We start from the raw sequence: 72,089 nt of genomic DNA, 5'->3' as shown, positions 1-72,089 counted from the left end.
TACTTTGGGCTTCTGGGTTTTGTACCCCACTGTTACATTGCGCTTCTGGGTTTTGCCCCCCGCCCCTTTTTACAGTGTGCATCTGGGTTTTGCACCCCCTTTTTACATTGTGCTTTTTGGTTTTGCAAACCTTGTTGCATTGTACTTCTGGTTTTTGCACCCCCATTGCATTGCGCTTCTGGTTTTTTTTACCTCCGTTGCATTATGCTTCTCGGTTTTGCACCCCCTATTGCATTGTGCTTCTGTGTTTTGCACCCCCTGTTGCGTTGTGCTTCTGGCTTTTGCACCCCCTCTTACTTTGTACCTTTTGATTTCTCAACCCCTGTTGCGTTGTGCTTCTGGGGTTTGCACCCCATTACATTGTCTTCTGTTTTTTACCCCCCGTTGCATTGCGCTTCTCGGTTTTGCACCCCTTGTTGCATTGTGCTTCTGGGTTTTGCACCCCTTGTTGCATTGTGCTTCTGGGTTTTGCACCCCTTGTTGCATTGTGCTTCTGGGTTTTGTACCCCCCTCCTTTTACATTGTGCTTTTAGGTTTTGCACCTCCTTTTTACATAGTGCGTCTAGGTTTTGTACCCCCGTTACATTGTGCATTTGGGTTTTGCACCCCGTTACATGGTACTTTTGGGTTTTGCACCAACTGTTGCATTCTGCTTCTGGTTTTTGTACCCCCCATTTCATTGCGCTTCTCGGTTTTGCACCCCCGTTACATTGCGCTTCTGGGGTTTTGCACCCCTTCTTGCATTGTGCCTCTGGGTTTTGCACCCCCTGTTACATTGTGCTTCTGAATTTTGCTCCCAGTGTTGCATTGTACTTCTGTATATTGCACCCCATGTTGGATTTTTCTGGGTTTTGCACCCCCCCCCCCTTTTATATTGTGCTTCTGGGTTTTGCACTCCCAGTTGCATTGTGCTTCTGGGTTTTGCACCCCCTGCTACATTGTGCTTCTTGGATTTGCACCCCCCTCCTTTTACATTGTGCTTCTGGGCTTTTCACCCCCTGTTGCATTGTGCATTTGGTTTTGCACCCTTTTGTATTGCCCTTCTGGGTTTTACACCCTGTTGCATTGCACTTCTGGGTTTTTCACACATACCAACACACCTGTTACATTGTGCTCTGGGTTTTGCACCCCGTTACATTAAACTGCCAGGTTTTCCCATCACTAATGCACTGCTATATTTTCCATTAATGCACTGCTGGCTTTTCCCTCACTGTTGCAGTACTTGGTTTTATCCCCAATGTTGCAATATTGGGTTTTCCCTCCACTGTTGCAATACTGGGTTTCCCCCACTGTTATAGAATTGGTTTCCCCCCACTGTTATAGTAATGGGTTCTCCCCTACTGTTTCACTGCTCTTTCTCCTCAACAGTTTCCTTAAAAAGCCTCAATTGCACGTTATAGATTTTCCTTTAATGCCTTGCTTCTCTTGCTGTTTCAAGGGCTACTTGCAGGTTTTCATTTTTCAAAATAGTTTGACTACAATCATAAATTTACACAAACTGCCTAGTTACTAGCAGTATTCAAAGAGCTAGTTAAAATTATTTAATTAAAGGACAAGATTGATGTACAGACAGGGAAACTTTGGCATCTTACACACACAGAATCAAATCGAGACCCCTTTTTATTCTAGTCCTAACTGTAATGTTGGACAGAAGATACAAATTTTACTGTACACTTAGTTTTGTTTTAGGAAGTTGAATATTGTAGCGTATCAGGTAAGCAGAGAGGATAAATTGTTATCCACAAAGTGGAGATCTCCCCATAGTGTGCTCTAGACATTTGGAGAACTTGGTGTTTAAATTATGAAAAAAAATGTTTGCAACAATATATTTCTTCAGTTAAATATCTTAAAGTTTGGGCATTGAGCATCAGGCATTGATCATTATGCTACAAGATTGATCAGAACTGTAAATTTATGCTTTTCTACCTTTCGCTATTTGTAAGGTGGTCAAGTGAAACATCAAGGATGATTCTCATAACCCTCCTTTTGGCCGTAGTGAGTTGTTCAGTCATGTGGCTGCTTCTTGCATAAAGACTAGTTCAATTTATAAGAGAACTTTGGATGCCGAATGACGTCATAAGCCCAGCACTGGGCTTTATAGCTTAAATCCACAAATACAATACATTCTGAGATGAAGATAGGGGCTTTCAGTAAACCAAAACACCCTTGTGCTACACCTAAAGGCATGGCAGCTACTGTAACCTCAGAAGTAGGGATATTTAAGAAACCCTATCTGTTCAGAAAGAGGATTATCCACAAATAAAATTATGCATCAGTGGTATACTTTAGTTGGTATAAAAGAAAGATATCAGCTATCAGAACAAACTTCAGAATGTAGTGTGGGGTTTTTAGATACTGTAAAAGATTTATGGCTCTGTCCATAAAAGCTTATAGATCCAGGGTACCATGGTAGACTATTATTTCCCATTTGCAGTGTACAGTATTTGTGGGTACTGTTAAAACCCAACTACAGTAAATCAAATTTAGATATAGTACTGAGGTATGTGAGATAACCAATGTTAGGAACCTCTTACATTATTAAAGTACATTACCTAATTATTTGACAATTACTATTTTTTTCTGTTTTTGAGGTTAGTGTTCTGTGGTCTCAACGAACTTTTCTGTGAAAGGCTAGAATATGGAATCCAGTATGTCAATAAAATATGAAAAAGTCTTCCATGCTTCAGGCAAGTATATCAACATGCACAGCATGAATTCATGACTATGAAGCCTTTGCTACATGATGTTCAAAACAGGACTGGTAGTATGACTGGACATGCTCCATACAAGAGTATAAATAAATTCAAATGTGTTAAACATTCCCTTTAGTGTTAGTTTCAATAAGGTGCGGACACAGCTTCAAACATAATCAAAACATTGCGATGGTCCACTTAAGAGTTTAGCTGCCAATTACTCTCAACATGTTGGACAAGGAGGATCTATCGAACAGTGGCTGCTACAATCTTGTGGTTGCTACAATCTTGTGGTTACACAAGTAGCTGGCAGATATTGGACGCGCCCCTCTTTAAAGCTGTACAGTATCATTCTTATTTCTGTTGTCATGAATGGAGCTGGTAGGATTCCATATCATTTAACCATAGCACAAGGTCTCTTGGCCACTCCATGTCAGTGCTATATATGGCTGTTCAGGGGGGGAATGTTTCCAGCCAAGATATTTCCACAATGCAGAGTTTCAAAATTATCGTGGGTGTTTGAGCACTCAAACAATTAATGTTGAACATGAATCCAAACATGACTGATGCAATGTTTTCAAACATGCCTTAAAATATGTCTGGGTGCAGCGTAGCCAAGCGTTAAGGAATATTTATGGGTTCAGGCTGTATTTTTTTCATCACGGCACCTCTTATGCTAGAATGCATCGGATACATGATACATAGCCAAGAACCAATGCTGTGACTGGAGCTGAGGTTACCTAGTTTCTCTCTTAAATTCATTGGATGATGCAGGAGGACATTATTTTCTATACTCATAGTACTAGAAAGCTTAGGCATTCTCTTTAGATTTTAAGTGAAGTTGATTAACTAAGGATTTTGTTTTTCTTATTGATAGTTAATGCTATAATTGTATCAGATTTTTTGTCTGTGTTGAATTTGAGTTTGTCACTCATCATATGAAATCGGACATTTTTTTTTACACAGCAGCAAAGAAGTGGTTTAGCTTTTAAAAAGTTACTTTTTCTTGGCTTTTTAATATTAACTTGTTTGTATATACTGTTTATATTGTCTGCAGTGGTTCTTAATTTAGAACTTGTGTAGCTGAGAATTGTTTATAGTTTTACTGTGTATGACCCCAGTACAATTCTTACTTTTCTGGCATCGGTTTGATTTACTATACTTATGGTCACACATTTATTACCTAACCAAAGTCTTGATCTCAGTGGTATATCTCTAGGCTAAACAGTTCTACATTTATCAGCATTTAAACATGTCCTGCCTACTTAATGTTTACTTGATAGGCAATATCTGTCCATGTGGATCCACCTACTGTTGACTTGATAGGCAGTATCTGTTCATGTGGATGCATCTCCAGTTTAGGATGCATCTCTAGTTTAGGATGCATCCACATGACCTGGCAATGCCTGTCAAGCAAACTTCATTACTAAGATGAGTAAAGATAGCAGAAGAGGGAAGATGACTGGTAAACTACTTTACTGCTGTTAGTGCCTCAACCAGCCCTCTGTTGGCCTAAAAATTGAAAGGGAGGAATCTCCAACTGGAAAGCTGGCAGGATTCCTTGCCCTGCTCCCTAGCCAGTTGGATAAGCACTCGTTATCCAACTTTAACATTCTATACCAGCTCGCTCTAAAATAGTATCCCTAATTAAAGGATTTGTTTTTTAGGCTAGGTCAAAGGCAAATTACTTTAAAAACTTGTGATGCTTTTGCCTTATATGTTCTGCTTCAGGTTTTTAAATTGGATGGATAGATCCGTTTGCATCAGGATTGAGGGTGCAATTTGTCTTGCTTTATTTAAGACTTGGGAATTGGTATAAAAGCATAGAAAAGAGAAAGTTTGCTCGGCAAGATACATTAGAAACGAGTAGTTTTTTGTCTTTTCACCATGGGTGGTTTTAGTTCAGTAAATACGATATTTGTTTATAGTTGAATTGATATTTTTCTAACTAAATATTGCCATTTTTGGGTTATTCATGACAGGGTTGGGTCTACATTGTTAGCTTTGAGGGTTTCATAAACTTAATTTGTGTTGGGCTTATTATTCGGAACTTGTTGTCCACAAATTTTACATTGGATAAAAGTATATGGATTGAATGCTGCTGCCATTGATGATACCATATTTTTTTGAAATTTGTACTCCAATTTGCTACTAATTATTTTAATAAATAAGATTTTTGAACTTGGGGTTACTTATTTTCCTTGAAATTAGAAAGATAAAAAGCTGTTCTGTTGTATGTAGGGTTGATATTGAAAGATACTAGGTTACTGTAAGTTGTTGCTGTTGAGAAGTACGAGTGTGCAGCAATGTGACTACAGTTGTGTTGTGGAGTTGAATATAAAGCAAAGTACTGTGGTGTATAACCTCAGTATGCAGGAGTAAATTGTAGCATAGCACTTATTGGTTGCAGGGTTTTATTGATAATTTGGTAAAAATATTTGAAGCTCCTATCATGGCAGATTTTAAGATTCTATACGAGATAATTAGAAGTAAAGGGCTCTTGCTTAAACATATGTTCACCCCAGTTTCATTTAAATCTCTTGAACTTGAGGTTCCGCTTTGCTCCAATATTTTTTTCAACTATAAATCTGTCACAAATGTTGACTAGCTTGAACCAGATTCTACTGTTCCAATCATTTCATTTACTTCTGATAAGATAGGGGTGCATTGAACTGCTAGGTCATGCTACTTGTTGTTTATGGAAAGTTTTAGCTGTGTGTACTTTTCCGCTTTTCTCTTCTGATTTACTAAGTCTTTATTTATGAGGTGAAGGCAGCCGAGCCCAAATCTGTTTATTAATATGTAGGTATTCTTTGTCAAGAATATTTTCTAAATAGTATACAAAAAATGTTGCTGGTGAGTTGGTTACTCGCATATTGTCATCCTTTAAGGAGTAATTTAGGCGACATGTATAAATTTATCATGAACAGTATTGTTTGAAGTTCAGCATGAGGGATGTTATATGCGTTGTGTATATTATTAATATAGTCTTTAATATGCTGAAGTTAGATAGGTAAGTTTTCATGCAGAGCTGAAAACTAACTAATGTTGCTTTGGTGGTCTTGAGAATCTAATTCCTGATGCTTGGTGGATGTTGATCCAACCATTTACACTTAGGTTGGTGTCAAATTCAAAGTATTTCTTAGGTTTAAAACCAGTTCATTTTAGGGGGGTAACATGTTAAGCAGATCTGTGCTGTTTAAGTCTGTATCGAAACTTAATTAGCCATTCTATTGGATGTAACATTAACTTGTGCTGGGTGTAGAAATCAATGTTGGCCATGAAATCGATTGGTGTTGAAATCATACAAGTGCTTTTTGAGTGGGTGTCTATATCAAACCAGTGGTGTTAGGACAAGCCTAAGTCAAATCAGTGCTATTAGTTTTAAATAAATTGAACCAATGCTATTAGCTTTAATTAAATTGATCCAATGCTGTTTGTTGAGTGCATAAATAACATCAATATATTTTGTGGTAGAGTAAATCGTTACTGTTTAGGCAAGTTTAGATTAAATATGGGATGTTTGGGAGAATCTAAATCCAACTTGCTACTTGGGTCAGTCTAAATTAGACCTATTTTTCTTTGATGACTTTGAATCAAACTTGTTTTGCTTGTGTATTGGGATAGATACTGTTTTTCTTGGATGAGTGTAAATGGCCGTGATTGATTAGTTGTATTAAACTATTGCTAGTTGGGTGGGCATCAAAACAAAGTCTATTCTGCCTGGTTGGTCAGAATTATACCTGTGCTACTTAGGTTCATGTCAAAATTAAACCATTGATGATTTGGTAGTTGTAGAACTTATACCTGCGCTGCTTTTGTGGATGTCAAAATCATTCCTTTGCTGCTTGGACAAGTATCAAAATTAAACCATTGTATGTTAGGTATGTCAAAATCAATCTTGGGTGGGTGTCAAAAGCATACCTTTGTTACTAGGATGAGAAAGTGTTGAAATTAAATCACTGGTGGTTGCGTGGGTGTCAAAATCAATCTCTACTGCTTGGGTGGGTGTGAAAATAATCCTGTGCTACCTGGGTGGTAGTCAGAATCATACCATAGCTGCTTGGAATGAGTGTTTAAGTTTAAACTATTGTTGGTTAATTGGTGGGTGTAAAACTCAAACCTACGTTTACTTTGGGTGGGAGGGAGTCGAAATCATACATCTGCTGCTTGAGTGGGTGTCCAAATCAAACTATTACTTTGTGATTCTCAGAATCGTGCCTTTTATTATTTAGGCTGTGATGAATTGTAGACTCTTTTCATTACTGAAAAGTTTAAATAGCCTTTAATTTTGTCATACAGGACTTAGTGTCAAATTTTTAGTCATTGCTGGAGTAATTGACAAAATTATTCTTGTGCTACTTTTGATAGCTGTCATAATCATACCTTTGCTGCTGGAACAAGTGTCGAAATCATACCATTACTGCTTGGACGAGTGTCAAAATTAAACCATTGCTGGTTGGGAAGGGTGTCAGAATCATAACTTTACTGCTTGGGTGTGTCAGAATCATACCATTGCTACATGGGATAGTTTAAAAATCATACCTTTGCTGCTTGGGTGAATGTCAAAATGAAATTAGTAAGCTTGTTAGTCAATATGTCAGCAGCAAGTACTGCCAATGCATGTGTTTACAATTTAGTTTGTGTTAGTGTCTAGATAATGAAATGTGAAAGTCAGTTTGTGTTTATGGTAAAAATTAAGGTACCAAATTTGGTGTAAAAATCATTCATTTTTTGTTTAGAAGTGTGGAATAAAATTGTATGGGCGGGCGTTAAAATCGGTATCGTCAGTCAATAACCGAGTCGATAGTGGAAATCTAATTCATGTGCTGTATAGAGGGGTGTCAGAGTTAAATTTGAGTTGGGTTAACATTATGATGTCAAAATCTTACTTTGTTCTGCTTAGATTGTTGCACAAGCAAATCATATAGGTTCTGAAATCAGTAATGTTTGGAAATCAGACATACTAGTTACTGGGTATAAGAATCTGGAAGTCTATATATCAGGGAAGTTATTAATAAAAATTGTACAGTTTTTGTGTGCAAGCAGGTAACTGAGAGTAAAACATCAGTAAATGCCAGCACCAGCTGCTACAAAAGTGGGTGTTGAATAATTTAGTTGGGTGTCAAAGTTAGTTTCTAAATAACTAAGTAAAAATCAGTAGGAGGTTGTCATAATTCAGCTGCCAAAGTCTGTGTAGAAATCATTAATTTACTGTTTAGATGTGGTGTTGTCAGTAAAAAAAAATACCATTGTGTAATAGTGGAAGTCTGTTAAATATTCATGTGCTGCATAGTTAAAATTAAGGTAGATAGAAATCAAGGTGTTAAAATCTTTCTTGTGTTGCTTAGGTTGAAATTGTGGTGTCAAAACGAGTGCTTATTATTCTCGCACAGAATTGTGTAATTTGTGTTTTAGCAAATTAGGTGGTTGTCAAACTCAGGGCATCAAAAGCAGCGTCAAAATTATGGTATTGAAAGGACAAAGTTGAAATTTTTCCGATTCCAGTTAGATAAGTCAAGACTGAGACAAAATCAAAACATTCCAACCCAAGTATTTGTCTATAAGTAAATCAGATAGGTTTGGAAACCAGTCGTTTTTTTAAGGAAATCTGTAATTGTGGGGGAAGTTTTCAGGTGTCAAGGATATTAGCAGATTAAACTTTACCACTTTTGAGTAAATCTGATGAAGTTTTGAAATGAAACTTGTGCTGTGGATGTCAAATATAGATTGAAAGTGATAAAACCAAATGTGTAGGTCTTTGGTGTGTGTCTATTTTCATTAAAGTCAGGTGTGTTCAGAGCGAGTCAGTAGGTCTTGGAAACAAACATGCACTGCTTTGGTGGTTATCAAATTCAAACTTGCTCTGTTTTGTTGGGTTTTGAAATCAAGTCGGTTAGGTGTCCAAACTTTGGTTTCTGAATCATTAGGGGTTAAGATTAGTAAACATAGAAGTCAATATATGTTACCGTGCAATTTAATTTGGTGTATAGTTGGGTATACAAGCAAGTTCTGTAGGTGTCAAATCAAGAGGGGTCATATCAAGCCTGTGCTGATTGTGTGTTCACAAGCAAATCATTATGTACAGAAATTGGCGAGGAATTCATTAGATATGGGAATTAGTAGGCGTGGAAATCAAACCCATAGTTTCTTGCTTGGTGTCAAATTCATGTGATTTCAAAATCGGGAAGGAAGCCAATAATTTGTGTGTTTTTGGTGTATGCAACTCAATCAGTGGGGTGGAAATCTTACGGTATGGAAATCAAACGTGTGCTGCTCTGATGGGTCTCCAAATGAAATTGGATAGGTGTCCAAAATTACCAGGCTTTGAAATCATTAGATGTTGGCATCAAGTGCTGCAAAGGTAGATGTATAAACAAATCACTTTTTCTAAAGTCATGGCATAAAATATCTAGATTCCATAATTGGTAAACATTGTAGTTGGGTGGTTGTCAAAAGTAAGGTATCAGTATCAGTGTATAAATAATTCAATTGCTATTTAGATGTGGATAAGAACATTTGAGGGGAGTTGGAATCGGTGTGTCATGTCAGTTTCAAAGTATTACTGTAGTATTCAGTGTTTAATATAGTCTTGAGAGGCAAGATGGGTGGTATCTAAACAAAATTTAGAGGGAGTTGAAATCAAGGTGTTTATATCTTACTTGCATTGCCTAGATGGGAGTGTAAGCAAATTAGGTGGGAAGTAAAAATTGCCTCCAAATGACTATCAAAATCATTCTATTACTGTTTAGATAGGTGTTTAAGGAAATTGAGTGGTTGTCAAAATCATGGTGTCAAAAGCAATGTTGAGGTGGTGGTGTTGGTATCTCTATACTGATTAGATTGTTGAAATTAAGGTGTCAAAATCAAACCTATGCATCTTTGATGAGTGTCTGCAAGTAGATTAGGGGTGTGTGGAAATCAGTAGGCTGGTGGAAATCAATTGTGAATGAAATCAGTAGCTCCAGAGGAAATCTGTTGGTTTGAAGGGCATCATTAGATTTGGAGGAAATCTGAGAGGGATTTGGTAGGTATGGAAATCAAGAATTTAGTTTTTTTGGATTGTGTTGAAATCAGGTGGTATTAAAATTAGGAAGGGTGTTAATCAAATCTCTACTTGTTTTGTGTTGGTGTATGTAAGAAAATCAGTAGGTGTTGAAATCAGGAGGAATGTCAGTAGGCATGAAAATTAGTAAGTGTGGAAATCAAACTTTTACTAGATTTTATATTGACTGTTTATTAAAGTAAGTGGTGTCAAAATTATTAGAGGTGAACATCAGTGGGAGTGGTAATCCAATGTGCTGGTTGGATGTGTGAAAGGAATTCAGTAGGTATGGAATTCAGCAGGCGTTAAAGTCAGCATATATCCAAATTAATCCTGTCCTGCATTATTAAGTGTTCACTTTGGTTTTTAATTCAAGGTACTGAAATAATAGGCATGAAAATTAGGTGTTAAATTCTCCCGCACTGCTTATATAGGTCTGTAAGAAAACCAAATCTATGTTGAATATAATTGTTGAGACAGTTTTGCGTTGTTTAGGTGAATATGGAGGCAAATTTGTGGGGAGTCGAAGTAAGAGGTTGAAGGTTTAAAGATTGTGCATGAATAGCAGAGGCAAGAAACAGTAATAATGTTGTAGCAAATTATGTGGGTATCATAGATGTACCGTAGGTGTCAATTGTTCCTGAGCTTCATAGGTGTCAAAATAAAATTTTCAAATCAAATAAATGGCTCTTTGGTGTGTGTCTGTAGGTAATTCTGGTAGATGTGAAAATAAGGTGGTGAGGAAATCAATAGGTATTGAAATTGGGAAGGGTGGAAATCAAACTTGTTGATTTTTGTGGGGTGTTGAAAAAAGGAGTGAGATAATTTAACTACTATGTGGTGTGTAAACAAATCGTGTATAAATCTGTGGCTAGGAAAATCAGTAGGTGTGATAATCAGTTAGTTGGTTAAGAAATCACCAAGTGGGAATATCTGCAGGATTTATGGAATGTGGACCTTAAGGATTGTTGCAATGGTTAGGTTATGGGTGGCCATTCTGTACCAGGAATAAGTAGCCATTGAAGTAAAACCTGGGCTTTTTTATGGATGCCAAAATAGTGTTGCAAGTGCTTTAGTATGTGCAAGCAAATCACTTGATGGGGGAAATCAGCATGTGTTTTGAAATTAAATTAGGTAAATGTCCAAAATTAGTAATCTTTGAAACTGGGATTTATCAAAATCAGTAGGTATCAGTGACAAAATCAAGTGTTGCAAGGGTTGATGTGTAAGCAATGTATTTGGTGTTGAAATAACTAGGTATCAAAATCAGTAGATGTCGAATTCAAAATTGTCAAAATCTTCCCTATGTTGCTTGTCAAACTTAAGCTTACGTAATTTTGGTATGGGTCTATAAGCAAAATTGGGTGAGGAAAAAAATCGGGGTGGAAATAAATCTGTATATTTTATGTGGTCATAAAGTCATGGTGTCGGTCATTCATGTGCTGCATAAATATTTGAAAATCAAGGTATAAATATTAAAGCATGTGTAGGTTTGGTGTGTGTAAACAAATTGGGTGGGTGGGGAAATCAAGTGTGGAAACCAGTAGATGTGGTAACTGCACCTTTGATTCTATAGTGCTGTATGTATAAACAAATCAGATAGGTATATGGATAACTGTAGAAATTAAGCTGTACTTCTTTAGTTGGTGAAATTAGTGTCAAATCGGTGTCATAGTGTTAAATTATTCATTTGCTGTATAGATTGAAGTCCAAGCTACTGTTGAGGGATTTTAAATCAAGGTATCAGTCATTCCTCTACTGTATAGATGTGTCAGCAAATTAGGTGGTTTTCAAAATCAAGGTATCAAAACTGATGTGATGAAATCATTATGTCATATGCCCTTATGTTAGTTAGTTCTGTCAAAATTAAACATATGAAATGTATGTCAGTACATCAGGCAAATATGGAAATAAGTAGTTCTGAAAGAAATGAATAGATGTACTGTATAGGTGTGATAAAAAGCAAGGATGGTAAAAACCTTTACAATTTAAGTGGTCATCAAAATTGTAGTATCTGTCATTCCTGTGTTGTTGAGAGATGTAAAAATCACATATGTGATGGGACAACCCTGTGCAGTTGTTGTGTGCAGAAGTCATTTAAGCGGGTTTGGAAATCGGTTATTGTGGTAGTCAAACCAGTGTTTCTATGCTAATGAAAAGAAAATTGGATGGGTGTATGAAGAAATCAGTTTAGATTTGAATTGTGCAGCTGTAAGTAGTTTCTAAATCAAATACTGTAATAGTCTATTTAGTAGGCTTCAAAATTGTCAGTTGTCAGCATTAATAGGAAAAGCATTGTGTTGGTAGTTTTAAATGTCAAAATCAGTTATGTACTAATTAGGTAATATATTTGAAAGCAGATTAGCTGGGCATTGAAATCAATCTTTCATAGCAGTCATGAGTGTCATAGATAAAATTGTAGTTGGTTCAAATTCTTCTTGTGCTGGTAGATCGGTTGACATGTTTTAACGTCTATTTTTTTTTATGGTAAAAAAAATATTTTTACATTTGTAAATAAGTTAACACTTTTTTTTTTTTGGTTATTTATGCTTTTGCCAAAAAGTACAACCAAAATGTATATAAACTACATGTGTTGAAATAATTTTAAATATTTGTATACACAATATAAAATTTTCTAAAATTGTAAATTTTGGTTTTTGTTATTATTGGCTATCAAAATTGTCTGTTAAGAATATTTTTCTATAGTACATGTGTTATTTCTCTCTACCAGTAGAAATTTCCTCTATATATATACTACTACTGTACTGTAATTTCTCTACCAGTAGGGGGACAGGTGTCAAAATCAAAATTTTTTAACCTGACTTTGGTGTCAAAATCAAAATTTTGATTTTGACACTACTGGTGTCAAAATCAAAATTTTGATTTCGACACAGCTGGTGGCGTGTCAGATTTTGATTTCGCCATCAGTTTCTGAATTCATAATTTATAATTTTGACACCAATTATTAATTTATGAATTTTGTAATCACACAATTTTATAACATTACTACTAATAAAGAGGAATTAAAATAAATTTCAGATTTAATATATAATTTTATTTCACTAATGTTTTAAAATGTTATATAGCTAACATTTATTATTAGATTGAAATCATTCATATTGATTGTAGGTGTTTTTCCACAAGATTGCAGCTTCACTTTTTTCACTACACACCCCACACATACAGATGGGGGTAGCCTGTCTGAAAAGTCCTTTTCACTGCCATCGTTCTGCATTTCCTGTTTAAAGAAATAAAAGTGCATTAATAATAGTATTGTAGGGTTATAAAATTAGGGTTATAAAATTAGTATATGAATTAAATAAAGTCCTAATTTAAACATTTTCAGACACGATGGATTGGACTAAATCTTTAAATATGTCCTACAATAAAGGGATTTTGACGAAGGAAAAATCTATTTCTGGGGAGAGACCTGTGACGCGCGGTGAAAAGTCCTTCTTTGGTATATTTGGAAGATTTATATCAGAAAAAGTACAGAGAAAATTAAAAGCATGGAATGCAGAGGTTACAACCCTCGCGCGAGCACCTTGTTGGTGTCGTATATCTAACAAGGGCGTTTGTAAAACACTATTCACAGGCTGTCTTCCATTTAGATAATCCCTTCATCAAAGGGGGAGGGCCGTGACAGGCCCTAGAGAATACAGTTGGGTTACCCTACCGACACCCACCACTCGCGCTCACCAGGTCATCCTTCTGCAAGAACATATGGCTTGGCAAGGAAAGGGTGAGTCCGTACAAAAATAACCGGGAAGGGTTTCACCGGGCGTCACAGGTCTCTCCCCAGAAATAGATTTTTCCTTCGTCAAAATCCCTTTTCTGGGTCGACCTGTGACGGCCGGTGAAAATGTACCAGAGAATGCCTTCCAAGCCCAATAAATTAATAACATAATGAGGAGAATACAATCACCATGTACGACAATACTATGATATAATAAAGTAATCGTCCAATTACCAACCAGCCAAATGACATAGGGAACGTAAGGTTAAATAATAATGACGACAAGGAACCAACTGAGTGTCGAATCGCAAAAGGCATCAAACCTTACATGTCTAAGCATATCTAAACATTAAAGGAACGGTAACTACAATAACAGTTAAACCATAGGAATTAAACATGGCAAATATCATAGGGCTAACGAACTACCAAGGAGAGCGGCGACGTGGTGTGAGTGGCGGGTAGGAGGGAGAAGAGAAGAGATGGAAGAAAGGAAGAAGAGGAGATTAATGGGGAGGGATAAGGCTCCCCTCTGCCATCGTCGGGTATTTAAGGGCCTGTAAGATCTTTAGATATTGGCGTTTGACAACCATAGGGGATTCCCAACCCGTATATTTTTTAAAATCATCAAGGTCCCTGTTCTGGAAGTCATTGTTGGAGGCATCTACTGTCCGTATATCATGAGCCTGGGGAAATGATTCCGGATTAGTATGTTTAATGAAGTAGAGGATTTGTTGCCTGATACCGTGAATGGAAATAGTACCTCCTTGTTCCCTGATAACCAAGGGGCCAGACGAGCGGGTGGCAGTTCTAGCTAAAAAGGGCCTTGAGAGTGTGACTGTACACGGAGAAAAATCCTGGGGATGAAGAATAATCTTCCGAAGGGAGCACCTATTTGCGGATCCTCATTTTTTAGCTAGGAAAGCTTTGTCTGGAAAAGGAGTACTTCGGCTGAAGGGAGGAAATCTATGTTTTCCGGGTTTCGTGAGAGAGCTGCTAGTTCTGATGTTCCATCACCTGAGGCCATAGCCGTTAGAAATAAAGTCTTCCTAAGAAGAGTGATATAAGAGCAGGATTCATTGTCCGTGTCCATCGCAAGTTTGAGAACACCGTTCAGAGACCAAGAGTCCTTTTGTGGCCGAACCGAAGGTCGAAGCCTAGCACATGTTTTTGGGATTGATGAGAAATAGGAATCAGCTAGGTTAATGTTGAACCCAACAAGAAGAGCTTCTTCAAAGCTGACTTGATGGTGGTTAAAGTGCTAACTGTTAGGCCTTTGTCAAATAGGAACCTCAAGAAAGAGATGGCTAAATGCGGGGACATACGAGTATGGACTGCACTCTTAGGGGACCTGCTAGTTGTTAACGGCCGAATCATATTGGCGAATTGTCGAGTCCCTTTTGTCCCATTCGATGAAGAGATCGTTTTCCGGTTCAATGTTCGCGTCTCTACGAGCTGCCAACTTCCTGTAGTCCACAAAGTTAGAGTTTAGGCTATCCTTGAGTAATCTGACACAGTGAGTTTGGATACTCGGGTCAGTTTGAGGAACGGGATCCGGATGGGACTGAGTTTCAACTCGAGGGGGAGAGGAAACCAACTGTTCTTGGCCAGTGAGGTGGTACTAAAGCCACTGCGCCCCGGAAGGAGCGTAGTTTGTGTAAAAGTTTTTAGAAGATTCCCTGGGGGAGATAGGGAAATCTTCTTCTAATGGTTCCAATCCCGGGGTAATGCGTCCATGGCATAAGCCCGAGGGGCCAGGGTTGGGGGTCACATAACAAGGAAGTTTGTGATTCATCTGAGTTGCGAATAGATCTACCTGGAAGCCTGGAACGAGCCTGAGTATCCACCGGAATGAAATTATGTCTAGAGACCATTCTGACTCCAGTGGATCCGTCCTGGATAGTGAGTCCGCTCTCACATTCTGGCCTCCCGCTAGGTGAGGTGCTGACAGGAACCAGTTCTTTTCTGTTGCCCAGGCGAAGATAGTGACCAGGATCTGATTCAGGTTGGGTGACTTGGATCCTCCTCTGTTGACGTAGTGTACTGCGTCTGTGCTGTCTGACACTACTCTGATGTGGGTCGACCTTGGAGGAGAGTCTCTCTTCAGGGTCAAGAACACTGCCATGGCTTTGAGAACAATGATATGGGACTGTTTCATGGCGAGTGACCAAGAACCTGAAACATCTGATGTTCGGAGTAATCCCCCCATCCACTTAGAGACGCGGCTGTATGGAATGTCACTTGTGGAGGTGGGAATTGTAGAGGAACCGATTTGGAGAGGTCCTTCGGTTCGGACCATGGGCATAGTCTCATTTTCAAGACAGAGGGGATCTTCGAGACCTTGTCTCTTATAGGTACTGTAGCTCTCTTTATCCAAACTTGATTGATGTCTTTGCGTTTGGCTTTTATTAGGAGATCTGTTACTGAAGTGAATTGGAAAAGGCCGAGGATACTTTCTAAGGCTCTTTGGACACCTGTTTGTGTTTGAGAAAATTTTTGATCTTGGAAACTATTCCTCTTACCTTTTGGAAGGGAGAGACAACGTGTGCTTCGAAAGGTCCCACTGAATGGCTAACCATTCTAAGTGGCCTGATGGTTGCAGGCGAGATTTTTTGGAGATTGACCCGAAATCACAGGTTGTCGAGAAATCGAAGTAATTCCTTCGTAGCTCTGTCGCCTTCTATGGCCGGCCGGGCCCAAATGAGCCAACCGGCCAGATAAGCAATGATCTGTATCTCTTGGTTCCTGAGTTGTTCTAACACTCTCTCCCAGTTTCGTGAATATCCTGGGATCAATGTTGAGGCCAAAGGGCATGTCTTGAACACAAAGGCTTTCCTGCTTAGGCGGAAACCCAGATAAGAAGAGAAGTTTCGAGCTATAGGCGCAAGATAATAGTCGTCGGTAAGATCGACAGAGGTGGTGACGGTCCCACGGGGAAGTAAGGTCCGTACCTGAGAGATAGTCAACATCCGAAACTTGTCGCAGAGAATGTAAGAGTTTAGCTTGACAAGTCCAGGTCCACTCTCAATGCCGACAAGCCTTTCTTCGGAATTGTGAACAGGTGGCTTTGGAACTTCAGTGATCGATCCCGTTTGATTGCTTCTTCTTGAGTAACCCTGTGGTGTACTCTTTCAGGATGGGAGTGGATTTCTGGGAGAATGTCACTGGTGGAGGAGCAGCCTTGTGGCCATTTTCACCTCAAACCTTTAGAGATTATGCTATGAGCCCACAGACCGAAGGTCCAATGGTCTCTAAAGTGGTAAAGTCTACCCCCTACCAGGACCACCGCGTTGTGAGGGAGTGAATCTAGGTACTTTCCTTCTCCGAGCCCCCTTTTTCCTAGGTCCGTCTCGATGGCGAGACTGTCTTCTACTCCTGTAGCTTCCTCTCTGGTGTCCACGAAAGGAGCCTGAGGGTTCGGATCTAGGGCTGTATGCAGGTAAAACATCCCGACGGGGTTGGGCTGTGTACCTGGGGAATCAGTGAGGTAGACCACCTGATGAGGGGGATTCGGATGCATAGACGTCGAATCAGAGGAAGGCTGTGATGACGAGTGGGTAACCGACTATCGATTCCTGTCTGATAGAGGCCTCAGACAGAACGTATTTCCCACAACTAACCCGATCAGACCATCAAACGTGTAGGTCGAATTGGAAGGGCAGATCTTGGAATTATCGTACCCCCCCAGACTGACAACATCCTGGTCCAGACAGATCGGGCCTGCCCTTTAGGAAATAATACTGTTACCTTCGGTACCTTGTCTAACCTAACCAAGGCAATCTCTTTCAATCGAACGAATCCGTTGAACGGGAATTTTAGTACCTGGGAGTAAAATCTAGGTCCCCCAGAGGGAGGACGTCTATGCCATCCAGATTTATGGTACCATCTATGTATGGAACATGTAAGGCAAATCTCTATGCGTTGTTTTTATCGAAGGAGGTTACTTCGATATGCCTGGGGCTGTAGGGGGAAACTTCCGAGTTCCTGAACGGATCCGACTCACCACCATACTTTTGAGCTCCGTCATAGCCCCTTGGTTTTCCCTAGAATGTGTTGCTTTTAGCAGTCACGGTTTATGAAGGGTAACATGAACATCAGGATCCTTTAAGGGTCCTATTTCGGTGACGTAGGTAATTGCAAAGCTGAAGGCTCAAAACTCATCCCCACCTACCTGCCCGTCCATGGGGTCGTCGTCCAACCTTAGAGATGACACTCTGAGGAGATAGGGACCTCTAGATGGAGCATTTCTTCCCAACCTTGATACCCAAGGGCGGAGAGCCTCTCTTGCAGGCCAGAGAGATTCATCATCATCCTGACGGGAACCATGTAGGCGAACCTTCTGTAACAGAAAGGTGACATAAGTCTGGATGTTCCTTGAACTTTGGTTAGTGATCCTATTCACAGGCTGGGATCAGCTGTATAACTCATAAAAATCAATTTTAGAGAACAGTCATTTAATGTACTATCTTTTGGGGTATAGTTCGACACTTGTATTCATGAAATGTGACACTGTTGGCGCATTCGCCACAGGTTGGCCACCCCTGACTCAGACGTTCAGAACCGGGTCTAACATTATTTACTGGATATTAGTATTCTATTGATTCATCTGTTCACTGACCAGAGTTTCAAGGAACAGTAGATAGCCTCTCATGGCATGGTTGGTCTCGACCCGGCCCTTCATTAGAAGGGGCCAACCTTTGATTCCCAGTACTGAGTGGAAACTTATTTCTATTTGAACACTATGTTGTATGGATATTTATTCATATTTAGGCATAGTTAGAATTGAATATGCATAAATATAGGCATAATCAATTTATTTCTATTTGAACACGATGTTGTATGGATATTTATTCATATTTAGGCATAGTTAGAATTGAATATGCATAAATATAGGCATAATCAATTTATTTCTATTTGAACACTATGTTGTATGGATATTTATTCATATTTAGGCATAGTTAGAATTGAATATGCATAAATATAGGCATAATCAATTTATTTCTATTTGAACACGATGTTGTATGGATATTTATCCATATTTATACATAGTTAGAATTAAATATATGCATAAATATAGGCATAGTTATGTTCATATATTTTTATTAGGACTTTCAAGAATACCTAATGAATATTACCAACGCAAATTCAAAGTGTCATTAAAGTAAGTACAGTTTACTTTGTATTCATGTTAAATCCTTTCCTTTACAGCAAAACAAAAGATTGGCCACCCGTGGTCTGAGTGATCTCTGTCTGTACTGGAGCTCCGGTAACAATCTCCGGTACAAAGGTCCGTCATAGTGACAACGTGAACACCAGAGGAAAACTAATATTAACCTCAATGCTGATCGCCTGAACGATATCCGGTTAAGCCGGAGATTCGATGAAAAGGATCGTAATAACGATATTGTGATTATTCATGAAAAAGGGTTCATACCCTGATTCTGATCGTCTGATTGATCTCTGTTTGTACCGGAGAACCAGTGACAAAGGTCCGTCATCGTGAAAACGTGATCCTCAGCGGTACGATAACATTCTCTAATACTGAATGTGTGTTATCTCCAGTGAAGCCGGAGATTCGATGAAAAAGGGACCGTAATAATGAAACTGTGAAATCTTCATCGGTATCACATTGTTAACTCCGGTTCTGGACGTCTGCTTGATCTCTGTTTGTACTGGAGATCCGGTAGCAAAGGCCCGTCACCGTGATATCGTGACCGTCCCCGGTACGATAACATTAACCTCAATGAATGTTTGTGTTATCTCCAGCGAAGCCGGAGATTCGATGAAAATGTTCTGGACGTCTGCTTGATCTCTGTTTGTACCGGAGATCCGGTAGCAAAGGCCCGTCATCGTAATATCGTGACCGTCTTCGGTACGATAACATTAACCTCAATGAATGTGTTATCTCCAGTGAAGCCGGAGATACGAGGAAAAAGGGGGCCGTAACGGTGTAATTATGATCAAACATGACAAAGGTTCGTGTGTAAAAGGCTTCAGCCGGAGTCCGAGTGCCGGATTTCACCGTTGCACTCCAAAAATCTGCTCCGGTACGATAACTAGTTCTCACCCAATGAGTATCCATTATAGCGGAGCATAACTCAAGGCGGAGCTAAGCATAACTCAAGGCGGAGCTAAGGGTGTCGGTATAAAACGACCCCAATTAATGACTCATACACTAACGTACCTATTAATAGTGTTAGCTATATAACAGTAACCACATCAATAAAAACGTTTATAATATTAAACGTACTATCATCAACTCTGATACTAAGAGGAGGCCTGAATAACTCGTGATCGTATAAAAACGGAGAACGGGAAATTCACCTCTCTTACTCGAGCTAACAAAGAAAACGAGAGAAGGGATAACTCATATCTGTAGAACAGGGAACGAGCACTCTCTGTTTTCGCTCTCAAGGTTACATAATAAAAAACTAACATCACACAATAAAACAAGAAAATTAATAAAATTGATTGCTTTTCTTAGTAATTGTAATAACCAAGAACGAAGAATAACGACTACGTAACAAATAAACAAGGATATAGTCTAAATCAAAGCCTCTGAGGCGAGTACAAACTAACAGACTAAATCGCTAAACTTTAATTCGCTATTCTTTAAATCGCTATTCTTCGTAGGTCCAAATTGGACTTGCAAGCAAATAAATACCATAGTAAAAACTAATAAAAATTAATGATAACACAAAAAGGCCATAAAACGTAAGTGATATAACCTAGATGACAGAGTACCAGATGGGCAAAAATAACTAGAATATTTACCGAAGCGAACATAACCCAAAATGGCTGCCGATACCTCGGCAGGACAATCGCTTCCAAAACTAAAAACCACCATATTGGAAACAGAACAAATGCCCGGTACTGTCAAAAGCTGCCAAAACAAACTATGGTACTTAACATTGGTAAGGGTGAAGTAGCAACGTCAGTCATGTTGAAATAACGAGAAACTCTTCGAAAAAACACTGTGCCCAAAAAACTGAACTTGTTTGCAAGTCCCAAATCAGAAGGATGACCTGGTGAGCGCGAGTGGTGGGTGTCGGTAGGGTGACCCAACTGTATTCTCTAGGGCCTGTCACGGCCCTCCCCCTTTGATGAAGGGATTATCTAAATGGAAGACAGCCTGTGAATAGTGTTTTACAAACGCCCTTGTTAGATATACGACACCAACAAGGTGCTCGCGTGAGGGTTGTAACCTCTGCATTCCATGCTTTTAATTTTCTCTGGTATATTTGGAAGATTTATATCAGAAAAAGTACAAAGAAGGACTTTTCACCGGCCATCACAGGTCGACCCAGAAATATCTAATGACAGCAAATACATAATTTAAAATGAAATGCAAATTTTTCAAACTTTAGCTCCCTTAGTTGAGCAATTGGCCTGTTTGTTTGTAAGGGGTAAATTAGGAGAATATAGATTTTTGAAAATTAATCTTTTAATTCATTTTAGGACAAATTATGCATAATTTCCTTATCAATTCTCAAAGTTTTTGACATTGAATTGCACTAAATCTGTTTGAATTTCACTAAATTAGTTTACATCTAGCTTTAAATACGATATATTTTGAACAGAATCGATAACTAAACAGTGTTACACAGAAGTCATGATTTGATCTTGCACTATATTATAAATAATAAAGTAAACTAACTTACATTTAATGAAAAGAGATGCTGTGTTGAGGTCTCAAAATTTTTGACTATTGGCAAACTTTGTTACTGTTGGCAGGTGCTTGTTCCCTTTATTCACTGGATAAACTTCCTGTTGAAATGTGAAGTTATATTAAGTATTCTCATTACAAACAGCTTCAATTAAGTAAGAAAGGAAATTGATAAAATTTATTATATCGATCCTTTGCCTATTGCTTGTAATGCCTCTTGAACTGTGCATTAGTATAAAAAAATTATTTTCTTAATATAGGCTTAGGCCTCAATTGCAGTAGAGGAAAAATGACAATTATTAGCAATAACCTCATCCTGGGTTCTCTGCATATGTTTTGTCTCAAGTCTTGGAATCTTAACTTAATTCCCTCTTTTTTTATTATAATTATTAATATTAAATTCCAAGCTACAACCCCAGTTGGAAAAGCAGGATGCTATAAGCCCAGGGGCCCCAACAGGGAAAATAGCCCAATGAGGAAAGGAAACAAAAAAAAAATATTTCAAGTATAGTAACATTAAAATAAATATTTCCTATACTGTATAAACAATAAAAACTTCAACAAAACAAGAGGAAGAGAAACTAGATAGAACAGTGTGCCCGAGTGTACCCTCAAGCAAGAGAACTAACCCAAGACAGTGGAAGACCATGGTACAGAGGCTATAGCACTACCCAAGACTAGAGAACAATGGTTTGATTTTGGAGTGTCCTTCTCCTAGAAGAGCTGCTTACCATAGCTAAAGTGTGTCTTCTACCCTTACCAAGAGGAAAGTAACCACCGAACAATTACAGTGCCGTAGTTAAGCCACTGGGTTAACTACCCATCATTGTGTAGAAGTGGGCATGTATATGAACATCAGGCTAGTATAGAATTAGAATTTTATTAATAAAATTCCCCTTTTTTCAACTCCCCTGATGTCCATAAACCTGACTTCCACACACATTACTGGAGGTGGGTCTGTGAGTTAATTAACTTTTATAACTTTGGCCACCAGATTGCATTGCCAGATAAAATCACACTATCAAACAGAAGTTTTATATATTGAGTATTTTCAAAAGAAAAATATATAATAATAATTATGCTACAGAAAACTTATTTCTACTATAACCTCAACAGCTACTATTACACAGCACTTGCTGTATCAAGAACCATGTTTCTCAAAGATAATGCTTAGCAAAAACAGGCTTGGTACATCATTGAGCTACCCCTAAGACTTTCCAAAGAAGATTCCTACAAAAATTGAGAGATGTAGATGCATTCATAATATCATTGATCCTAAAATCAAGTCTTTCATCTGACTTTAATCCAGTTCCCTGTGAGCCTCTGACTAAACTAAGAAATGACATCTTTTTGAAAAGAGCCAGATTCAAAATCATAGCCTCACTAAATAAATTAGGAACCTCCCCACAAATATTCAGTCTTGCCCAAATAACTTTAAATAGCTCTCGCATTGCTAAGAAATCTACTCTCTCAGACATATAAACTTTTCAAGAAGCAAACTGTCTTGAAATCATTCTTAGCTCAGAATGTAGGTAAAAGGAGATAAATCCAACTAATTTCCTCTAAAATCTGCATAATATGAAAGCTTGTAGTTCACTAAATGCATTTTTAAGCTTGCATTAAAGTTTGTAGTAAAAGCCATAGCAAGATCTTTAACTGCAATCTTTTAAAAGGTTCAAAACTATGAAACCTTTAAATACTGTAAAACTATCTAGATGTTGATAAATCTTCTTGATAACCCAATATTTCTCATCATTAACAGATCTAAATCCATATCTGCAATAATACCCAAAGCAAGTTCCAAGCTTAGATGTTTGAATAAGGTACTGTATTCAGCTTGGAGTTATATAGCCCTCCATAACTAAAATGAAGTTTCCTTTCCTTGAAGGGAAAATATAAAATCTTTATATCAGAACTACTACTAGTCACTGGAACCATTCCTTGATTTGAACCAATCAAAGTAAACACTATCATCTTTAATACAAGTTAGTAATTTCTCTTGGAACCTAAGATAAGACTATCATTTAGAGGACTTAAAAAATCTAATGTATCAGAATAAAGTGGACAGTCTACATGCAGTTAGATGTACGGTGAAAATAATATCTTGGTGAAACAAGACCCCAGAACATTCATTTGCATTCTGGAGGTTACCTGAACAAATAGGGACCTGACTTAGAACTAATTAAACGTTTCTGCACGTCAGGTACTGCCCCAACCATAGAGGAGCACAGTTGTTGTGATATGACAACAAAAACCTCAAGCTTCCAGAGATTGGTCCGAAATAGTTCTACTTAAACAGATTAAATAATCTGAAGCAGTATTAAATTAAGATCCTTGTGACCTGCAAACGTTTTTAGCATAAGAGTTGAAATAACGCTGACAATAGAATCTCTTAAAAATGGCAGACATTTCTTTGGTTAAACTAAAAAAACCTGTATTCAAGGTCTTCCTTTGTCATAATAACATGGATTCAAAAGAATTGTGTTGAGAGGCAATAAAAATAGGTCAAAGTTAATGAACACATTTGCAGGCGAGATAATGGTCTTAATATAAGGGAAACAATTATTAGGCTTATATTCCAGCTGTGACAATTTATTTACAGAAAATATTAGAAAACTTCAAAGTATACAGAAGGTAATCATATAAGCAACAGCAGTCAAAGACATTAAGAGGAAATAGCAATCTGGATCATTCTTTTAGAATAGACTTCTGCAATAAGTTATCTATCGTCTTCACCTTCAAGGTCTTACAAAAATCTAACTAATTGGTATCTTTTTAATGTTCTCATTGTTTAATACCCATGGCATTTGCCCAAGGCAAGGAATATGTTCTGGCAGCTGATGTACTGTACTAGCACCCCCATTAATGCCACTAAGTAAAATTCAGGTTGAGCTTAAGTTGGCTAGTCCCCTCTTAACATATCTATTGTCACTGCGATTCCTGTTCCACCTGAATCATCTAATTTACTATACTATATTATGAATAAGGGATATTAGGATCTAGACTGCAAGCTCCGGTCTTCTATCTCAGAAATAAGAGGGTTTTGCAACAGATTTAAAGTGATTTGAGAAAGAATGGATTGAGGATAATTTTATTAAGTGGGAGAAGTTTAACCAGTCTAATGAGTCAGACTTTACTTTTTACAAAGCTGGCCACCAGGAGGAGAGGCTATCGAGACACTAATGAGGTGCGTATCAACGGAACCTTTATTGACTGGTACACCAGAACTTCCAGACATCAGAAAATTGCCTATGATTCAAAATAGGATCGGATAGGCTAGGATTACTGCTTTTGCCCAAAGGCTCTCCTGGCCTTTCATCATCATTTCCTATGCCTATTGACGCAAAGGGTCTCTGTTAGATTTCGCCACTCATCTCTATCTTGAGCTTTTAAATCAGTACTTCATTCATCATCATCTACTTCATGCTTCATAATCCTCATTCATGTAGTCCTGGATCTTCTAACTCTTCAAGTGCCTTGTGGAGCCCAGTCTCTTGTGCCTTGTGTAGCCCAGTTATTTTAGCGGATTCATCACTTGGGGAGTGGGAAGAGCATACCCAAACCATCTCCATCTACCCCTCCCCATGGTCTTATCCATATAGGGCACTCGAGTAATCTCCGTTTCACTTCCAATCTGGTCCTGCCATTCAACTCCCACTATTCTTCTGAGGGCCTTGTTCTCAAATCTACAAAATCTGTTGGATATTGTTTCACTGTCATACCTCAACTCATGTTCATACAGGAACACCGATCTCACTAAACTAATAAATAGCCTGATTTTTATATGTAATTTCAGCCAATTTTATTTCCAAATTTTCCTTAATCTAGCCATTGCCTGATTTGCTTTTTCCAATCTTAATTAAACTCCAATCACAAAGACCCTGTATTGAATATAATAGTTCCTAAATATTTCAATGAATCTACCTCATTAATCCTCCTTCCAATGGTATTTCATCTTCCATGGCATATTGCGTTCTCTGTCTCTTACATTTCTCAGTTGTCATCCTCTCTTTATTAATAGCAATCCCCTTACATGTTTCACTTAGGGCCAAGATATCCATACTATATTCCATAAATTCATATTCCTCTTGCTGTAACTTCCCAATCTGATTCATGGTTCTAACATTCCAATTACAGTACCAATTTTTCTTTACTACTACATCCAGGACTAGGGGCCATTCTGTCATTTTCTCTTTCCATAGACTGACTAAATCCATAGAGGATTCATTGGCTAGACTTCAGTTCCTTGTGATGCACAGAGCCTATCTAACAAAAGTGACCCCAGCTGGTCTATACTAATTCCAATAAGAACATCCGCTGGGCATCAGGATTAGAAGCTGAAGGGACAGCTTGTCTATCGCCTCGAACCCAATCGTCACCCTACTGCCAGCGAATTAAGAGATTTAGGGGACATTTCCCCCACACCCAAAGTTCTTGTTACTCCAACAGATTGTTCATCCACTTATAAAACCCTTGGCAAACAGGGATTGCTTGGATATACTGCCTAGCCTTGGCCTCTAACTGCAAAAATTAGTAAAAACAAAGTTCATTACTATCGACTCATGCAAGCTTAGTAATGGTTGGAGTGGCATTAGCAGCCTCCTCACTTCCACAGTAACCACTGACATTTCCCATAACTAAATCACCAAATAATTTTCTTTTAGCACTAATCTTTTACGTGGGCAACCACTAACTGAATACAGTAGATTTCTTCATAAAGGAAACAGAGGGAACTGCATTCTTCAGTTATTTGAATCACAATTGACCCCAGCATGGGAGAGAGAAAGAGAGGATCATTATCACCCAGAAAGACAGTCATAACAGAACAGGGTAAATCCAGAACTCACCCCCTTCTGATCTAGGATAATCTATATATTATATTCCATGTAAAACCTAAACCAAAATCTGGAACAGGTAGATTGTTTCTATTGTAACATGGTCAACTAGAGTTGAAAGAACTGAAAACTAAATGAGATAAGGGCAACCATGAGGTAGACTAGTCACACACATGTAATCTCAATGCTATTACAGTAGAAGGGCAGGATTATTTGAAGGAAAGTAAACTGAATTTTTGGTTTTAGGATAGTGTGAAATTTAGCCAACTTGGAGAGAAGCAATGTGAATGTTGGTAGTGGTTCATAAAAAGGTTCTCGCCACAATAAATACAATTAAACCATAAAAAAATATCTAAGTTAATATGAAGTTGACAATTCTTAAACCTACAAAATACAGTATGATGAAGTAGACCTTCTTGCATGAATTAAAATTATTCCATGCCATGCACGCACACTGACAAATGAGCAATACAGTAGCCACATGAGAGTTGATATGGTCAAGACTGCTTATGATTAAAAGATGTTTCCTTGCATTTCCAGAAAAAAAATTTACAACAAGAAGAATCAAAATAAATAGGTTTAACAGAGAATCAACACCTTACATCTCACATAATTGTTGGGATTTAAACTAACCATTTAAATAAAACTAAAATTAACTTACGTTTGAATAAAATTACTAGTCCCTTTTTTAAGAGAAATGTTTTCTTTCTTTTCCAAGGGGAAATTTCATGAAGCTGGTTTTCATAAAGATGAACTTCAAAAAATCAATGTTAATGAAATCAAACCATTTCCTTGCATTAGACTTCCATTTATGGCAACACATCTGAAAGAAATAAAATACCAGTTACTGTAATTGTAATGTACTAAACTGTATATATTTCTAATTTTCCAATGAAATTTACAAGAAGAATTCAATAGGTAAACAGTTTTACCTTGACCTTTCTTTGAGATGTCGAATATATTTATTAAGAGTTAAACTAATACTGGATAAAATACCAGGTAGTATAGTATATCTGATGAAAGACTTCATATGAAGTCTTACATATCAACTCTTGACATGGCTACATTGTTCTAGTTTTTTTACATTATTTTTTTCATCTAGATAAGCTTGCCACTAACAAACCCACCCATAAAACCAAAACACTGTACAGTGACTTCATATACTAAACGTAGCTTTCAAGAATCTTAAAATTGTAGTTATGTAGAAACACTTAAATGGCTTCATCCACACATGAAATTTCCAAATTATCACTGGAATTCTACTATTCATCTTTTGATCACAGGATATTTCTGAATGAAGTAGGAAATTCAAGAAACTGGCAATTCCCCAAAAATTACTGCTAAAAAATAACCTACATTTAGAAGAATTTTTAGATTTAGAGACCATAAGTTTGCTGGAAGGAAAGAAGTTATTGTACTGTACGCTACTGTATTATGATTAAGATTATTTTTTCAGTTCAAAAGGCAACCATATCCTATGGATATGGATTGTCTACCACAAGATATTTATATAAAGGGCACTGACAGTGCTCATGCTTTTAAAGGGTTCCTGTCTATTTTTTTAATTACAACAAAAGTACAGTACTGTAATTGATACTGGAAGCAAAGTAAAAAAATAATTCTTCAAAAAAACGTTTAGAAATAAATTGATGCTGTATCAGAGCTATTTCAAAATAAATTGTGTAAACTAAGCTATACAGTAATACTATAATTCACCTCCTTTCCCTTCATATGGGAGATAAGGAAATTGCCATTATCATCCCAATACACTATGGGAATCCTTTTATAAGTCCCCTGACTAGGGTAATATATCTAATTGGACATTGAATATAGAATATACATTGAAAAATAAATTACTGTAATAATCATTAAAAAAGAAAAAAAATGGATTGTGAAGAAAGTAGAAATTACTTCATATCTCATATAAGCCCTCTCTTTAATACGATTAAAAAACAAAGTCACTTCTTTCATATATACTGTATTAAGCTTTGTAACTCAAAATGCACATTGAAAATTAGCAACTTTTAACATGTTACTATAAAGAGAATATGAAATTTTGCTAGACATTCATAAAATCCCAAATGAGACATAGTAAAAGTAAGGAGATTGTCCTAGCATGATATTACTTAACCCTCTCCATTACACATGATAAACACCCTCATTAATATCTAATGGTAATTTATTTAAAAACTAATTATGTCCATCTTTAATAATAATGAAAAAATAAACGGAGCATGCAACCAAATTGAGTATGATAAGGGAAGGACACAGCATTGGTAAGAGTATTGCATTACTCAATCTTTCCTGGTGCAAAAGGAAACTTTATTCGTACCAAAGAACATTAGAGCTCTATTTCTTTTCTAATAAAAGTTCCGAGGAATAATTCCACCCTTCACATATCAAGAGACTACTGTAGCATATTGGCAACTTAAAGAGGCCCAAGAAAATAGTGTGATTGATACCACCGACACCACAGCTCCTCCTATTGGCTTTTATGATAGGCATTCATACAAGCAATGGTATCCCTTTGCAAAAAAAAAAAAAAAAAAAAAAAAAAAAAAAAAAAAAAAAGTAACCAGTGAATGGAGACCTATATAAGAGATATGGTAAGTATTGTAAATGTGACAAAGCACAAGGGCTTGAAGGTGAATAATAATTCTAATAATGAAATTGATAATTTCAATATTTACCTGGAGTTCACTTATAACTCGCCTGAAATACACTTTCCTTCTTTTCCAAAGCTTCAAAACTCTGACCTAACATTAAATGATGAAAATAATTCTCTCATGCAATTTGCCTTACCGTAAAGTGTTTTATTGGTTTGGCAATACACTCTGAGGCACTCCTATGGCAAGTAATATCAGCTTGGAAACAACGCCATATTCAGAAGTTACATGCAGCCCTAATGAGCCTCTGATATCACTAACTTGGAAGTAAGGTGAATCTCAGTCAAGTGTTGAAAAAAATTTCATTATTAAATTTGTTTACATCAATTAAGCTTATGTGGGGTTCACTTTGCTGAATCCTTCATTCTTTTGGAGGTGGCTAAGTGAGGCCCTAAAGAAACTATCCTATTGGTAAATCTTAAAAACCATCCTGAAGTAGCTCACCTTTAAGCTTAATATTCCGTGGATTGTAAAAAAGAAAAAAAAAAAAAATACAGTATAAAAGTAAAGTTGTTTCTTCAACTGGAAGTGAGAGAGAGACCCTCTTTCTTTCCTCAATACGCCTACTGTGTGTTATGTAATACTTTATCTTTAAGCTGAAATTTTGTAATTCTTTCATTACGAATGATATTCGTTACTTCAGAAAGTAAAAAAGTTCAAAATAGTAACAAAATTGTGATGTATATGGTCTAACATCCTACATGGTCTACTTCGTGGAGAAATAAGTAGTCCATTAATTATACAATGGTACATACATTTTTAAGAAAACAAAAAAAATTCAAAAGTAATGTGTATTTTTCATAGCTATACAAACCCAAGTCGGATCCTTGGCAGAGAACAATGGCTAAAGGGGTCTACTCCTGGAAGGGGAATTGCTTAGGGAGTGACGTCTCCGAGTGCTACTAGAGAAGGAAAGACGAGAATGTCTGAAGAACCTGCAGGAGCTCGCAGGAGAGACCAAAGAGATCTATGGTGGGATCTAACGAATGAACGGCTAGGTCTCGTCCTTCAGACGAGTCCTGAGGTAAGAAGAAATGTGGTCTGAGGAATAATGGGAAGGGATCTCCATGTGGATCTACCCTTGCGATACATGCTTGAGGTGTACTGTTGAGAGTTATGCATCCTCCGAGATGAGCTCCTAGAAGAATATTCCCTGCGACTGGATCTCAGGGAAGACCTTCCTAGGTCTGAAGGTTCATGGTCCTGCGGAGGCACAGGTGAGCTCTATCACTAATAGTGAGAACAAAATCTTGACCTCCCTGGATCTGAAAATATAAGATCCTGCAATGGTGTAGGGGTGCTCCCTTGCTGACTATGTGGAGAACAAAGTAGCGATGGGGTTCCTTCGTCCAAGTTGCTCATACACCCATCAGGGGTGATGGCGAACTGGACCTACGACATACCCAGCTTTGGGGAGGGGATCACCTCATGGTGTCCATTCACCTCAACAACTGGCATACCAAGGGCAGGTCCAGTGCTGGAAGGCAATACAGGAACATTTAAACTACTAAAGGAATTCACTAAAGAGGAAATGTCCTCACAACCCCTTTTAGAACTTTGCCTCCCAAATACAGGTAGTATGCACTCTCAAAACAACTTATAATAGCATAAGAACTACCGGCAGTAACCGTTGTAACTGGAGAAATGGACAGGACAACCTCTACAGAGGAGCTAAAACTAAAACTACATAACCCTCTTTCTGGGACATTGTCATTCGGAGGTTCTACCTCATCCCCTAAAGCTGAACTGATCTACTGGGAAAGGGAAGATCTACCCTACTCCTCTGGAAGACCACTCTATGGTCTTACTCTTCTTACAACTACTGTACTACATTCCTTAACTAGAGCCCATATGATTGACGTATAACTTACGGTCTTCTTTATACCAACCCTTACACTTATTACACGTAACAATAATGTCACACTTAAGTACCCTTTCTCTGAAACTTTCATATTAGATTTGTACTTTTGACTGTACTGTTCATTGCTTATTGGATTTTGCACTTTTTTTCCAGAACATTTGCACTACGCCCGGTGGTGTTACTTATATTACTATTACAACTATCAAGTGTACTTTTTCTACAGATTGTTCTTCGGTGTTACGTTTAAAAAACAAATAAATTGACCACACGTTGCACCGTCTTCTTTAAGAGGAGGGGTACCAAAGAACAATTTCGCCTATAACACCAATGACCTAGATCCTACCTATGCCAATATGAAGACAATATTACACGAATATGCCTATTGTATTTTCGTTTATTTATTTTGTTTTCCTTTTTCTTAATCTAATAAATATACTAAAAAATATTGCCGTGGTAAAGGCAAATCATATGTAAAATTATAAAATAACTTCATATGGTATATCAGACCACAATAAAAAAGTTTTCCCCTTAAAGAAAAACGATTTGACAAGTAAAAGGGACGAAATCGCCTGTCCCAACAAACATTCTACACTATCGTTTTTTAGTTACTATGGAATTGTTAATTTGTAATTGTGTCCCATAAAATTATAGTTTTCTTTTAGAATTTCTACAATAGAAACCGTAATTTAATGGGTATCTAAAGAATTTTACTTTTTCATGCGAACTACTTTAGAAAAAAGTAGATATATACGAAAAGATTGATAGACTTTAAAGATTGTTTATGAATGGCAGAGGCAAGGGACACTGACAATATCCTAAACTGTAGGACCTAAAGACTGCCATATATCTATATGATCAGCGTCCAAGTCCCACTTTGTCTGAATTTTTTTCCCAATTCTATGTGGCGTCGATGTTTCTGGCCATCTTTCTCCATCTACCTATCTCCCACACTTCATCACCGGTTAATCCCTTTGATCGACCGTCATCCTTGATACAGCCCACCCACCTTCGCTTTGGTCTCCCTTTCCTTCTCCTTCCCTGTACCTCCATTTCCATCACCCTCCTCCCAATATACTGTTCATCTCTTCTCATGACATGACCATATCACCTCAGTCTACTTTCTTGGATCTCATCTGATAGTTCTCTGTTTTTATCATATATTCCATGGATGCAAAAACAATATATCTGCTTAGACAAACTTGAAAACAAGGCCTGAAAGTATTCCGTTTAGGCTATTATCGGATATCAGTACAGTCGGGCTTTGGAGCACTATGGGCCAGAATCAAACACTTCTGATTATTTTCTATCCTGCCCACCATCTGCATATACATAATCGAATACAATCACTTTAAGCTCACAATTTTACCTTTATAATCTTAAACCTTGCCTTATTCCATTTGAGAGAGAGAGAGAGAGAGAGAGAGAGAGAGAGAGAGAGAGAGAGAGAGAGAGAGAGAGTCCTAAAAAATACAAAAGGGTGATGACTAGTTACCGTTAACATCTTTCAACTGCCACACATTTTGGTCAACATAATGCACTATGCAGTCAGAAATTAGTGCAAAGTATGGAATAAACAGTGGCTAAGTTAAGTGGTCCAACACTTCCTTAATGATAAACAAGAAAAACAATCTGGATAACAAGCTCTTCATATCTGTAGTAGTTCCACTAAAAACAAGCCTTTTTCAGAAACCGCGTACTTCAGAATAGCGTGAACAACAATTATTATATTATATAAAACCAATCAATGTTCGGAAAGCATTGACAGGAATCAATGAAATAGACCAGTTTCTTTGTAATCCAATTGTTAATTAAATTAACAATGCCGTATATCGTTATAGTAACCAAGTAGATAACTTTCTATTATCTTTTAATATAAAAAAAATGTACAGTAGTATTTAATGGAAAAACCTTATCAGGTCGATACTGATCTTGATGCACAAGATATGAATATCAATTAGGTTATTGGAAATAATGTTTAATTTGTCTCAACGCCGAACTGAATTACATTACTGGATTTAATTTTCGCGGCGTTAAAAGATAAAAATTGGAAAATAATTTATCCATTTATTCCCTTACTTCCTTTCCTCACTGGCTATTTTTCCCTGTTGGAGCCCTTAGGCTTTTAGCATCTTGCGTTACTAGGGTTGTAGCTTAGCTAATAATTATAATAATAATAATAATAATGATAATGATTACAATGATGACAATAATAATAATAATAACAACAATAATAATAATAAATAATAATAACAACAACAACAACAACAATAAATAATAAAAACAACAACAACAACAATAATAATAACAACAGTAATAATAATAATAATAATAATAATAATAATAATAATAATAAAAGCCATTTACTGTCAGACTGGGCACTGAAAACAATAAATATTTGTCAGCATTTTACTTCATTTATCCACGAAGCTGAGCTCAACCTTCGGTTCAGATAAACGGTCTAGAAAAGGGTTACAGGCAGATCAAGGGTAACTTAATAATCCCAGTATAAAACGACACAGAAATATACAACTAAGGTTACAAATCACCATCCAGTAAATAACCCAGAAGACTATATCATTACTGGCTAACCTACAACCTTAGTTGGAAAAGCTGGATGCTATAAGCCCAGGGGCCCCAACACGGAAAATAGCCCAGTGAGGAAAGGAAACACGGACAAATATTTAATTACAGTAACATTAAATAAATATAAACCTCAAAAACTGTAATAAAACAAGATTATGAGCAATTGGTAGAATTGTGTACCCGAGTGCACCCTCAAGTAAGAGAACTCTAACCCTAAACAGTTGAAGACCATGGTACAGAGGTTGCGGCACTACCCAAGATTAGAGAACAATGGTTTGATTTTGGAGTGTCATCCTCCTAGAAGAGCTGCTTACCACAGCTTAAGTTTCTTCAACCCTTACCAAGAGTAGAGTAGCCACTGGACAATTACAGTGCAGTTTAACTCCTTGGATGAAGAAGAATTGAGCCGTTTCATATTAGAATCCTACGATATATCCACAACATCTATTTCAGCATCACTAATATAGAATGGAAGTCGTGATAATAGCTATAGGTATTCAGTCTATTGTCCCTGTAAGGTTTACTTTGGTGAGAAACCAATATCTCAGCCACTAGGAACAAGAAAAATTATTTCAAAGATATTTGTGCAAAAATTTTTTTTTTTCTAAATTGTTTTAATACCTCCACACCAAACGTGGAAGTTAAAGGCTAGAAATAATACTTCAATAAATTCTAGGTATGGACTCAAGATAAGTAGGACTTAACGGGAGTTTAAGACAGATGAAGTTTTGAGGTGCCTAGTGTAATATTTTCGCTCCACAAGTAATATGAATTGTTTCCCCAAGACAATCGAAACATTTAATGTGTACAGTACACTACTTAGTACTTTTTATGCAGTTTCGGTCAATAAACACTCATCACTTTCAAGATTAAGAATGCTAAACCAAACAACTGAAATAGGAGATTGGGTAATCATTGATATAGTGAGTCAATTTACTTAAGGTTCTGAAGAAAATCAGGGAAAATATAAATTAAAAATATGGAAATCATAGCTTGCTTGTGGAGAGTATTAACATGATTAACTGCACACGAGATCCAAGATGTTATTGTGTTTGTTATAACCCTATAAAAGAGGTTCATTTCGGCATCAAAAACGATATAACGGAAACTATTCTGGGCTCTGAAATTACAAGTTCATAATAGCAATTTGATGACATTGATGCCGGGAGGTACTTTGGCGAGAGAGAGAGAGAGAGAGAGAGAGAGAGAGAGAGAGAGAGAGAGAGAGAGAGAGAGAGAGAGAGAGATGTTAGTTTTAAGACCTGGAAATAAGTCACATTAGTACAGCACATAGTTCCCTATTAGATAGTGGAGGTGGGTTGCACTGAAGCTGCTCGTTATAACTAAAAAGTATTGCTACTGTACTTTCTGAAGCAATAACCCGATTGAGAACGATTGACCAAGACGTCATATCTAAACACCCATACCTGGACTCCATCTCGGCCATCTTTCTTCACCACCACAGCCTATCACAGATAGCCGATCCAATCTAGTGTCCAGCCAAGGTCGAGACGGCCTAGGTCCAGCAGCATGGATCACGGGCCATAGTTAATTTTGCTTGTGGTCTAGGCAAACTTATCTAGTCCCACTTGAAATGATAAGTTTCGGCTCGCCACAGGACCCTCTGTTATATGCACCACAAACACGTACTTATGACTAACTGAGTAACACTTCGAGTTGACAAAAAAAAATTTCCCCATAGATACGGTTTCTGTTTTACGGGAATTTTCATCATCTGACAATACACTAAGCAATTTGAAGGCCTAACTTAATAAGACTTCAACAAAACGTATAACAATCGGGAAACCATATTGTATAATAAACTTTGGTAAATTTACAGTTTCATCCATTATGGGGAAACTGGAATAAAAATAGATTTGTTGCATCAGAAATAGTGTAGTTCCAACGAATTTAACGTTTATTTTGACCGCAAACCATCCGATTTAGAGATTTACTATGTAATTAGAGTTAAAACAACAACAAGTCCCAGAATGCAGAAAGACCCTACTTCATCCCAACAATTATGGGGGACACCAGGTGGGAACCGGGGTTTTGGGTGGGGGGGGGGCGTCAAATGATATTTGCAATAAATGAATACTTATCCTTCCACCACCCCTCCCCCTATACCCCTATCTAGCCCTACCGGGGGGGGGGCTGCGACCCCCCCTTAAGGCCACAGTGATTTTCAGGGCACTACTGAACCTAAGAAAACCCACCTAACCTAGCATAGGGGCCCTGTATCCCTACCTAGGCCTACCAGGGGGGGCGGGCTCCGCCCCCCCCCCTGCGACCCCCCCTTAAGGCCACAGTGATTTTCGGGACACTACCGAACCTAATACAACCACCTATTGATTTGAAAGCCCAAGATAAGAGACGACTGGCGAAATCTAACCGGTGCTCTATACGTCAATAGGCGTAGGAGTAGATGATGAAGCCCATTGCTTACTTCTTTATAACTGATGGTGGGTTACTAAGCATAAGCATGGGTGGGTTTTTTTTTTTCTCCCAGACGCAATCATTACCTGGCTTTTTAAACCAAGGTTCTGGGTGTTAAAAAAAATATATTTCAATATTTTCGAAATTTGATGTAAAGTTTATTTCGATACCTGATTACAGTACGTTAGAAATGCTATCCACTCAGTATAAAGTTGTTGTTGATCATCCGAAAGTAACAAATATTCATCGGAGCAAACACCATTTGAGGGACATGATATAAAAAGCAACCGTGATACTTTGATAGTGACCCACACGGTGCGCAGCACACGTAATCACTTGCCGAAACAGAGCAGCGAGTTAATATTCAATTGCAAGGGAAACTATCATTGGCTGAGCAAAAAACACCTGACGGACATATGAACAATTGGTAACAAGAGGAGAACTCAGTAGAGCGCAGACCTCTGCTGAGGCAGCTAATTTCTCGACCTTTTGCTCGACCTTGACCTTTGACTTCGTGTATTAATTAGCGTGGATTTTCATACACTCAAATATGAACCAAGTTTAAAGTCTCTATGACAAGGATGTCCAAACTTATGGCTGAATACGTGATATAGCCGTTATGCTCGTCAGTGACCTTGACCATTGACCTTCCAAAATTTAATAAATTCCAGCTCTCTCCACAACAGTTGAAAATCCGTGCAAATTTCATTACTTTACAATTAAAATTGTGGCCGCATGGTTGATGAATTTTACCTCTTGCTCGAACTTGTTCACAGAGTTAAGTTTAAAATATACGCTGATGATACACAATTCTATTTCCCAATAGAATCAGTTGATGAAGCTAAAAGAAAGATATATGAAATAATGAATGACATTAAGGCTTGGATGTTAACAAAAAAGCTCAAGCTCAATGAAGATAAAAGTGAATGTATTAATTTTGGAAATGAAAAAGATATAAAAAGAATCGAATGCTTCCAAAGAATTGAAATAGGTCAATCGATCATTGACCTAAAGAAATCTGTCAGGAATCTTGGAGTAATCATGGATGATAGACTGACAATGAATGAACATATAAATAATATGGTAAGAAATTGTAACTATCATATCAGAAACATAGCATTTATTAGTAAATACTTAGATGAAAAATCTATGGCCATACTCATTAATCACCACATATTTTCAAGAATTGATTACTGCAACTCACTGTTCTATGGCTTACCAAATTATCAGCTGAAGAAAATTCAGAGAGTACAAAACAGAGCCGCTAGATTAATAAAAGGACTACACAATAGGGAAAGAGTTACCCCTGCACTAATTAAATTACACTGGCTGCCGGCAAAGGCGAGAATTGAATACAAGCTTTAAGATTCTGAACCAAAATGAACCAAAAGAATGCCTGAAAAAACTAGAACTAGAAACAAATGTTAACTTAAGACACATGAGTGACAAACATAGGCTATCTGAACCAAGAACAAATAGTAAATTTGGTGAAAGGGCTTTTAGCTACGGTGCGCCTAGACATTATAATAAACTGCCAACTGAAATGAAGGACCTTAAGGAAGCAATTGAATTTAAGAAGAAACTAAAGACATTACTTTTCACAAGATCATATGATTTGGAAGATGCTACAACCAAAGAATTGTATAAGTTAAAATGAAAATGTTTCGTTAGATGATTAATATGGACCCGCCCGAGAAGTAGTTCACTCGACTTCAGTGGAGGGTTAGATTTAAACCCAAAACAAGTAAACAAGTAAGTAAGTTAACGACATTGACCTTCAACCTTAACATGTATTAATTGGAGTGGAATCTCTCACACTCAAATATGAACCAAGTTTGAAGTCTGTGACAACGATATCCAAGCTTATAGCTGATTATTTGAATGGGACATTTTGCTTGACAGTGACCTTGACCTTCCAAAATTTAATTATGTTCAGCTTTTTTCACTAGTTAATCCTTGCAAGTTTCATTACTCTACGATTAAAATTGTGGCCAGGAACCAGTTTCAACTTCAGTGACAGCGGTATTTATGACAGTAATTTAACGCCACCTACATGATCCTTATACTTTACCAACAGGATATTGTGTGTTTATCAAGCATTTCTGGCCATTATTATTGCAGAAAATCACTCGCTATTGGTGCCCCCAAACCTAAAACCCAGGTTTCCCACAGATTTCCCCTATTTTCTTTTTTTTTAAAGAGGGATGTGGGTTGGAAAACACACGAACAGGTGATTACATATACATTCAAAGTCAGAAATTAATAAAACACAAGATAGCAAGTAGAAAAAAATATATAGTTTACTATTTTGTATAAAATGAAGTAAATTTGCCTTCACATTTTAATTTTATGAATTACGTCATGGAAATAAAGTTTACCTCAAAATCTTACAATACATTTATATGTGAAATTTACAAGGCTAGCAAGAAAATCTTCATACCTTTACAGGAATAAGTCACTTGCTGGGAAACCCTGCATTAAGTAGCGTATGCAAACTAAACCAAATGATCTATGTAAAGTGTGACCCGTTCAAATAATTACCGCTAAGAACATTAAAGGTGTCAGGCTTTAATTAACATTTTTACAGAAAATTCAGCGGAATAATCAACTAATAAACTTTGATATTTTTTGAATTGGGCAACAGTAAGGTGTAGCAGGAAATCCCCCCCCACCCCCGCGAAAATTAGCCTAGGATAGATTTCCCCCCGGTGAAAAGCAGCGCGGGCTGTTATACCCCCGCGGGGAAATTTCAGACATTTTCCCCCTCTAGGCATTCCCACTACCCCTGCATTGAATTTTTGACCTTTATTTCCAATGCAAATAAACCGCTCCCCCGTTACCCCCCTACATCACCCCCCCCCCCCCCCGCCCATTTTCAAACGCACAGGTGGGAACCTGGGACTTTGGGTGGGGGAAAACAGTAAAGAAAATATTTAACACTTTCGAGATTCGCAAAAGGCCACAGAACTTAAAACACCAACTAACTTAACCTAGTAGTTCCCAGGACACAGACCTAGTCAGGGGCAAGCCCCTGGACCGCCATTCCCAGGTCACAGACCTAGCCGGAGGTTAAACCCCACCCCCCGACCCCCTTCCGAGGTCACAGACCTAGCCCTAAACGCCCTACCCACGTAACAAAGTAAATCATAAATAATTCCTTCCTTTATGATTGACACCTACGTCTCCTTTTTTGTATTAACAAGCTTCACAGTCGAATTACAATAAAAATGTGTTGGTCTTCAATAAGAGAATTCAGAATCACACTTACGACACAAGTTTCTAGTAGTGTCAACAACCTCACTATCCTTGTAATTATTATTAGCTAATCTATAACCCTAGCTATCAAAACAGGATACTAAAAGCCCATGGTCTACCCGCTTAATTATCAGCGACCATTTCCTGGCCCTCCTTGGCCCTAGCTTGGACACTAACATATGTGCATGGTCAATATCTAGGGCACTGCAGTGTCCCTTGCCTCTGCCATTCATGAAATACCTTTAAAACGCTAGATAACTCGCAAACATGAACAAAATGATACAAAGTACTATGTATACCTATTAATAGTAAAAACCTGAGGAAACTTAGAAATCATGTTGCGCTAAATAACGACCCAAGTTACTTCCAAATTATTGGCAAATAGTTAATCATCATTATTGATGTCAAATTGGCAAGCGGTTCCTAAAATTAGCAGTGTTTATAAGTTCAAATAATGTTCAGATGGAAAATATCTTTAAAGTCTAGTCATGTATACAATCTACATATGTAAAAGGCAAATAATTCATTAAACGTTAGCTAACTTCACAATCGCATGACGGAACTAGCCAAAGGTCACTGGAATCCACTTGCCAAAAAATGTAAAAAAAAAAAAAAAAAAACCGGCTATTTCTAACTCTATAATCATAAGTGCAATTAAAATAAAATTTTGGCTAACTAACAATTATAACAATCTCATGTGAAGCAGTATCGAATATTCAAATTTAGTATTCACGCTAAAATAACCAAAATAATCCCTCGACACACTACCTTCAACAAAGATCACGATTCGGGAACGATATTCACGCGCGAAGGTCACAGCCACAAATGATCTTCCTACGGGAGCGGGGAGTTCCAGCGATTCCAATAATTCCGAAAAGAAAGTCTTCCATTTTCTAAATTCTTACTATTTTCTACTTATAAAGAAAAATATACTACATAGAACGTTCTATGCAAAATTTTGCAATTTTTGGGGACATTTGGATAACAAAGTGATGTTAGAAAAATAATTTTAGCACCTCGCCTACTTTTTCGAAGAGTTTCGATATTTTCTTTCCTTGCATAGATTAAAAGTAGTTGGGGGTGAGGGGTTAACTTATGGGTTGTGGTTAATGATGGTTAAAAGGGAATCATAGTTAACAAGAATTTGTCTATTATATATATATATATATATATATATATATATATATATATATATATATATATATATATATATATATATATATATATATATATATATATATATAGTACATTGAATATCTTAAATTCTATTAACAATGAAATATACAATAGTTAAATAAATTTTGAGAATAATAATAATAATAATAATAATAATAATAATAATAATAATACTCTAATTCTAAATGAAATAATTCCAAAAGGTCTTTTAATTTTATAATACAAATCATTTAGAGAGTGGCAAATATAATGTATGCTTCTCTGCGAATATATATTCATCTAATGTATGGCATTTTCGCTTCTAGAAAGCTTGAGATTTAGTAGAAAGAATTATACCCAATACATCAAAATACATAAAAAAATGTATTTCGAATTGTTATCATTTTGCCAATTTAACTGAATTTCATTAATTTAACGTAATTATATCAATTAATTTATGTTTTATATTAATTTCTAGCTCCGATGATGGGAAAGGCTGTTCCCGAAAGCTTAGCAAATAAATTGTCCAAATGCTGAAGTATCTAGATTCCTTCGCCATTACACTATATTCATTTATATGGGCACTAGTAGGATCTTTCTCGAACGTGTGGTTTACATTATATAATTTTTAAGAAACCCAAGTATAATTGTTTGAAATGCTTTCGTATGTTATTGTGCATGTGTGAGACTATCAATTGATATAAATTTAACTATCACACACACACACACACACACACACACACACACACACACACACACACACACATATATATATATATATATATATATATATATATATATATATATATATATATATATATATATATATATGTGTGTGTGTGTGTGTGTGTGTGTGTGTGTGTGTGTGTGTGTATACACATTAAGAGTGAGTAATGTACGTAAATATATATATATATATATATATATATATATATATATATATATATATATATATATATATATATATATATATATATATATATATATATATATATATATATATTACTCTCTTTTAATGTTTAGCGTATTTTACTTTGTAATATTATCATTGGGCAATTAGGCCCACTATTCAAGACTAAGCAACTATCGGTGTTTAACAGCATATACCGTAATTTAAGTACAGATCAGGGTATTTATCCAAAATTAGAAGAACAGTTTGCACTGCCTAAAATTATCGTATGTGGTGAAATTGTACTCTCAGTACCAAATAAATATTTTTGTTTGTTGACAACTTTCCATAGCACTAGAGAGAAGGTTTTCCTCAAGTGGGATTTAAACCATTTACGAAAATCCAAATAGGCTACTTTCCTGTTTAAATGGTCTGCTACTTAATGGTTTCTCTAAAACACCAAAAATCAATTGACTAATCAATAATAGATACATATTGCAAATTATAGGCCTACGGCAGTGATGTATTCTGTTATAAAAGTCCTACACACACACACACACACACACACACACACACACACACACACACACACACACACATATATATATATATATATATATATATATATATATATATATATATATATATATATATATATATATATATATATATATATATATATATATATATATGAGCTGGATCTAATTAGTACCCTTACAATAATTTGAATCCGTATTTCCAAAGAGCATTGTCAACTTATTGAACAACCAAAGATGTTTAATGACGAACAATACGTATCTTCCATGTATTGAAATACCAAACAAGGAATTCATCGAACAGATAAAATGTAGAAAAGGTAAATTGATTAGTAGCCCACTGTGTTATTAAAAGACATCGGAATATTTCGTTTTCAAACAAAGACGTAGGCTTATGATTTGCTTGATTTATATAGTGACAATTTAGTGTAGTTAATTATTGTCAATTTTCAAATATTTAACGTATGTTCATATGTTGTAATTGCGTTTAACAATACGCTATTTCTACGCGAGTCTCAGGTTAACAACTTATGCAGTTGTCTAATTTTCTGGAGCCACAGCAGTTTTCACCGTGATGACGTCACTGTTGTTCATACGACTTCATCGAGTTACCGACGGTTACGCTATTCAAAGTATTTAAACAATCATTTGAATTAATTCAAATTAATCCCATTCCAGTTTTCATCATATCAAATTGGATAAAAAGAAAAAAGCTTCAATCGTATCAGAACGCAAAAATATATTTATTGCAATGACTCTTCGCTTGAAATTAACACAAAAACGTCCAGCTAACGATATAAAACACAAGCGATATATCCGATTGAATTAGATTCATGAATTTGCACTATGATATGAATTTTAGATAAGCTAAAAGTAAAATAGCAAAAAAAAAAATAAATAAATAAATGAATAAATATAAAGGGCAAGCAAGAATGTAGGTAAATAGAGGACCAAAAATGCTAGTACTGTAAAGGTAGATCTTGGGTAGATCCTTACGCAATGTGCGGTATATAGAGTGAAGAACAATGGCGTTGTCTAGGACTCCCGGGTTATAATTACATAGGCCTATACAAGAATCAAATACACTTCTACTTGAAATGTACTTTATTCCCTATCACGTATGTTCTTAGTTGTACCTGAAATGTTACTTTCATGCTTCAACTTATGTATTTCAGCAATAATGCTATAACATCAAATACTTGCTTATATTGTAGCGAAAATGTCATATTCTAAAGTCAAAATTATAGCAAAATAACCTACTGTTTACTTAATCCCTAGACTAATTAATAACGATGAAAACTGGAAAATGAAAACCTCAAATAATGATATGCAATGTATACAACGATGAAGGTGAAGTTTTTAATGCTTTGATTCAAAGAAATCGTTGCCTGGACCAGATTCAAAATGTAGAAGATAAGATAAGTATATGTTAGAGCAAGGACAGATATTAACTAAAGGAACCGAGATGCAACAAGGATGTTATTATTATTATTATTATTATTATTATTATTATTATTATTATTATTATTATTATTATTATTATCCAAGCTACAACCCTAGTTGGAAAAGCAGGATGCTATAAGCCCAGGGGCTCCAACAGGGAAAAATAGCCCAGTGAGGAAGGGAAATAAGGAAATAAATAAATGAAGAGAATAAATTAACAATAAATCATTCTAAAATAAGAAACAACGTCAAAACAGACATGTCATATAATAAACTATCAACAACATCGGCCACAAGATTCTTCAATACATGGACACAAACTTATATGTGGAAACTTAATCGAGAGAAAGGCATATTCAATGAAATAAAAGTCATGGAAAACGCATAGAGAGGGTTAGCTTAAATAAACCAAAGAAAGAATGAATGAGAATCATCATCATCATCACCATCTCTACGCTTATTGACACAAAGGGCATCGGTCAGATTTCGCCAGTCGTCTCTATCTTGAGCTTTTAAATCGATATTCCACAATTCATCATCTACTTCACGCTTCATAGTCCTCAGCCACTTAGACCTAGGTCTCCCAACTCTTCTAGTGCCACGTGGAGCCAGTTAAAAGTTTGATAATCTAATCTCTCTTGGACTTGGGGGGTGCGAAGAATAGAAAAAGATAAATCCTAACACCAACTAAGCCATGTGTTGAGCACTCGAATGATTGTTAATTTCCATTATCATCATTATTAGTCAAGCTGTAACCGCCTTGACACACGATTTTTTTTTTGTCCCCGCATTGTGCACAATACCTCGTGGAAAGACGCGTCAGTTATGTGGTACCAACGAACACTGCGGATATGAAAATCGTGCAAGTGTCAAGGTAACTTGCAACCTTGATTGGAACAAACAGAATACGGCAAGGTTCAGGAGTCTAATATGGATAGTAGCTATTGTAGAAATTGAAACAATAGTAGAAACAAATATGATAAAAAAAATGGCACGTAAAAAATGACAAATATATAGGGCCCACCAGATGGACTTCATTAAGGCCTTAAAAATAAATAATAATGATGGTGGAAAATTAAATATTGCAATATATTAGCATAGACTGTATGAGACGTTGTTATATAGAGGCTTAATATATATATATATATATATATATATATATATATATATATATATATATATATATATATATATATATATATATATATATATATATATATATATATATGATAAGTTTTGCACATTTATACGTGTTTTTCATATTTAAATAAGCCATATATATTTTTGATACATTAATGTCTGGATTCTCTTAACGACCTCGGGATCAGAGCCCCAGGCGAAATCACACAAAGACAAGAGCTTGTGACCGGCCGGGAATCGAACCCTGGTCGGCAAGCTTGTATAGACAGTGACTAAACCACTTGGCCACGTGGTTTAGTCACTGTCTATACAAGCTTGCCGACCAGGGTTCGATTCCCGGCCGGTCACAAGCTCTTGTCTTTGTGTGATTTCGCCTGGGGCTCTGATCCCGAGGTCGTTAAGAGAATCCAGACATTAATGTATCAAAAATATATATGGCTTATTTAAAATATATATATATATATATATATATATATATATATATATATATATATATATATATATATATATGTGTGTGTGTGTGTGTGTGTGTGTGTATATATATATATATATATATATATATATATATATATATATATATATATATATATATATATATATATACGATATTGAGAAGATGAAAATTTCATAAAGCCAGATTGTAAAACAAGCTTTCACTTGATATCAAGAAGTAATGATATAGTCTTCTAAGCACAAGTTGAAAACTTTCTTATTTTCCGAGTGCTATGATAATGCAGATTTGGTAATTAAGACTGGCTACGTTATATGATATTCCAGATAGAAGCCAATCACTTATCGTGAGTCTTGCAGGGCGCCGATCTTTTTTCTTTGGGGGGGGGGGTGAAAAGTAGTATTTAAAACAAGCGCAATCACAAGGCTTGAGGTTCCTCGTTGCTCCCCTCACAACACTATCATTCTAGGCTCCCCACTATATAGTTGGGTTTACACGGTCGAACTCGGTTCGACAGACAAGTGTTTGAAGTAATGTTCGATAACCGAATACCCCATTCGATTGTCGAATACACTGCTCGAACGGTTCGAAGAAAGTTTGTTCACACCTGACTTCTGTAAGCGGGGCTTCATTGTCCAGAAACCTCTTCGAACCGTTTGACAAGCAGGTTCGTCAACCGGGTTCGACGGACCGTTCGATCGCGTAAACACCGCTTATTTGTAAGTGCAAATTGCTGCAATCTGCAGAAACTTCATTGTCCTACGCAGACAGCACATAATACATACTTTTATTTTTAATGTTCATAGCAAGTCTAACATATCCGTCAACTTCTTTGGTTGGTGTTTTTAACTTCCTCGATTTTACACAACACCCAAAATCTATAATTTTTATTTATGTTTCTATAATTTTCTTTTAAATTTATCATATTCAACACTGTCTTCATTATTGTTTCTGCTTCATTAGTGTTAGCCTCTGTACTATGGTCTTCCACCGTCTTGGGTTAGAGTTCTCTTGCTTGAGGGTACACTCAGGCACACTATTTTATCTTATGTCTTATTTCTCTTCCTCTTGTTTTTTTAAAGTTTTTAGTTTATAAAGAGATATTTATTTTAATATTGTTGCTCTTAAAATATTTTATTTTTCCTTGTTTTCCTTCCTCACTGAGCTACGTTCCCTGTTGGAGCCCCTGGGCTTACAGCATCCTGCTTTTCCAACCAGGGTTGTAGCTTAGCAAGTAATAATAATAATAATAATAATGATAATAATAATAATTTCTCCCATATAATCTCTTGTCATTACTCGTGAAAACTTCTGAGAGCCGTCACAACGGCATTCCTTTCGATTACTACTAATATCCTGAGCAGTCAGAAAAATTCGTCTGCAAAGCTACGAACAACAAAAAGGCGGCAAGGAACTTTTCACGGTGGTCACTATTTAACCGGAAGGTACATACAATAGTAACACATAACGAGCTTTTTATAGTGTTTAGCTGTTATCTGTTGAAGTTTATCTGTGTGCTATTACCTTTTCAATCCCATTCTATTAAAGACTACATGGTGCTTAAGGTGATGCATTCTACTCTATGCCCATAGGGTTCTTTGAATTACAGACAAGACTTTGGACGTATATAATTCGATCGTTAATATTCCGTTCTTGTCAGGAAAATGAATAATCTGCTAATTATAGCAAAATACTATGCTTGAATGGTACATAAACAAATTTTTAACAGTTTCGTTTTGGGGGTGTATGTATGATAGCGGCCACCTATCTGTATTATGAATAACTTAAAATACGGCAATGTAAAGCGGGGTTTACACGGCCGAGCAGCTCGTCGAGGCCGGTTGTCGAACCTACTTGTAGAACGGCTCGAAGAGCTTTCAGACAGTACATCGAGCCTCAGTGTGCCTCGTGCTAAAACAACGTCAACATGTCTCTCGACCAGGACGATTTGATAGCCCTTGCTTTAGCAGTGGCACTAAGAAGGAAAAAAAAAAAGATCAAAAGAGAAATTTTCATATACCAACTTGCTTGTTGCTTTAAAATTAGAGCCTGATGACTGGCGCAATTATTTGCGTATGGATGAAGACACGTACATTGATCTACCGAATCGTGTCAGCCCTTTCATTACTATGAGGAAGGCCAGAACTCCACATGAAAGACTGAGTCCGCTATTCCTTTGTTTCTGGCTACTTTATTGGAATAGTCTTTTGATTTAACTTTCCATAAAGCTGGATGAGCTCGATATGCATGTATGAAATCAAGTACAACTTCCTTCTCATTCTTACTTTCGTTAATGGCAGCAATTATGCATTTCTTCGAACTGAGGTTCGATGCTCGACACCCGTTCACACGTTCACACCGCTCGTCAAACAATGTAGCTCCGCCCACAAAAGTCAAGATGAGCCTGACTTTCATCGAGCCGCTCGACGAGCGCGCTCGACAACCAAATAGCCCGTTTACACGCTCGAACATCAATTCAAACACAGGGTTGTCGAGCCAGGCTCGACGAGCTGCTCGCCCGTGTAAACCCCGCTTTAGGGTGGTCGCAAGAGGGTGGTAGTCCCCCCCCCATAGGTAAGGACACAGCTTGTAGGCTAGGTTAGGGGGGAAGGCTTAGGTTAGTTGATGCGCAATTTTAGTCAATGCGCGAGGAACTGGCCGCTGATATACAAAGGCCCTTTCGTTTATATTGAGCTTGTAAATGAATTGTATGTAGTTAGTGGAAAATGCGCCAGCTCATGCATAGAAAAAGGACGTTCAATCCAAGTAGCCTTTTTATATCTGCGGCCAGTTCCTCCCACGTACTTAGAAAATGGACATCAACAAACTTGAACTTCCCCACCTAACCTAACTTACAAGCCGTGCCCTTACCTACTTACCTAACGGGGAGGTTAACGTTCTCCTGCCACCCGCCCTTACACTGTCATATTCTTAGTCGGCTGTCACCATGCAAACAGGTGACCACTCATACATACACCCCAATCCAATTTTATTGAATTAAACAGATAGGGCTTAACTGTAGGTACCTCAACCAAACATCTATCTTTGGGTGTCATTACCTGGCTTACTGTGACTACCCAGTCACCTGTACCAGAATTAGTTTGTGGGTGTATGCACTGTTTTTGCCGGAAATTCGTAGGTGTTTTGGCAATTGCTTTTTTTTTTGTTTTAGTCTTAAAACCTTACATTATTCCATGAAGGTTATGATCGAAATTGTCTTTAGCACATACAAATACATCTAATAAATGGTATTTCACCAGGATTACATTAAAACTACATTCCTTAACCTAACCTTACTTGGTGGTGTTTATAATCACTGCCCCTCTTCCTGCACAACCGTCATTGTATCTCTGACAGTGCACAGGTTATTTTACCAGGGTTAGTCTTTGCAATGTATGTGATTTCAGTCAATAGTTAAATCTTAGGATGTAGCTTGAGATAACCTATTTATAACAATTTCAAAAATTATTTAACAGTTCCAAAGCTTTTGAAGCTAAACCAAAATTGCCATAAATGACTACATTAAATACTGAGCGGTTTCCAGTTTAGGCTGTGTCATGATATCATAGTACAAGTAAACATTTATTTTAGGCTAGTCAGTGTTGCTGTTATGAAACTTTGACGAAATACTATACAGGGTGGCCAGTTCTCTGAAAAATTGGTTCTTTTCTAACAAGGAGGATTTTTTGGTTTTCAAAACTGCACATGCATCACATCAGTCTCAGACTTATTGATTAAAGTTATGATTGTACAAAATAGAGTACTGTAGTCCAAATAACTGTTTTGAAAAATTTCAAGCTGGGCCCATCTTTTTTTAACAATACAGTAATTGAACTGAGTGTTATTTTATATAATTCAAAATAGATCTCTCCTCTTGTTAAGAGTAAGTTGGCAAAGTTTTAAAAAATAGTATTTTTTAAAATAAAATTATAGATATCACAGATACTGCTACTGATAAGATTTACTTTTAGCAAAAGTCACATATTTTAATTGTGTTTTCAGGAATATAAAATGAACAATGACTGTTAGAGGTCCATTGCAACTTACACTGGCACTTTTTAAACCAGATGTTACCAGAGTTCCTTATGTTTTAAAGGTTAGTACTGTTTTCTAAATTATTGACATTTGTCTAAGTCCCATTGTTTATAAGCTTTTTTTTTTTTTTCAAATTATATTATTTTTTTATGATAAAAATGTCAAAATACTGTAGATTTGCATACATTAAGATGACTTACTTGACCTATGTAGATCTCTTGTGAAAGTATTTTCTAGTATTGCTTTCAAACTTCCAGTGAATAGTTACCTCATCTAGCAGAAGATTACTGCATACAATTATTATGCTTAGAAAATAATATAATAGATATTATTGTCATTCACTCTGGTTTAAGCCAAGAGAAAGTTAGCTATTTTCATGGCTAATGGATTTTTAATTTTAAGGCTATAGCCTATTATTATTCCATTTTCTTTGCCATTTGCTTTTTCTCAATGCAGAATATGGAACATCAACTGTAATATATGCAGTATTAAATTTTTCAATTAATCAATCAAATTGCAAAAATAACTGATGCTTTCATAAAAGGTTTATAACTGGAAAGTGGTACAGTACTTCAAAAAGATTCAGGAGAGGCCATCATGTTGTTTTATTACATTATTGAAACCCTTTATTTCATATAATAATTTACTTGGAATAAAAATCTATCACAAGAATACAATGTGCTATACAGTAAAATCATCGCTTTCTTTAGGAGGCTACTTTGAGTTCTATCTTTGCATAGTCCCCATTACTGTGAACTATTATGAATATTTATTTCTTATCAATTTTCTTTTCATATGTTTTACAACTTCCAAGTGTATTTGCTTCGATTTTTTTAGAAAATATGGTGTGAAAAACTGTACCATGGAGCAATAGCTTCAACGGGAGTCGAAATCTACTTTTACAATACCAATTTCTTGGGAATTATTGGTAACTCAAATTTTGATTTTACAGGCCATACAGCAGAGAATAATTGAAGAAGACTTTCTTGTAGTAAGGCATAGGGAAGTCAGATTACTTAGAGACCGGACAGAAAAGTTTTATGCTGAACATCGTGGGAAGTTTTTCTATAACAGGCTTGTTACTTTCATGGCAAGGTAAGTTATTCTGTGATTGATGTACGTTATAGTCTTTATATTATGCAAACTACAGTTTTACAGCTGCCTTTATTGCTAATGTTTCAACTCGGCAATGATCAAGGAATATCTTTTCACCTCATCCATGCTGTTACACTCAATACCATCTTCAAAGTATTTTTTTGTCTCATAAGCAAAAAAAATAAACAAATGCTCAGCCACTTACAAAACTTGCTCATCTATCACAACATGCTGCTACATCCCTTCTTCATAATAATTTTTTTCTTATACATTTGAACAGTGAAAATATAATAAATACTTTGAAATCCTGAGGAACTGTGTGTCATTTTTTAAATTTATTATCAGTACCATTTATAATCTGAGCTTGAACCTCTCCGGCAGCATCCTCATAGCTGCTTTTCAAACTATACTTTTCCTGCTTTGATTGGCTTACATTGATTTGGCAATCCTTTTCTTTCCCTTCCACTCCAATATTCCATCTTTTAAATTTTTTTTATCACTTCTCGGTCTGATTCTGCTGTTCATGCAAGGTCACCTGCCTGTAGTAATTTATAAATGCTTTCCTTTCTTCACTTCTTTGTAGCTTCCTCCATTATCATGGTACACGGTAAAGGAGTCTGTGCCACTTTCCAAACTGCAGTCGTTGTGGTAAGGTTTAATAACATCACTGAATCTTACCATATCCTCTGCTTTGGTAATGCCAATCTTAGGGTAATTCTTATCCTGTTACTCTGTCGGAGACATTCTGAAGTCCCACAGATCTGAGATACAATCATTCCTCTTTAAATAGCATTTCTCCTGCAATTGCCTCTTAAAGACTGCCTTTGTTTTTAATTTCTCAAACAAATTTAAAATTATTATTGTTGATTTTCATGTCCTTTTTTGCAGCACCTTCGACAATATTTCCATAGAAAACTTGAACAATATTAAGTTTTCCCACTAAAATGCAATCACTTTTCCCTTGATTACTATATTAATGTCATAATTTGTCTAAACTCTTCTGGTCTTGTCCTTACTTTTATTAGGAAGTTGCTAACGATTGCATTCTACAATATTTTTAAAGTATGAGCGTCAACGGTGTAATAACCATAAATGTTTATATCGGCTTTTCATTTCATAGGTCCAGATGTGATAGGAGTTCTCTTCAATCTACTTTGTCTCATACACTTTCTGCCCAAGTTCCTATTAGTTCTAGGTCTTCACCTATTATCTTTTACCTTGGTTTCCCGGGCCTTTCCACGGATCTTTGTCTGGCTCGTAACTACTCCCTTTGTAAATAAATTTTTATCATCTAATTCATACCATCTCTGCCTATTTTCCATTTTCTGGAGGCTTCAGACCTCTGCCACATTTTGTTTGTCATATGATTTTCCCATCACACTCTGGCCATAGGCTAAGTCGTAGTATCTACAGTCACACTTTTCTCTATTCTCTTTGTCTGTTCCCTTGTGTATGTATGCACAAAATAATATACTGTGGTACAGTATATCAAACCTTTTTTTATAGATAGTTTATAAATTATTTCTTAACTTTAATGATAGCTGCTTCTTTGAGATTTATCTCATGTTCATAGTAAAAGTGGAAACTAATATTATTACTGTACCAGTAATAAGGCAATAATATTTACCTGGTATATTTAGGATTTAACCTTGTGGCTCACAAGATTATATAGGCTTCATTATTTTTTATCCTCTTAAACTTAGCTTATATTGCCACTTCAAGTCTGCTTATAACTTTTAATGTACAGTATTAGCATCTCTATCTGCTGTATTTTTTTTCTTCACTGAAAAGTAGATCTTATCAAAGTTATTTTGTGAAGAGCTTTCACGAGAAATTAAGAGTCAAAATGTTAATAAGCTCAGGTGATTCATAACGGGATAAAAATCTATCTTATGATGAAATTAAATGTCCCCATACAGGATCAGCAATTAATATATTTTGTTTGTTAGAGTGAACCATGGTTTTCTAAATATATGTAGTTAACCAAAGGTGCCTTTAGTTTTCTCAATATAGTTAACCAAAGGCATCATGAAGACCATAGTAATGCAATGATTACAGATCCTTGATTGGCAGTATAAAGGTTAACCTAAAATGTTTTGGGGTCAAATTTTAACTTAAAATAAATGACGTACTTTGCCATTGCATTTAATTTTTGATGATTGAGAAATTGGGTATTTTATTTAAGAAACTGCTGTTCAAACTGGTAATTTTAGGATATTTCACAAGCAAACCAGTTCAGTAAACCCTCCAAGCCATGCCCTTATACAGGATAGTCAGAAGGGGTGTTCAACTTGAGAAAAGGGCAATACAGTATATCTAAAAGGGTGGTTTAACTTGGGAAAAGGGCATTGTAGTCAAAATGGTGGTTTAACGTGAGAAAAGGGCAATATAGCCAAAAACGTGGTTTAACTTTTGAAAAGGGCATAATTAAGGCAGGATGGGCATAATACCTAACCTCTTAACTTTGCCCAAATATTGCAGTTTGTTGAGCCATTGTATTCAAACTCACATTAAGCCAATAAAACATGGCATCCATAGAAGCAAGAGCAGTATAGCTCTTAGTATGATTACAATAAATAATAAACAAAAATATAGTCACAAACACTACACTGCATAAAATGTCTTGGTTGAGATCGTTGCCTTGACACTTTTAATATTGGTTTATTATGACTTAAGTATCACCACATGCACACTTTCAAATTCCCATTAATTGTTCTTCAAGAAAGTTTCTACGCTTAGTCTTAGGGAGCAAAGGCTTTTAGTTCAAAGCTTTTTGCGTTTGGGATGTCCATGGCCTATGAGATATTCACTTGTGTGTTTACGTTGATGTCAGCATGGGCTCATGCCAACAGGATTCTTTTGATCCGGTACCTAGACGACTGGCTAATGCTGGTAGATTCAGATTCCCAACTTTCTCATCATCGGGACGGATTTCTCTTGTTTTGTCCTGATCTTGGGATTATGACATATCTAGAAAAGTCCAGGTTTTCTCCCAAGCAAAAAAAGATAAATTTGGGGATGGACATATAGATACAATAACAAGGAAAATTTATCTATCCAGAGAAAGTAACCCACTCAGGAAAGTAGCTCGTCGTTTCCTTCATAGGGCAGTTGCCAGCACAACAATGGCAACAGCTTTTATGTTACTTGATATCATTGGAGAAACTTATTCATCAGAGATGTTTCCATCTATGATCATTGCAGTGGTGTCTAAAGAGACACTGGTCATAAACCACAGACTCTCCTCTGGCCCTAGTACCGATCAAGCATGACACCAAACTTGACCTGCTCTTGTGGCTAGACAAGGAGAATCTGTTTTAGGGGGTCTCTCTTAGAGTGTCCTCCTCCAGGTCTCCTCCTGTTTACAGAGGCATTAAAGAAAGTAGGAGGCCCATCTCCAGGACCATGTGGCATACGGATAATGGTCTCAACAGGACAAGTTTCTTCATATCAATGTTCTGGAGTTGAAGGTTAGCATACCTAGTACTTCAACTCTTCCAGTCTCTTCTAGTCATTCACTCGGTTGCATTGATGAACGACAATGCAACCATAGAAGTATATGTCAACAAAGAAGACAGCACAGTCTCACAGCCTCTCTGTCAAATAGCTGTGTTGGTGCATGAATAGGCAGTTCACAACAGAACAGTATACTCAGCCTGGCTCATTCCTGGCAAAAGGAATGTCATAGCAGATAAGGTGAGTCGGAAGGGTCAGATAGTTGGTCAGAATGGGTTTTACATCCCCAAAGAGCAACAAAGCCCCAGATTTTGTGAGGTTCCCCAACAATAGACATGTTTCTGACAAGCCTCACTAGAAAGCTGCCAGTCTATTGCTCAATTATCTGGCAGATCATGCATTAGCTATTTTCATTTATAAGTGTAATGAATGAAGTTCAAAGACAGCATTACAGAATATTCTAAAACAAAGTTAGGTAACTGATTAATCTTATACATGCGAACGATTGTGTTCAGTTAAAACTTATTGAAAAGTATGATAAAATCATAAAGCACATAGTCATTTTGATTGAAAGTGATGAACATTTAATGCATAACATAAATGTAGAGATGTTCTTTTATGAGGCACAATGATTGGATGAAGACTGTTTACTAAATTGTCCTTCAAGAAGAGATCAGGTAATTTATTAGCCTTATATCAATTAGCATGTCTCAGTGTTAAAGAAGGTCTAAGCACTAAATGTGAACCTGAATCTCCAGTCTTTATCTGAAAGAGAGACAACAATTCTTGGAGAATTGAGCTGTATAATTAGCCTTGGAAGGAACCAATTTTTTGGTTTGGTAGGATAAGATAATTCTGAACTTACCTCAAACCCTTTGTTAGGGTATATGTCAGTAATAAGGTTACACAAAGATTGAGAAGTTGGTACTTCCTCACTTTCATCATCTGTCTTTTTGAGTTTCCTTTTCCTCATTTTCCTTTTCCTGCAGGAGAATCCGAGTGAACATCAGCCGATTTCTCAGTTGTTCACCCTTTGAAAAGGGAGTAACAAAAGGATCACAGAGACTTATACGGTATTAGGATTGGATTTACTAGCGTCTGGTAAACGCTATGCGAGACGAGCTAGTGGCAGAGCTTACAAGTGAACGGTAAATATTGTCATCTGAAACATGATGAAAATTATCCAAATTAGTTGAAACTTTGTGCACCTCTTAGAATTTAAGGGAATCATACATTATGCCACACCATCCATGTAAGTAACATGAGACTGGTGATAAGCCCTTACTTCAGCAAATGGCAGGATAAAGGATCAAGACAACCCATTCAGTCTTCTGCCTCACAATGTAGTCTAGTCGTATAGTTGCCCCTAAACTGATACAAGAGAATGCAGGACATGATTTCTCAGAAATAATTCCTGTGTGCATTCCAGGTAATAACTGTAAACTAAACTAGGGGAAGATATCTTAAAAAGCAGTATGTAAACTATACGAGTGTGTGTTCGATCGCTGCCGGTTGACGGAGTAAACTACAAAATATATTTCCTAATGCAACAACCTGGGCTTCCTTCTATTTATCATTAGAAGGCTCTATTTCTTTGTTTATGGCATATATTGGTTAAAGCAGAAAAAAATGGAAAAATTTAAGATATTAAAAAAATTTACGGGCGAGTGGCGATTAAACCAGGCTTCTGGAGGAGCAGCAATATGAACACCAGGGAAATTCATAGAAATAATACATGATGTTTCATAATACCATATATAAAAAGTGCATAGTTTAATTGTAGGTTTGTATTTGGGAACACAATCTGGAAGCTTAAATTATAACAACTTTGATTAATCGTTTACATTATCCTTAAACACAATGACCCCACAGCCCTAATGCCCATCAGAGTGATTACCATGATACTAGGTTAAGAGGGGATTCTCGGGTACTAGATGAGTTCTTTATTTTGGAATTTTATATTCCCTATCTCTTCCCTAAACAGACCCATCTCTATCAGAGTGTGGGAGTCAGCATTATGAATATCAGGTGGCTTTCATAGAAATAAACATTAATTTATTATTTTAATAAAGTTCTGTTATTTCTATACTTGCCTGATGCTCATATACTGTACCTGCCCATCCTCTTAACCACTGACTAGTGATATTAAAAGGATAGGGAATAGTTTCGACTTAGAGTAAAAAGACAAAGGATCTGGAGTGAACCTAAACCGAGGTTATTCTCATTAACTGCCAGTGTCTCAGTGCTGTACTATACTGCATTAGTCGTCGCGGGGATTCCAGCCAAAATCCCCCCCCCCCCCCCACGTCATCTTAGCCAATCACGTTGTCTCCCATGTTAGCAGCGGTCACAATACATCCCCTTACAAATTTCAAACCAAACGCAGGAGACAACATGATTGGCTATGATGTCAGCAAGGGGTGGGGCTTATTTTGCCCGGAATCTCTGCAGCAACTATACAGACCTAAACTTATTGAAAGCAAAGAAAATGGGAAAATTTTAGTTTTAGGATAAACGTCTGTATTAATCCAACCCTCAAAAGACAAGCATTATTAATATTAGGCGAGTGAGAAATGCTAAATTTCATTATCAAAATTCTATTACTTATGAAGGGAATATAATTTCAGACATACCAACAGAGTCTGTCAAGTTTCTTCTTGTAAAGAATCCCTCTTTGATGAAGACCCACATTCTACATGTGTGCAACATGCTCCATGTACTAGTAAAGGGTACTTTACTCCATGTGGCCAGTGCCTGCCTCTTCTTAGGTGTTGGAAGTCTGCCAAAAATCAGGAGGTAATCATTTAGTATAATTTTTTTTTTAGATTTTTGTTCTTTGTCATAATTAGAAATCATGATTCTTGTAGATATTTCTATTAATAAAGAGATACTCTTGTTTGGTAACGGTAAAATGAATCATGTCTTTTTACAGTCATTTGCTGTGTTAGCAACTCGTTTAGTTCTGATGAAGGACCTCCGACCTGAAGGTTCAAGAAACCCTCTATGGAAAAATAATTCCAGTAGACTTCGGTGGGAATTCCCTGATATACCACTTGACTGGTCTCTGTTGGATATCCATGATTCTTCCTTTCATGATGGATTGTTAAATGAAGTGGAATTTATTGATCTCACTTAATTGATATTTTGAAATAGTAAAAAGAAAATATACTTCAAGAAATACTTTATTGTAATACCATATGGCACTTTTAAAAATTGTGTATATTATTAAGAATTTTTCTTTCATAACATCTAGACATTGGGCCAAGTTATATAACTTGTTAGTTGAAATATCTAAAAAAAAAAATATAAATTGGTAATGAACAAAATTTTATAAATCTTTCTTCTTCCTGTTTTATTAGCATTTGACTTAATGGTGGTTAAAACTTCATTCAGTATTAAATACTTTGTAAAATAGTTTGGTTCGTCCTCGTCATTAGTTCATAAAGTTTTATGGGGTAACGGTGTTGTTAGGCACTACTGGATGAAATGCAAACCTACTTTTTTCAATAAGTGTACTGTATTATGTCTGTTAGTCTGACTAAAAAACTTGTTAGAGAAGTGGAAATACTTTGTTAAACATGCAAAATCTACAACCTCTTGTAAAGCTGTTAACAAATGTCACTGTGATGAAAGTTCACAATATATGGTTCTTTAATATAAAGGGTGTTCTTTTGTAAAAATGCAAACAAAGTGCAGGTTTTCCTATGAATACTGAAGTTCATTTAAAGTGTTTTGAGAAAGCATTCATCAGTCCCCTATTGTCTATTACATTCATGCAGTGCTAGGTTTATTTTCACAATATTACCAGAGGTAAGATTAGGATTATTATTGATTTCATTTAAGGCACAGCAGTTTTAGAATGGCCAAAGATGTGAAATAGAATATATAACACAAGACTGCTTGTTATAAAATAAATCAATGAAGTTAAGATGCTGATGAAGTATCTTCAATAAGTGTAAATCTGTTATTTTTCTATTTAAAATTAGGAATACAGTTTTAAGAAATTTCCACTTGTACTTGTGTATGAATAAGATACAGTATATGATTTGTTGTCAATAAAATTTTTGATGTGAATTTAGAAAACAACAGGTGACTCAAAGCTCTTTATGAGTCATAACATTGAAAATTATGACACATAATTATGATAGGGAGAATTTTAATGCTTCTAGTTTAGTTGAGATATATACAATATATATTTTATAAAAAAAAAAAAAAACTTAAAATTATAAATACTATTTTTATTTCATAATGAAGTAGCTGTCACAGAGATATACAGGGTACTGTATAAATACACTTTTCTTTATGTTTTGTAAAATATGATTGCATGAGTTTTGTTTAAAGGATACTCTTATTTTATTGCATTGAAGGTGAATTGTTTATTTTTTTAACATTATAGTTTAATAACAAATAACATTGTTTGATTTATCATACCAGTATTGGTGTTCCATTTCTGATGTAATTGATTAATAAGGTGTAGAAACAAAGACACACGAAGAAAAGACGGAGGGATAAACTATACTCAATTTTTTTTAATGAGGTGCATTTGCACTGACTCGCTGTGGTGCCCTTTTAGCTCGGAAAAGTTTCCTGCTATCTGATTGGTTAGAATTATCATGTCCAACCAATCAGCGGTCAGGAAACTTTTCTGAGTTAAAAGGGCACCCCTGCGAGTCTATGAAAATCTTCCTCACTAAAAAGAATTGACTATAGATGTGTATGATTATTTAAGTAAAATGAGGTTTGAAGCCCAGTTGATGATTATTAAAACTTAAGTGGTCAGTAAAGTAAAAATACTTTTGTCTTGCCTCCTTAATTAAGTAACAAAGGAAATCAGTATTTGTTTGAAAAATTTTAAAAAGTAATTTGTGTTTTTCTAAACTATACAAACCAGTTCTTTAATTGGTGTATGATGTCAGCAAAGCTGGAACTCGGCTGTTAAAATTTATTACTAAGTGTTGTTAGTTACTGGTGGGAATTAAGAGAAGCCCCATCCCCGTGTGGGTTCACCAAGTAACCACTTTGACCATAGGGCTTGTTGGGTGGATGAGGCAGGGAGTATAATTTGAAAAACCCAGGTTTGTATACTGTAATTAGGAAAAATACAAAACACCGTACATTAAAATTTTGTGATTTGTTCCTTCACGGAAACAAAGTCTTGAATTTAGTATTAGATTTATCCTTTGGTGGGAGTAAGTCCAAAAAGCATAGAGAGGTTTTAATACCTTTCTCTGAGTATGAAATTCTTGTCTTATTGCTGAGAAGCATGGAGGTTTTCAACACCTTGCTATAAGTTATATGTTGACGAATTACCTAGCCAGTAACACAATGAACCCTCGGGCACAAAGGAGGCCAAATGGCGGTGGAAATGGCAAGAGATACAGAATTATGCAAAAGTAGCATAATCAGCTTCCCCATTCAGAAGATCTACAAACTAATTCACACTGTTACTCATAACACATGAGACAAGGGAATGAGAATCCCTCTCCTTAAGCAACAACCAACTTGATCAATTTACACACTTGCATTTCAGTAAGAAGACATCTTTGATCAAGTTAATGCTAAATAACCGTTGTAAACAAAACATTACATTCTGGACTTGTGGGCCATTACGATAGACAATCAACTAGCTTGCATTCAAGAAGTAGACTGAAATGGTATGCCCATGCCATCATATGAGCACAAAAATATGCTATTGAAGTGAGGGAAAGATGGAAATTTTAACTTATGAAAGATGAAGCTCAGCGAGCTTAAAGTAGGGAACCATATGTTTTATCAAAATAAATATAACTCTTGAAATCTTATAGAAATTTCTAGAAATTATCTAGTACAACGGTAATTCCTCGGTTTACAATGGAGATCCGTAACTACATTGTGGTGCTAGTCAAATATCGACGTACTGTAAGTCGGAACACAACTAAATGCAGTACTGTACTAAAGGTGCCCCTATAATAATGCAGTATAGTACTGTAATCATAATCTAGGAAATAAAACACTATAAGACATGGAAACAAAAGTAGGACCCCCCCAAAAAAAAAATTATATGATTTCACACTACAATACATATGTTCTTCCACATAAAACTGGAAAAACATACAGTATAGAAACACTACTTTTTACATTACGGGAGGTCATATCCATGAAATGTCATAAGACAAGACTGATGTAACCTGAGGACCTATTTTATGTATGGTTCAAAGATATGTCAGTCAAACATGACAGTCTCTTATGCGAATGATGTATAAGAGACCTACCTGATACAAAACCTGAAAAGAATCGTATCGCTGGTCAATTAGAAAGTTTGAAAAACAATTCTCGATTGAGTGACTGTACAGTAAATGATGAATGTAATTACTAAAATATACTGAAAGAGGACCATCATAATAGACTGAATGACACTTGAGAAGCTTTCCTAAACAATATGGTAACTTGTTTAAACAAAAAAGCCATTATTTCTGCATCCTGACAATTTCATAATAAATGAAATTTTCCAATGATTTTGGCATAAAGAAAAATATCTGAATTTACTAGAATAGTTACAGATCTTATTTATGATGTATCTTAACAGGTTTAAAAGTAATCAAAACTGTTTTTATTGTACAGTACATACATACATACATATACCAAAGCACTTCCCCCAATTTGGGGGGTAGCCGACATCAACAAATGAAACAAAAACAAAAAGGGGACCTCTACTCTCTACGTTCCTCCCAGCCTGACAAGGGACTCAACCGAGTTCAGCTGGTACTGCTAGGGTGCCACAGCCCACCCTCCCCCATTATCCACCACAGATGAAGCTTCATAATGCTGAATTCCCTACTGCTGCTACCTCCACAGTCATCAAAGGCACCGGAGGAAGCAGCAGGGCCTACCGGAACTGCGTCACAATCGCTCGCCATTCATTCCTATTTCTAGCACGCTCTCTTGCCTCTCTCACATCTATCCTCCTATCACCCAGAGTTTTCTTCACTCCATCCATCCACCCAAACCTTGGCCTTCCTCTTGTACTTCTCCCATCAACTCTTGCATTCATCACCTTCTTTAGCAGCCAGCCATTTTTCATTCTCTCAACATGGCCAAACCACCTCAACACATTCATATCAACTCTAGCTGCTAACTCATTTCTTACACCCGTTCTCACCCTCACCACTTCATTCCTAACCCTATCTACTCGAGATACACCAGCCATACTCCTTAGACACTTCATCTCAAACACATTCAATTTCTGTCTCTCCATCACTTTCATTCCCCACAACTCCGATCCATACATCACAGTTGGTACAATCACTTTCTCATATAGAACTCTCTTAACATTCATGCCCAACCCTCGAGTTTTTACTACTCCCTTAACTGCCCCCAACACTTTGCAACCTTCATTCACTCTCTGACGTACATCTGCTTCCACTCCACCATTTGCTGCAACAACAGACCCCAAGTACTTAAACTGATCCACCTCCTCAAGTAACTCTCAACATGACATTCAACCTTGCACCACCTTCCCTTCTCGTACATCTCATAACCTTACAGTACTCTTACCCACATAAACTCTTAACTTCCTTCTCTCACACACCCTTCCAAATTCTGTCACTAATCGGCCAAGTTTCTCTTTTGTGTCTGCAACCAGTACAGTATCATCCGCAAACAACAACTGATTTACCTCCCATCCATGGTCATTCTCGTCTACCAGTTTTAATCCTCGTCCAAGCACTCGAGCATTCACCTCTCTCACCACTCCATCAACATACAAGTTAAACAACCACGGCGACATCACACATCCCTGTCTCAGCCCCACTCTCACTGAAAACCAATCACTCACCTCATTTACTATCCTAACACATGCTTTACTACCTTTGTAGAAACTTTTCACAGCTTGCAACAACCTTCCACCAACTCCATATAACCTCATCACATTCCACATTGCTTCCCTATCAACTCTATCATACGCTTTCTCCAGATCCATAAACGCATCATACACCTCCTTACCTTTTTTGTTGTGTATTACACAAAATTACAACTGATGAGGAAAACTTTAACTGTGAGTTTGTAGTGCATTAAGCATTTTCATAAGGACTTTAGGCTGAGAATCAAATAATTAGCTTTAAAAACAGACTTTTTCCCATGACTCATTGACTTACTGCTATTAATCATCATTTTTAGTATTATTCTTACTATACTAGTTCCTGTTTCCATTTCATTTCAGTGGTCCAACTCAAGCTCTTATACTTGCCCATGAAGATGCAATAAAGAGGTGGCGGTTACTTATGGGCCCTACTAAAGTATTCAAGACAAAATATGAAGCACCCGATACAATTAGGGGATTGTATGGCCTGACAGATACTCGTAATTCAACTCATGGGTCAGGTAAGTTGAATCTGAATAAAGCCATTTGCATGTTAGTTTAAATTTAATACAGATTTACTTATTGATTATCAAACAGTCTTCATCTGAATATGACAGACAAATCATGTGCAGAGCTGAAAGAGTGCAGAGAGATGGATAGACAATAAGGGACCTTACCTGTCAGTGGTGGGGTGGGGATGAAGTTCCTTGTATCATCTGCTAAAAGCTCTCACTTCATTTAGGGTTGCGGTGGCCCGTTGGTAGCGTCCTTGCCTGCTGATTGCTCAACCTCGTTAGTTCCTTTGGTCGCTGCAACCGCACCATCCTTGTGAACTAAGGATGGGGGGTTTGAAAGGGAAGCCTATGGGTCTATCTGCTGTGTCATCAAGCAGCCACTGCGTGGCCCTCCTTGATCCTAGCTTGACTGGAGAGGGGACTTGGGTGCTAATCAAATGTATATATGGTCAGTCTCTAGGGTATTGTCCTGCTTGATAGGGCAATGTCATTGTCCCTTGCCTCTGCCAATCATGAGTGACCTTTAAACCTATGATTAGCATACAGTATTATATCGGGAGTTGGGATGCACTCTGAACTGTAGAGTACAGTATATCAAATGTAATTGATAGTTTCAATAGATGTTCTGGATAAAAAAAAAAAATCATCATCAGCCGTAACTAATCCACCTCAGAGTAATATATGGAGTAATATATTTTAGATGCCGAAAATGCATAGAAAGCAGTAAGAAACCCTGTTAAATTTAGATGGACAAGGTTTTTAAAATATCTACCGCAGCAGAAACAGGGCACATTAAAAACATGAAGAGATTCTAATTCTAACAAGGTGGTGCATTTGAAAAAAGGCTTTAAACTATATAAATTTAGATGGATTTAACATATAATGAAAATTTTGTAGTAAAACAAGTAAATTTGCAGGTGAATGGACAAACTCCTCAAGGATCGTTCAGAAAATTATTGAAAAAGCTAATAGATGAAGACCTATCCCTAAGGGGATATCAGGAAATCAGAGTACACGATAGAAACAAAATGAGAGAAGTCTCAACTCGCCCTTGCAAAGAGCATTGCTAATGTGAAAACATTGATGATGATGATTAAGAAATGATCCAGACTCACATCTGTAGAAAGTATGGAAACAAGAGCTTGATGTTCCCCACAGTCATAAGCAGACCTAAATTCAAGACCAATCTCACAAACTGCATGACTAGAATCAAATGATTTCAGTTCAGTACTGAAAATAAAAGAGAATCATGAGCACAAAGTCTTTGCTAAAGCCAGATATGGAGATGCTCCACTTAATTTTAATATTGATTAGCCTCACTTTCAGAAAACTTGAAGAATCAAGGTATTGTTTTCAGTATCAACTTGTTCCATCACAGCTACACTATACAGTATATAATGTTGGTAATGGGTTAAATTTTCCCATGAATTATTTCTCACTTGAAATATATTGTTACATGTTCTTTAGTTATCCTTTGTGCCTAACATGACCATTTGAAAAATTATGATATCCTTTTCAGATGCCCCAGAGACTGCAGCCAAAGAAATAGGTTTTTTCTTCCCCGAGTTCAATATTGAAAACTGGTACAAAACCGAAGAGCCCAAGTTCAGGGAAGGTTTGGTGAAGCTAGACGAGGATAATTTTATACACAAATTGTTATGATTATTGTTGTGCAAATTACTGTAGTAATAAATATTTGACATGAGCTTGAATTTATTTCTGCAATCTGTTAGCTGTATGAGGAAAGTATGTAGACCTCTATTGCAAGATTAATAATACTTAAAGTAGTCGTAAAGATTTGCCAAACAAATTAACCAAGAGGAAAACAAAGAAATAATTTAGATAGGGAAAAGGCATCCTCTTGATAAACCACCAGTAAAATAAAAATATAACAAAATGTATTTAGACAACTGAATTTAAGAATTTGGGGCTCATTGTCTGGAGCAGAGGCTATACAGAGCCAAAGAGCTACTGGGGGAAAAACCTTGTTGTACTATGAAGTAAAAGTTAAAAGAAGTTGGACAACAGAAAGGAACCAAGAAAAGAAGTAGGGAAAAAGGCTAAAAAGGGGACAGCTGGGAGCAAAGAGATGCTCCAGACCTTTAGGCCGCTTCACACCTATTGACTTTTTGCCGTCGGCTGTCCACAATAAGATGTCATGCATTCCAGAGAGAGTGACGTATGGAGGGCTGACATGACCATGTGCCATCCTTTCCATGATGGAAAAAGGGGGTGGGACCATTTACATTCAAAATTATGTATCAATGATAACATAAATGATTACAATAATATACATTACTGTATATGATTTTAAGGATACCCATTAGTACTTTTGTCTACATGATGTAACAGTAATTTTGATTTTAAGTAAAATCTCCCGCTCTCCAGGAATAAATATGTTGATCTATGTATAACCCCAAATTTATTAACCTCTGGAGCATAACAGCTTCACTTCTTGGCATTAACCGCTTGAGTGTCTCATTACTTTACTAGAAACATGAATATATTGGAAGAAAATAAAATGGGAAAAGTTTTCAATTGTAGGAGTAAATGTCGATAATCCGAGCTTCCAGAGAAAAAGCAATATGAACATCAGGTGAGTATAAAAATGAATTTCATAACTAAAATTCTATTTCTAATACTTAAAAGTCATTATCTAATGGTAAAACCCCTCGTACATCTAATTTCCCTCCATGTAATAAATGATGATGCAAAAATAATCTAGAAAAGAAACAATATTAATATTTACACAAGGATTATATCTTTGAAAATCTGTAAAATTTGATAAAAATATAAATAAAAAATTACATGATTAACTTTAATATCAATACTTGAAATTATCTATACTTTTTCAAGATAAAATACAATACTGCACAGCATTCTGTAATTAAAAAAACATGGTAAAAAACAATTCATCAATGAAGAAATACATTAATAACATTTAAGTGCTGAGCATAAAATGCTCCCTGAATATCTTTATCACGGTAGTTACTGTTCGGGCAAACTTTCCTTTGTAGTACAGTTGCCTCCATTAATTTTGGTATACTTCATGGGAAGCTAAGGGGACGTTATGCTTAGCAAAATAGAAACTGTTGACAACGCTTCCTGCAAAACAAATTTGATTTACTTGTAAACATGTGATCAAAAGGATTTTTCTTAATTTTAGGGAGTGCTCTATAGAATAATATTGTTATGCTAAATATAATATGGAAGGGTAGAAAAACAGCTAAATGGATACATAAAAAAACTAAAGTAATGGATATCCTTGAAACCATTAGCAAGCTCAAATGGAACTGGGCGGGGCACATTGCCAGGATGACAGACAACAGATGGACATCACAAACAACCTTCTGGACACCCCGACGATACACAAGAAACCGAGGAAGACAAAAAACCCGCTGGCGAGATGACTTAGACTAACATAAGCAACAGTGGCACAGAATAGCTTGGGACAGAAGTCTGTGGAGGAACCTGGGGAAGGCCTACATCCAACAAAGGACTTTTGAAGGCTGAAATAATGATGATATCGTAAAATAAATAAAAAATGCTTTTGATCACATGTTTACAAGCTCGAGGACTTCATTTTACAAGCAGCGTTGCCAACAGTTTCTATTTTCCCAAACAACGTCCCTGTAGCTTCCTGTGAAGTGTACCAGAATTAATGAAACCAACTGTACTTGTTTTATAGGCATCATGGTACTTAGAAATACATTCATTATGGATCAGGAAGTCCAAATTTGTCATCAGCAGGAAACATTACAATTATGAAGTCTTATAACTGTACCACTAAACCAATCACAAATGTATTTAAATATAAGAAACATTCTTGTCAGTAGAACTTGCAAAATACAGTACCATTGTAAGTGGAAGTATCCATCTTCATAAAACATTCTACATCAAAACACAAAAATGGGTTATACTGTATCACTATCCTACAGTATACTGTATGCATATATTATAAATAAAAGGCCCATGCAAACCCTTGACAATGAGCATTTGTCTGCTAAACTTAGGCTATGAAAAATTTAAACTTGAAAGATAAAATATCTTGTAAAAGATATTAAAGTCCAAAAACCTGAAAAAAAGAAACACTACCAACAACCAGACAATCAAATCAAAATAATTGTTAACTTTATAACAGTTGGTCATCAACAGACTTGTTACTTTCAGATATGTGGCACAGTGATCACAATAATTTTTGCTTGCAATCAAGTACAGTAGTGTAAATACATATATCCCTAAATAATAATTAAATAATTTAACCAGACCAGTGAGTTAACATTCTTAGCTCTTTTAGGGATGACCTGGTACAGTAGTTTTTACTTTACATATATGCTTACATACATACTTTTACGAAAATACATTCCATTTCTTATCAATATTGGACTAGTTTCCCTTAAACACACCACTACATTTTCAGCACACACACAAAAAAACCCACATTTGGCAATATTTGGAAAGAAGAAAGTTTCCACACCTGGCAACAATTTCACCAAGTTCCAATACTGTAAGTCATCTTGAATTCTCATTTTTTTGTGAATATTATTAAAAAAATCTTTACTGATTGATAGCATTGCACAATGTACTCAACATATGTTGCATGTGCTGCACATGTTACTATTTTATTTATTCTCCCAAATACTATTTCAATTTCATTCCCTTCATTATACAGTACACAGTACCTCAGTACAGTATAGTAGACAATGCTAGGGAAAGTGAGAACCAGGGTAAAATGACTAAATCTCACGTACAGTACTTGTTTTCTTGAATGTTGACTGGTATGGAGATTTGTTTGCTTTATACTTTGCATAAGAAACAACAAAGAAGATAGAAACAATATCTAATAGCTCAATGAAAGTTAGATTTGATCTGGCTAATAGACAAAAGCTCAAACTAAAAACTTTGTATGTATGAGAGAATGGCAGAGGAGAAATAGCTTAAGAAGTACCTTTTGGGTTACACCCAAAATTCTAATGAATCATTACATGCTCAGATATGGCAACCATGCCCTAAAGTAAAAAATCATTGAAAAATAAATTGGATTTTCCAATGACGCAACCAGTAATGAATTACAATGTAGGATATGAAGCAGGTAATTAGGTAAAGAGCTCTTAATTGAAAATGCGAAAATCTTAGTAATGCTGAAAGAAATAGATAAGTCGGGAGAAAAATAGAAAATAAAAACCATGCAAAATAAGAAGAATTAAAGTAGATCTTCACTATAAAGTAGGAGGATTCTAAACTGCTCTGATCTTGTCTAGTAAACATTGCTTAGAACTGAGAAGAGGCTCATCCCTGGTTAAACTAAAATCCAATTCAATGAAGCTTTGCCTACTGAGATGTCACAATGATCACTAAAGGGCAGTATATATATCCACACAAAAGAACTCATTTGTAGCAAGAAAGGTGTAGGTAGACTCATAATTAATTGTACAATAGTAATTTACATCACCAAAAACATCAAGATGGCTTGTTTAATGTAAGTAAAATAAATTACATGATTTCATTTAGTAAAAATTTAAATGATTATTTTCTTGGAAACTTTATCAGCATTAAAATTAACATTTTGCAAAATGTTCCCATCTAAAGGTTGTCCCGTTTCTTTTAAATGAAAATTGTTATTTTCAATATTAATCTTACCCGATAATCATGTAGCTGTCAACTCCGTTGCCCGACAGAATTCTACGGAAGGGATACGCCAGCGATCGCTATACAAGAGGGGGGTGTACTCACAAGCGCCACCTGTGGCCAGGTACTGCAGTACTTCTTGTTGACACCACCTCAATTTTTCCTCTGTCGTGCCTCCGGCTAGACCTACATGGATACGCTGTTGATTCTGGAGTTTTTTGCTCACGATTTGGTGATGTATTTGCTCTAGAGTTTAGCTTTCGCTATTCAGGAAGTTTTATCATTAGCTTAGCTAGCTTTTGGAATTAATTTGATTAATTATGGTGACGAAGAGAGTATGAACTCTCTTTCACTTTTAAATGGCCGACCCTTCCCTTAGACGGAAGTGTTGGTGTCTAAGAGAGTATAGACTCTCTTTCTTAATTTTGCTTAACAAAAGTTATAGATTTATTTTATATCTCTCCGCCTTTTATAGGCCTCTTCGATTAACTTCCTTTTATTATAAACTTATTAAAATTAATTTTTATATTTGTTTATATTCGACCTTTCCTAATAGTAGGCGGTCTTTTCTTGGTACCGAAGTTAATTAACATTGAGCCCGTCATTTCGGTTTTACCTGTTAACATATTATGCTATTTTAATGTTTTTGAAAGAATTTCTTTGATAGTCTCGTACTGTTTTCAAAGTTGAACTAACGTTTTGTTTTGTCTCTGCAGTTGTTGACGTTCAGAACGTTCAACTTGCGCTCTATCGTTACGATAGAGAGAGAATTTTCACGGTGTCACGTTGCAGTAAGAGTAACCGTTTCTAGCGTTTTGTTCATTCTTTCTTAGCTTAATGGTTTTAATTCTAATAAAGGAACTTTTTATTTGGGAAATATTTCAGTTTTTTTCCTTTAACAATAATATGTTTTAACGATATATATGATTGGGCTCTTCTCTCAGGTTCTAAGTCAAGAGAGAGAGAGAGAGAGAGAGATAGAGACGGAGGGAGAGAGAGCTGGATAAACGTTTCGTTCAAGCGAGTAACGTTGTTATCGTTTTTGCTCTTCTCCCTAGTCTCTTTAGGGGAAGAAGGTAAACGTTTCTAGAGTTTTATTCTTGTTCTCAAGCTTTATGCGGTGAGAGATTTTAAACGTAGTTTATTTGATCTAGTGTTTAGTCTCTTTCCAGCCACTGAATTATTTATCTTTCATTAGATTTTTCTGTTACATTGTAATTCTGTTTTCGCAATTACTAACTTTTAAGGAAGGATAGAATTGCGTGTTTCAGGTACAAACCACTTAAAGTTTCGAGTTCAGTGAAATAAGTGCAAACAGAAAATCAAAAGTGATAAGTGATTAGCGCAAAGTGTGTCAGTGTTGTGCGTGAGGGTACTTCTGTGCGTGCCAGTCGTCCTCCCAGTCCGGGACCTCTTGCAAGCTCCCAAGCCCAGGGGAGAAGCAATGTCGAAGGGCAAAAGGGTTCGGCAGGCCTTGATCGGCGCACAGAAGTATCCTCGGTGGTTGCGGGCGTGTCTTACAGAGACCGTCACTCCCACCCGCAGACGATTGAGCCCTTATTTTGCTCGTCTGCAGAAGAAATTTCGGGGAGAAAACGCTGGACTCAGGTCTCAAGACCTCTTAAACGTAAAGTCCAGACCTCTAGAGTTCAACAACCCGGATGCAGTCATTGGGTTAGCTCTGACTCTCCGCAGTCATCAGGTGACTGCACACCTCCTAAGAGAGGTAAGGCGATGCCTCAACAGACCTCATCTTCTGTTAAGGCTTTGCCTCAACAGACCTTATCGTCTGTTGATCCCAAGATGACTTTGCTGCAGTCCATGCAGTCGCAGCTTGCGGTCTTAATGCGTGAGTTTCAGGCTGAGAAGGTTACACCTCCTCCTGCGAGCGCTCCGCCTCACCGCAGTCCAGTCTGCCAGGCGTACGAAGTTGAGGTTCCTCAAGCTACCTTACCGCGTTCGGAGTTGCCAGTTACCAGCGTTGTGCAGCAACCTCAACCTTCCTTAAGGCAACCTCAACAATGGGAGCAGGAGTCTTATGCCTTGAGGCAAGATTTTCTTGCAGTTAGACCATCTTCGAGGCAACAACCTCTTGAGGTACGACAACCTCTACCATCCTTGAGGCAGCCACCTCAGCTCTCGCAGCTGCTACCTCAACTTTCCTCAAGGCGAGAGCCTCAACTCTTGAGGCTAGCTCCTCAGGAACCTCAACTCGTGAGACAGGAACTGCGTTCTGCGCAGCCGCTACCTCAACTCTCGCAGCTCACACCTCAAGAACCTCAACTCGTGAGTCAAGAGCCTCTCTCTGCGCAGCCACCTCAACCCTTGAGGCAAGCGCAACTCTTGAGGCAGGAACCTCATGCTATGAGTCAGCCACCTCAACGCATGCATCTGCCACTTTCTCCTCAACTTGAGCCTCTTCCCATTCAACTTTGAAATAACAAATGACAATAATAACACCTCATTACTTTCATAACTTGCATTTGTAATCATATACATGTATGCCTACACAAACATTATGATAATGGAGGTTATTCGTATTACTTAAATAAAAAATTATATATGTATTCCTTGCAATATATTTTTAACAAAATCGCAAAATATGGCAAAAATATCTTCAAAACAAAAATGAATCATGAGTTATGAATGTAATGTAAATATTATGTTGATATTAAAACCCCATGCAAGCATGCATGAAGTAATGCAGTGTTGCCAACAGGGCGAGTTTCCCTTTCCTGAGGTGAAGTAGATTATAGTACATTTAGTGCAGCTTAATTCTACGATTATCATGCCGGCTATCAAATTCATCAACAAAACAGTCTAAATCAATTCCCTCGGCACGTGCACTTTCAATGGACAGTAATGCGATATTACTCAATCTAGCACTGGTCATGGAATTTCTGAGAAATGTTACACACCATGCAACATGCTCTGCTTACCTTACAGCATGCTCTACATACAGCATGCTCTGCATACAGCATGCTCTGCATACAGCATGCTCTGCATACCTTACCGCATGCTTCTCAGTCACACATCTTTGGTTGTTGCCAACTCACTAGACTGTCAAGCAGTTTCATAACGTTGCCTTCTAGTCTGCTGCTTTTGCACCAGTGAAACCCTCACTGAGAGAACTTAGCTTTTCTCGGATATGGTCCCTGTAGATGAGAAAGTGCTTTTCTCCCTCCTTCTGATATTCCCTTGAGGACTCTGTCATTTGGAGAGGAGCCTTTAGCTGCGTAGCCTCCTATGGACTTTTATTTAAGCATAACATGCTTCCAGGGAAGGTAATGGTTCCACTTCAGTCGCTAACCCCGTCTGTTACCACACCTGCTCCCATAGACCTTGAGCTGTGTTGCAAGACATGCAGTCCAAGCTTAGTCCTTGTTAGAGGATTTTTTTGTTTACGGAGTCAGTGTGTCACTGGGAAGACGTTCAACAACCAGCAGAAGTGACTTGTTGTGACGCAGTGCGGCAACCTCAGCAACCCGATAAGGAGTTGTCTGTATGACCCAGACAGTCTAGACAGCTTCGGGTTGTCACTGTACTTCCTCGCTTCCCCATGGTTGACAGTTCACAGACTGTGCAGCAGTACCATGATCTTGTGTCCGGCTCCGTCAGACGACTGGCTTTTAAGAGCTCCCACAAGTCGTCGCTGTCTGGAGATTCTCAGATGGACTATGGATCTGACCAAGGAACTGGGCCTCCTGGTCAATTTTGAGGAGTCTCAGCTCGTCCCATCCCAGACCATTGTCTACCTGGGTATGGATCTTCAGAGTCGAGCTTTTCGGGCTTTTCCGTCGGCCCCAAGGATCTTCCAAGCCCTAGAATGCATCCAGAGCATGCTGAGAAGGAACCGATGCTCAGTCAGGTAGTGGATGAGTCTAACAGGGACACTTTCATCGCTGGCCCTGTTCATCGTGTTAGAGAGACTCCACCTCCCCCCCCTTCAGTATCATCTAGCTGCTCACTGGATAAAGGACATGACGCTAGAGACGGTCTCAGTTCCTGTTTCCGAAGAGAGGAGGTCTTCTCTCGCGTGGTGTAAGAACAGCTTTCTTCTCAAGGAAGTCTACCTTTGGCTGTTCAGAAACCCGACCGCCGTCTCCTCTCGGACGCATCAGACACGGGCTGGGGTGCGACTTTGGACGGACAGGAATGCTCGGGAACATGGAATCAGGAGCAAAGGACACTTCACATCAATTGCAAGGAGTTGTTGGCGGTTCTTCTGGCCTTGATAGTCCCTCCAGCTTAACAAGGTGGTGGAGGTGGACTCTGACAACACCACAGCCCTGGCTTACATCTTCAAGCAGGGAGGGACTCTTTCGTGGAAGTTGTTCTAGATCGCAAGGGACCTCCTCATCTGGTCTAAAGATCGAAAGCTCACGCTGGTAACGAGGTTCATTCAGGGCGGTATGAATGTCATGGCAGATCGCCTCAGCCGGAAGGGTCAGGTCATCCCCACAGAGTGGACCCTTCACAAGAATGTTTGCAGCAGACTTTGGGCCCTGTGGGGTCAGCCAACCATAGATCTGTTCGCTACCTCGATAACCTAGAGACTCCTGTTGTATTGTTCTCCGATTCCAGACCCAGCAGCAGTTCACGTGGATGCTTTTCTGCTGGATTGGTCCCATCTCGACCTGTATGCATTCCCGCCGTTCAAGATTGTCAACAGGGTACTTCAGAAGTTCTCCTCTCGCAAAGGGACACGGCTGACGTTGGTTGGCTCCGCTCTGGCCCGCGAGAGAATGGTTCATAGAGGTACTGCAATGGCTGGTCGACATTCCCAGGACTCTTCCTCTAGGAGTGAACCTTCTACGTCAACCTCACGTAAAGAAGGTACACCCAAACCTCCACGCTCTTCGTCTGACTGCCTTCAGTCTTTCGAAAGACTCTCAAGAGCTAGGGGCTTTTCGAAGGAGGCAGCCAGAGCGATTGCCAGAGCAAGGAGAACATCCACTCTCAGAATCTATCAGTCTCAAGGGGAAGTCTTCCGTAGCTGGTACAAGACCAATGCAGTTTCCTCAACCAGTACCACTGTAACCCAGATTGCTGACTTCCTGTTACATCTAAGGAAAGTAAGATCCCTTTCAGCTCCTACGATCAAGGGTTACAGAAGTATGTTGGCAGCGGTTTTCC

The 72,089-nt window shown here is 37.0% G+C and overlaps 2 protein-coding genes and 1 long non-coding RNA gene across 5 annotated transcripts in view; 1 reads left to right on the top strand and 2 right to left on the bottom strand.

Annotated features, from left to right (window-relative positions):
- LOC137634999 (protein rtoA-like) overlaps positions 1-166 on the bottom strand; it is a 492-nt gene extending 326 nt beyond the window's left edge. Inside the window, exon 1 of the mRNA XM_068367602.1 lies at positions 1-166. This exon is cut by the window's left edge and continues 326 nt beyond it. Within this exon, the coding sequence (XP_068223703.1) occupies positions 1-166 (166 nt within the window).
- Positions 167-12,784: 12,618 nt separating this feature from the next.
- LOC137637982 (uncharacterized) lies at positions 12,785-39,616 on the bottom strand. Its single transcript, XR_011043838.1, has 4 exons — positions 39,542-39,616; positions 26,634-26,795; positions 21,133-21,238; positions 12,785-12,976 (listed from the first exon to the last, which is right to left on the bottom strand). It is a non-coding gene; the product is annotated as an uncharacterized lncRNA (long non-coding RNA).
- A 6,095-nt stretch (positions 39,617-45,711) lies between these two features.
- On the top strand, positions 45,712-63,030 carry LOC137638747 (nucleoside diphosphate kinase 6-like). 3 transcript variants are annotated; one of them, XM_068371091.1, is made up of 5 exons: positions 45,712-45,832; positions 48,390-48,483; positions 49,375-49,517; positions 61,171-61,331; positions 62,845-63,030. In XM_068371091.1, the coding sequence occupies exons 2-5, from the start codon at positions 48,406-48,408 to the stop codon at positions 62,985-62,987; spliced, it is 525 nt and encodes a 174-aa protein (XP_068227192.1). In that variant the 5' UTR covers positions 45,712-45,832; positions 48,390-48,405; the 3' UTR covers positions 62,988-63,030. The 3 variants fall into 3 exon arrangements, with proteins under 3 accessions (XP_068227192.1, XP_068227190.1, XP_068227191.1); XM_068371089.1 differs by lacking the exons at positions 61,171-61,331; positions 62,845-63,030 and adding exons at positions 55,601-55,769; positions 55,906-57,350; XM_068371090.1 differs by lacking the exons at positions 61,171-61,331; positions 62,845-63,030 and adding exons at positions 55,601-55,769; positions 55,906-57,354 and having other exon boundaries at positions 45,826-45,952.
- Positions 63,031-72,089: the final 9,059 nt, after the last annotated feature.

This window comes from Palaemon carinicauda, chromosome 3 (genome assembly GCF_036898095.1).
Source record: "Palaemon carinicauda isolate YSFRI2023 chromosome 3, ASM3689809v2, whole genome shotgun sequence".
NCBI classification, from domain to species: domain Eukaryota; kingdom Metazoa; phylum Arthropoda; class Malacostraca; order Decapoda; family Palaemonidae; genus Palaemon; species Palaemon carinicauda.
The sequence above is the reverse complement of the archived record's forward strand: the minus strand, read 5'-3'. Positions and strand labels throughout refer to the sequence as shown.

Bases quoted from the DNA above. Each gene is read 5' to 3' on its own strand.
- LOC137638747 (XM_068371090.1), top strand. From the start codon at position 48,406: ATGACTGTTAGAGGTCCATTGCAACTTACACTGGCACTTTTTAAACCA. The intron at 48,484-49,374 runs GTTAGTACTGTT...TTGATTTTACAG, and splicing joins GAGTTCCTTATGTTTTAAAG to GCCATACAGCAGAGAATAAT. The intron at 55,770-55,905 runs GTAATCATTTAG...GTCTTTTTACAG, and splicing joins AGTCTGCCAAAAATCAGGAG to TCATTTGCTGTGTTAGCAAC.